Source organism: Zingiber officinale, chromosome 4B (assembly GCF_018446385.1).
Source record: "Zingiber officinale cultivar Zhangliang chromosome 4B, Zo_v1.1, whole genome shotgun sequence".
In the NCBI taxonomy this organism is placed as follows: domain Eukaryota; kingdom Viridiplantae; phylum Streptophyta; class Magnoliopsida; order Zingiberales; family Zingiberaceae; genus Zingiber; species Zingiber officinale.
In genome coordinates, this window is record NC_055993.1 from 21,331,483 (window position 1) to 21,403,571 (window position 72,089).

At 36.6% G+C, this 72,089-nt stretch overlaps 2 protein-coding genes across 2 annotated transcripts; both read left to right on the forward strand.

Moving 5' to 3' along the window:
• The first annotated feature begins 13,392 nt into the window (after positions 1 to 13,392).
• On the forward strand, positions 13,393 to 54,244 carry LOC121974844 (epidermal growth factor receptor substrate 15-like). The gene is made up of 13 exons (XM_042526102.1): positions 13,393 to 13,779; positions 24,451 to 25,576; positions 26,819 to 27,031; positions 27,100 to 27,320; positions 28,332 to 28,406; positions 38,662 to 38,733; positions 39,935 to 40,033; positions 40,184 to 40,255; positions 40,324 to 40,438; positions 44,283 to 44,351; positions 49,199 to 49,517; positions 53,345 to 53,432; positions 53,553 to 54,244. The coding sequence occupies exons 1-13, from the start codon at positions 13,651 to 13,653 to the stop codon at positions 54,015 to 54,017; spliced, it is 3,063 nt and encodes a 1,020-aa protein (XP_042382036.1). The 5' UTR covers positions 13,393 to 13,650; the 3' UTR covers positions 54,018 to 54,244.
• Positions 54,245 to 57,175: 2,931 nt separating this feature from the next.
• On the forward strand, positions 57,176 to 57,664 carry LOC121978149 (deoxyuridine 5'-triphosphate nucleotidohydrolase-like). The gene has a single exon (XM_042530526.1). The coding sequence runs from the start codon at positions 57,176 to 57,178 to the stop codon at positions 57,662 to 57,664; it is 489 nt and encodes a 162-aa protein (XP_042386460.1).
• Positions 57,665 to 72,089: the final 14,425 nt, after the last annotated feature.

Below are 72,089 nucleotides of genomic sequence, written 5' to 3' on the forward strand. Positions count from 1 at the left end.
GCAGTGGCTCGATTCAGCCTAGCAAATGACAGGAGATAGCCACCCTCGGGGCTAATCAGTCCCACAGCCACCCCGGAACCAAATCCGACGACTCCGGTGGTCTTAGAGGTTCCACCGGTCCAGAGCAGCCCTAGCAGCAGAGGCAAGGAGAGAGGCTTATCCGATCCAGTGGCAGAGAGTCAAGCCGAGAACTTCTTAGGCACTAGTGAACCATGGGATGCAAGCCTGGTTCAAAACACCGGAGAGTACGATGGAGCTGGCCATAACACGAGAAGGTGAAGTGTGTCTCCTTCTGCCTGACAGGGGATGCACGCATGTGGTGGGAGAGAATCAGAGCGAAGCGCCCAGTGAACCAGATGTTATGGGCTGACTTCGAGAAAGAATTCTTTGAAGAATTCTTTCACATGCGGGTCACAAACCGCCACTACGATGAGTTCACAGAGTTTCGTCAGGGCAACCTTACAGTGGAGGAAGCCGTGAAGAAATTCAACATGTTGGCTCGTCTATGCCCAAAACTAGTCAGCACAGAAAAAGAACGAGTCCGGTTGATGCTCAAGATGCTGAGGCCGGAAATAGCAATGAACGTGGCTGGCGGCATCCACAGGCCGCAAACCACCGAAGAACTAGTCAGCAGCGCCTTGACCACTGAGCACTACCAGAATAGTATCAAGCAGCTGAAGCAAATCCCCTCAGAACCTAAGGGTCAAGGAGGCTCAGGTACCCAGAAGCAGCAAGGCCACAAAGGGAACTCCAGTAACAAGCGCAAACCAGGGAGTTACCCAAAAGGAGGACCAGCCAGCAAGCAGCCCAGTTATCCAAAGTGTGCTACTTGTGGGAAATTCTATCCTGGAGTTTGTCGTAAGGGCACACGAGGATGCTTTGAATGTGGACAAGAAGGGCACATGGCTAAGCAGTGCCCAAACAAGACCAGTCTTCCTCAGCCACAACCGATTCAGTACGGAGACCAGCCAGCACAGTTGCATCAGATACAGGCCGCTCTAGATGGTCCACACATCAGCCAGGGTAGATTAGAAGCCCCTCCAGCTATGACCAATGCGAGGATCTACTCACTGACCAGAGATGACGTAGCGAATGCCTCGACAGTTGTTACAGGTCAGATTAGTATTTTTCAGCAAATATCAACTATCTTATTCGATACTGGGGCAACCCATTCTTATATAACCAGGGCATTCGCAAACAAGTTAGCAATACCTCCAGAGGTACTCAGTAGTCAGTTTCTGACGACATTACCTTCGGGAGAAATTATGGCATCTACGCACTGGCTCAGAGCAGTATCAGTCACTATAGCAAACAGAGAGCTCTTTTGTGATCTGATAGTGCTAAATATGACCGACTATGATGTCATCTTTGGAATGGACTTCCTGATCAGATACGGTGCTTCCATAGAGTGCCGTAAACAGAAAGTCGTATTCCAACCCGAAGCAGAAGCTAGCACAGTTTGAATACATCGGGGAACCAAGGAGAAAGGCCAAGAGGTTTCTCTCAGCTATGAAGGCACAGAGATTAATGGATTCAGGGTGTACGAGATTTTTAGCACACGTAGTCAGTACCAGTCAGGACAAGGACCAACAGCTAGCAGAGGTCCGAGTCGTAAGTGACTACCCAGCAGTCTTCCCTGAAGAGTTACCAGGATTAGCACCAGACAGGGAGATTAAATTTGAGATAGAGCTCATTCCCGGTACCAACCCTATTTCCAAAGCACCCTACTGCATGGCTCCAGCCGAACTGAAGGAACTTCATGAGCAATTACGGGAGCTACTTGATAAATGCTTCATACGCCCTAGTCACTCACCATGGGGAGCGCCTGTATTGTTCGTGAAGAAGAAGGACGGAAGCATGCGCCTGTGTATAGATTACCGGGCACTGAACCAGGTCACAATCAAGAACAGGTATCCTCTTCCCAGAATAGATGACCTGTTCGATCAGCTAGGAGCGGTGTTCTCTAAAATAGACCTCAGATCAGGTTATCATCAGGTGAAGGTTAAAGAAGGGGATATACCCAAGACAGCATTCAGGACCAGATACGGACATTATGAGTTCGTAGTCATGCCCTTTGGCGTGACAAATGCTCCAGCTACTTTCATGGACCTCATGAACAGGGTATTCAGAGAATATTTAGAAAAGTTTGTTATCGTGTTCATCGACGACATCCTTATCTATTCCAGAACTCAGGAAGAACATGTATTGCAAACCCTTCAGCAGAACCAGCTTGACGCCAAGTTCACGAAATGTGAATTTTGGCTAGATCAGTGTCCTTCTGGGTCACATCATCTAAAAGGATGGTATCATGGTAGACCCCAATAAGATAGAAGCTGTGAGCAATTGAAAAGACCCAAGAACGCCAATGAGATCGGAAGCTTTACGGGATTACCATGACAAGAAATTCGTAGAGGACTTCTCCGGATAGCCTCCCCACTAACAGCTCTTACCAGAAAAAGAAAATTCAGAGGACTGCGAGAACAGCTTCAGTGAGCTAAAGAGGAGATTGACCAGTGCACCTATTCTGACTCTTCCAGAGAACGCAGATAGCTTTGACATATATAGTGATGCCTCGAAGTTGGGACTAGGAGCAGTGCTGATGCAAGATGGCAAGGTGATCGCCTATGCCTCCAGACAACTCAAGGATTATGAGAGGAATTATCCTACCCATGACCTTGAGCTTGCAGCAGTAGTGTTCGCTCTCAAGATTTGGAGACATTACTTGTATGGAGCTCAGTACAGGGTGTATACAGATCATCAGAGTCTGAAGTACTTCTTCACTCAGAAGGATCTGAATATGTGACAGCGCAGGTGGCTAGAGCTGGTCAAGGACTACGATATAGACATCCTCTACCACCCAGGGAAAGCAAATAGGGTAGCAGATGCACTTAGCAGAAAGTCCAGTGCTACCTTATTATCTCTAGCAGCCATGTCACCACCCCTACAGAAAGAGATCACTGATTTCGGTCTCGAACTCATAGTTGGACAGCTCTCTACTATGACCTTAGAGTCGACCTTGCTTGGTGACATCCAGACAGCTCAGGAGCAGGATCTTGAAATTCAGAGAATCAAGCAAGGTTTAGCAAAATCAGAAGGTGGAGAGTTCAGAATGTCAGATAGCGGGGTGTTGTATTTTGGCGACAGATTGTGCGTCCCAGATCAGGAGGAACTCAGAAGGAAGATTTTAGATGAGGCTCATAAGACTCCCTATGCGATTCATCCAGGCTCCACCAAAATGTACCAGGACTTGAGGAAGCGTTTTTGGTGGCCCGGGATGAAGAGAGACATCGCTCGATATGTCAGCACCTACCTAACCTATCAGAGGGTTAAGGCAGAACATCAGAGACCAGGGGGAGTTTTGCAGTCCATACAGATACCAGAATGGAAGTGAGAGGATATTTCCATGGATTTCATAGTGGGATTACCCAGAACCACGAATGGTTTTGATACCATCTGGGTAATAGTCGACAGATTGACTAAATCAGCCCACTTCTTAGCTATCAGGATATCCTATTCCATGGAGCAACTAGCTCAGTTGTATCTCAAGGAGATCGTCAGGCTGCATGGAGTCCCACGAACCATTATTTCAGACAGATACAGTAGGTTCACATCACACGGGAGTGTATACGACTTTGATGGCTAAAATTCAAAGATGACCTTCCATCCTCGATGATGGTCGACGGAGCGAATAAATCAGTACTCAAGATATGCTCCAAGCATGTGCCCTAGATTTCAAGGAAGTTGGTGCAAATATCTGAGCCTAGCATACATACAACAACTATCATGCCACTATCGGCATGACACCCACGAGGCTCTCTATGGGCGGAGGTGTAGATCTCTAATCTGCTGGTATGAGAGTGGTGAACAGAAGGAACTAGAGCTTCAGACTGTCAGAGGATAGAGACAGCTCAGAGCCACCAGAAAAGCTATGCTGATACACAGCGCAGACCCTTAGAGTTTTCAGTCGGGGATTCAGTGTTCTTCAGAGTAGCTCCCATGAAGGGAGTAATGCGTTTTGGGAAGAAGGGCAAGCTAAGTCCCAGATATGTGAGACCATACCTTATCGGCAGAAGAGTGGGCAAGGTAGCATATGAGCTAGAGCTACCCCAGGAAATGTCGGCTGTCCACAACGTATTTCATGTCTCTATGCTGAAGAAGCATACCCCAGATGCCACCCAGGTGATTGAGCCCCAGTCGGTACAGATCCGCGAAGACCTCAGCTATGATAGTCGGCCTATTCAGATAATAGACCGAACAATTAAGAAATTACGGAACAAGGAAGTACGTCAAAGTCACACAGCAGAAGAGGCAACGTGGGAGACAGAAGTACCCAGAATTATTCTAAGTTCGAGGATGAACTTTTTATAAGATATGGGGGATTGTAACGCCCGAAAATTCTCGAAACTACATTATAAATATTCTATGATTTTTCTGGAATTTTTAGATATTTTTCCGGAATTTTCCGAGTAGCGGAAGTAGCAAAAATAATTAGAACCGTAAAATAGCTTAGGCGGGAATTGAACCCGAGACCTATGGTTTACGGATAATTCTAGTAACCAGTTGAACCTAGCAGGGCCGTGCTGAAAGGAAAGGGAAACATTTATATTTGAGTTTAAGTTGGGCCGAATTACCCACTTAATATAAATAGGGAATTAATTAGGTGAAGGGTTATTTTTTTGGTTCGGCAACTTCTCCTCCCTCACCCTAATTCCGCCGATCCCTTCTCCTCCTCCTTCTCTCGGCGCCAACCACAAGGAAGACCTAGGGTTCTCTCCCTAGGGCCCCAAGGACATCTTCCGACGATAACTCCGGCACGAGGACGCTCTCCTTCGCGAGGGGAACGCTTAGACGCGAGAAGATCGTCGAGAAGTCGTCTCCACCGGAATTCTAGCGAATAGTATTGTAAGGAAATTAGCGTACGAGGTAAGAAACCCCTCACCTGCAGTATAAGTAGCTCCGTTTGGGTTTTCTATGCATTAGTTTAGTTATATGCAGATTTTTTGGACACATAGGGTGTATTTAACCCTCCTCGCAGGTTTAGGGATTTAGTGAGTACCTTTGGATGGGCCGGACACGTCTTTCCCCCTTCAGTTGGAGGTTTTAGATGTTGTCGGGTGCCTAGAGGTAGTCTCCCTAATAGAAGGGAGAGTTTAAGCACACTAGATGTTCGATTAAATGATTAGCTCAGTAAAATGCAACTTAGGTATTTTTAATAGCTCAATAAATGCAATAGAAGCATTTAAAATAGCTTAGTTAGCCTTACTACAGCTTACATGGGACTACGGTCCAATGGGTGGGCTCCCACAGTCGCCTCTAGGTTTAGATAACCTAGCTCTATGTTCAGATAACCTAGAAATAGCAAAATAAGCAATTAGTAGTTATGTTCAGTATTTTATTTTCAGTGGCACTATACAGGATTAGATATCCACTGGGCTGGGCTCCCATAGTCGGTCCCTAGGTTTAGATAACCTAGTAAACCTTACTAAATTCGGGATTTGCAACCCCGGGTCTAGTTAAGGATGCGCGCATAACATGTACAGTTATCGGGCCCACTAGCAGTATGATTATGTACTTTAATCTATTACATTATTAGTTTTTCAAAACTCACAAAGATTAGTTATGTTAGTTGAGTTTGAATTCAGCTTCAGTCTAGCTCAGTTTATGTTCAGATCAGTTTAGTTTTCTGTTGATACAAATGATAGTTTATCATTAGCTTTATTGCCATGAATAGTTTACTTCTATGTGTTGTATGTCATGCCATGCTTAGCATATTCAGTATGTATTTTCAAATAGCATGTTTTAAAAGCATATTGCATCGTATGCATGTTTTAGTGAGGTAGATGGTTTCTTACTAAGCTTAAAGCTTACAGATACTATTTTCCCTTATACTGCAGATAAAGGTAAAGGGAAGATGGACTAGCAGAGGAAGCTGGAGGTCAATGCAGAGATGGTGTGTGTGGCAGGAACTGGAATAAAAGATTCTTAGCGGATCTAGCAAGCTTAAACAATTGAATCTTTAGTATTTCTATTTTCACGCATTTTTAATTGTTAAATGCTATGAACTAGTAAACCATGCGTTATATCCAGTTTAGAATGCTAGCTTTACGTCATTAGAATATATTTTATGGATTGTATAAGTGAAATGTGAGATTTTGGCACGCACAAGTGCTGAAATCAGAGTTTCAGTGCGAAATTAGAAACTCCGATCGATCCACGGATCGATCAGAGTTGAGTTGTGCCACTGGATCGGTCAGTTGACCGATCCAGTCGCGAACAAAGAGTTTAAGGATCGGTCAGCCGGGTGCAGCAACTCACTGATCGGTCAGCCGACTGATCAGTGAGCCACTGGATCGGTCTGCCGACCGATCAGTGCACTCTTGGATCGGTCGGTGGACCGATCCAGCCGCATACAGCAGCAAGATGGCTTGCTGATTGGTCAGCCGACCGATCCAGAGTCTTCTTCCGTGCCAGTGTCAAGCTGGATCGATCACTGGATCGATCCGACAGCCCAATCGATCCATGGGTCGATTGAAATGCCTGATTACAGCTAGCAGGTCATCCAAGAGGCATAGATTACCTTTCCTAGCATGTGTACAACTCCTAGGTACACCTAGAATACTAAGTTCAGATTTTACAGTAGTCAGTTTAGTCAAATTTTAATCAATCCAGATTTCCGCAATAGTAATTTAGCACAACATTACGTAACGATCGGCCTCGCAGCCTAGTCAGTAGGAGGCAGATCGTTACAATGATTTAAGGGGGGTAAAATTGCTAAGTTTGATGGAAACATATGGTACCCCATTAAGCTGGGAACTAATTGGCCTTAATTACCCTAAGTTAACTAGGAAACCTACGTATAAAAGCAAACACTACCACTCGGTGTCCACTGTAGCCCTAAAAACACTGAACCACGCAATTGCCTCTCGCGATCATCGCTCCCCCCTCGTTGCCGTCGCTCCACAAATCAGCGGAGCACCTCACCAACGACTCAAGCTCGGACCAAGCTCCGCCTTCCGCAACTATATCCGTGGAGGACATCTGGATTGGAGAGGGAAGCACTGTCAGCGTGGTAGAACGGGGTGAGGACTTCCGGCGGAGGCGCAAGGAAACGAAAGGCAAGTACCTTTCATTATGTTGAGCTGGGATCGTTGAGGTATGGAACAAGTAGCTAAGGGAACGATTTTCTTGTCTATAGTGTCCGATCTATGAGTTGTGTGGTGTTTTTTTATTCTCCCTCATGATGTTCTTAGTTTGGCTTGAAGTTCAGTGGTGTTCTTGCTTCGATTTGGATTTTCTATGAGGTTCTTGTGTCGATTTGTGATCTCCATGATGTTTTTGCTTTGGCTGGAGGCTTCCTTTGGATTTCTGCAATGTTTTGTAGCATTTAAGAACGAATTTGGGGGTTGTAGGGTTTATTTGAGGTGTTTGTAATCTAGTTCGGTGTTTCCCTATTTTCTCTGGTTGTTTACGCCTTGATCGCAGTTGTTTTGCTTGCCGTGTCATATGAAATTGCTGGATTAATTTAGAAGGATCATTCATTTCGTTGCAGTTCTGTTTCAAACCTACATGTGGTTGCTTCTATTTTTCCTATCACTTTTGAAATGTTGGAATGATTTAAAAGGTAGGTGTTTCGATGGGGTTATGTTACACTGAATTGCTACAAATTTTTCCTGTGGATTTAACTTGAAGTGTTCTGTTGCTTTGGCTAGCTGAGGTTTTAGTGTGTTTTGCTTGGAAATTGATTCAATAGTGTTTTGGATTCTTTCGATGACGTTTTGTTCCACTGAATTTCCGTGTGTGGAGCCAACTCAGTATTGTCGTGGCTTTGATTCCTTTGCTAGTTGCGGTTTTTGTGTGGATTAAAGTTGGATTAATGATGCTATGCTCTCTCAGTTCCTATCATGAATTCATAGATGAGTTGTTCATTCATGCTTGCTTCGTAGTCTACGAACAAATTCTTATGGAGTGTTTCTGTTTGTATTGTGGATGCACTTGATTGGTTCTCAGGTTAACTGTAGTTTCTGGGCAGCAGTGGTAAATTGTAACATGATTTCAAATGCATTTTTGTACCTTGTGAAGGTTTCAGATTTCTTTTGTCATTGTAAGGTGATTTCTTTTCTTTGGATTCCTTTTGTGTTCCTGTTCTTGGTTTTGGAATTACATTGCCAGTAAGGATTTAGGTGTTAAATTCAGTTTTAGCTTTCCTACGTGAATGTATGCTTCAATTGTTTCTTTCAAGGTAGGAATGTTTACAGAATGAATGGAATGAGCTATTGAAATAAGTATACTATGGATGGATTATGTTTTCTTATGTGGCTAATTGGATGTGTATGAGCATATGTGGTGACAGTACGAGTTGGGTGTCCCGGATGAGCTCTGGGGAGGGCCCTTCTAAACATGGTTGATACTGTAATTTATGACTCATACTGTAATTTATTGTTAGCTTCGACTATATGGCTGCATGTTCTCCTAGGAGATACATCTAGGGTCATGGGACTGATTAACTGGATCAAATAGTAGTTACCGGATGTGTAACATATCCACCTATATTAGATGTTTATGTATCGTATTTTCCCTCTTTATTCGGTATTGAGTTTACATTCTATGCCTATCAGTTACTATTCCTGCTACTTATAGATTTCTTATTATTCATATTGGATTGTACTTGCTGGATTCGTAGACTCATGATGCCTACATTACAGGCGAGGACGTCTCCTAGGATATGATGGACGACATGCGGACGGAGTAGACGAGGAGGCGAGATGGACGCATGGCACTGTCCAGATGCCTTAGGAATGCATAGCAGACTTGTTCCCGTGTGAGATCTTCTTCGTTTATATAGGGAGATGTTTGGAGGATTTATCGTTTCTTTCTGTTAAGTTCTTACTTGAGATGTTGTCATTCATATTGGATAAGGTGATTCATTTTGATGGAGTTGTTACTACGGTTATTTTTATAACATATGTTGAGAGGGTTGTTTTTTTAAAAAAAACTTGAGGAAAAAACTAGGGATGTTTCACACCTCCACCTGTTGATGATCATTAGACATTAGTGTGTTTTATGAGTGCACTTGTACATGTTATTTGCTTGACTTATCTACCTACTTAACTTATTGATGGTGGCAAAAAGGCAAATACGCTCGCCCCCAGCGCCCCCACCAACCCGTCCCAGAGCTAACACGGAGGAGGTAAATCACGGGCGGCTACTAGCCTTTGGAATAATGACTAGCACATAAGGGAGCGATTTACCTTGACTTATTGAGTATATATGCTTGGTAGATATTTGTTATTTACTTTCTTTTGATAATCTAGTAAACTTTTAATTATCCTTGAATATCTAATTAAAGGATAGGATGTCTCTTTCTTCAAATACTTTTAAAATTCTAGGCTAATTGTTTCTTTTTGCTTAGCTCCCATTTTTTTAATGTTTAAAAATTCATTATAGATTTAACCTAGGGTTCCCTTAGACAACATGATTGTATAGTTTTAGGGAGTCACATCTTATAAGCACACTAGGATTACCTTTCTGGTGTATTAAAAAAAAACCTAGAATAATGTGAGATGCATAGGGTATTGTCTGAACTTCAGACATTTATATTTATGCATCAATATAAGTTTGAGCGAAAAATACTAAAGTACATTGATTAAGTTAAGTAATTCTTCTAAGTGAATAATGGGCTGGATAAATGTACTTAACTTGACTAACTAAGTGAATGCTACAATCTTCTAGTAGTTAGCTAGTAACTAAAGGTTAGACATTTAAAGATATTTTTTTATGATTATTTTTAAAGTAATATTAGATTAAGAGGGGAATATCTTTTAAAACTATTTAAAAATACTTTGAAAAATATTTTAAAAGATATTTTTGAATATAATTTTTAAAATTATTTTGAAAATTACTTTGAAAATATTTGAAGACTTTTGAAAACTATTTGAAAGTTTCCTTAAAAAAGCCATTACTTTAAAAATTACTTGAAATATTTTTTATGAACTGAAAAATTGCTTTGAAAATTACAAAAACTTATTTGAAAATATTAGAAAATTTTTTTAATTTTTTTTTAAAAATTAGTCTAAAAAATTGATGTTAAATACTTGCAAAATATTTTTGAAAACATTTGAAATGTTTTTCTTAAAAATATGTTGAGAATTACTTTTGAAATTACTTTAACATTTATTTTGTTTGAAAAATATTGTGAGAAATGCTGAAAATTTTATTATATTTGAAAAGTATTTGTAAATTATTATAAAAGTTTTGAAAAATTTATACTTGTAAAATAATTGTCTTTAAAATTTTTTAAAAGCTTTTTGACATTTTTTTGGCAAGTATTATTGATAAACCTGGGAACAATAAAATGTTTTAGAATAATCTTTTGAAATCTTTTTGAAACTCTCCCGGCAATAGACCTGAAAATCTTTATTATTAGCTTACTTATTTACATGTTTTGTACTTTTTGTGGAACTTATTTATATGTCCATTTTTTATGAATGTCAAAGGTAGAGGGTAAGAGTTTAAGTAAGAAAAAGTAAGAGTTTTATAAAAATATATTAACCCCAAAATAATCAAAAGAATAAACAAAAAGTTAAACTAATATTTATTCTCTTAAATCATAATCATATTATTTTATTTTTGTAATTTTTCTAATTTTAATCCATGTCGTCATTGCATCAAAAAGGGGGAGATTGTTAATGCAGAGTACTAATGATCGAACTTAGGTTTTGATGAATAACAAATGGATTAAAATTAGATATTATGTTATATAATATTATTACCAAGTGTGTAGGACTTTACGTGTCTAGAGTACCTAACGCTAGGCTGAAATCTAGCTAGATTTATTAGACCTGATAGTTGGTAAGAAGTCTAGATAGGTTAAGGAGTAACTCAATATTTAACGAGAAGTTCGGCTGGGTTCACGAGACCTGACAACTAGCTGAAGTCTAATTAAGTCTACAGACCTGACAACTGGTAGGAACACCTGGTGGGTCAAAGGAGAGTCAAGTGATTCTGCATGGTAAGTAAGATAAGTCACTGGAGGAGAGTGATCTAGTGAGGACGAGTCAATTAGGGACTTTAGACGCTAATCTGGCTTAGATCTATTTTGAAAGTCTAGGCTGAGACCATGACTAGATTCTAGTCTTGTAATAATAGGATCTAATTAATAATTATTTTATTTTATTATACTAACTTTATTATATAGATTATTTTTTATATTTTGGATTAACATTCATTGCAGGAGTTAGTAGGCAAAAAGAAGCTTTGGATGAATAGTGTCTAAGGTGCCTTAAAGTGGCATGGAGGCTCCCTGGATCTAGTGGAGGCGCTCTCGCATGGATGAACTTTAAGGATAAAGTTCTCGTGGCAAGGAGGAACCCTAGAGTTTGTTGGAGGTGTCCTAGAGTGCGCTAGAGGCACCTCAGAGTGTTTCAGAGGCACCTCAGAGCTAATTAATAATTATTTTATTTTATTGTACTAACTTTATTTTATATGTTATTTTTTATATTTTGGACTAACATACATTGCAGGAGTTAGTATGTAAAAAAGTAACTTTGGATGAATAGTATCTAAGGTGCCTTAAAGTGGCACAGAGGCTCCCTGGATCCAGCGGAGGCACCCTCGCATGGATGAACTTTGAGGATAAAGTTCTCGCTGCGAGGAGGCATCCTGGAGTGTGCTGGAGGCGTCCTGGAGTGCGCTGGAGGCACCTCAGAGTATTTTGAAGGCACCTCAGAGCACTTGGAAGGTACCCTCAAGTGGATAGAAGCTGTCGTTCATGGTACTTATCGCGACCGAAGTTTTGGCGATCAGTTTTGTAATTGGAGGCGCCTTCTAGGAGATTGGAGCCTTGGAGGTGCTCTCAACACTACTTAAAAGGCCTATTCGACCAGCATCAAGAACACATCTTTTCTATGAGCTACTTCAATCAGTCTGCGACTCCGACTACGCTGTGCTACTGTCGTGCTACTGCTCCGCTACATCCGACTACTACCAGTAGATCAAACACCGACACACGAGAATTCTACTTTGACTTCCTAGTGTCGGTAACCATTTAATTATAATTAGTTATTTTATTGCTTAGGTAATGTAGGTTTATTACACTGTCCTGTTCCTTGTGTGTGTACTTGATTCTTTTTTGACGGTTTCGAAAGAGATTTATAGTGAATTGTCCATCGATACGGTCTGAGCGATCATGAGTCTTAGAGTAGGAGTTGACGAAGGATCCGAACCAAGTAAACTGCTTGTGTTATATTTTTTTGCCATTCTTTTTTACTTAGTCTATTTTCCACTGTATTTTGATTCAGAAAGTTAAAATTATCTCCCTCACTTCTTTCACATGTGTCTCGATCCATTGGGGAATCCTTAAAGGTCCCTCGTATTATCCAATAAAAATTTAAAATTGCATCATCATGGCATGTTGTTTACATAATAATGCAGTTGATGTAGATGAAGAACTTGTTATTGTGATTGAGCCTTCTAACGAGTGGACTAATTTTAGAAGAAATCTTTCAATTAATATGTTCAATGCTTGGATAGTTCCAAGAAATCATATATGATTTGTTGGGGTTTAGAATAAATATATTGGATTGCATTTGGTGCAATGAAACATTTATTTATTAATTTTATTTGTCGTAATGGGTGTTATTTTTGTTTTCCCACCATTTGGTTTACATTGATTGTGAAATAATACTTTTAAAGTTTTAAATACTTGTCATTTTATTTGGTTATTTAATAAAGAATGAACAATCAAATCAAGAAAAGAGAGGTCTAGGCAAGAACAAAAGAAAATTGACTCATGAGGAAGATGCCAAGCTTGTTGAAGCACTTATATATATGATAAATCTTGGAGCATATCAAGTGAAAAATAGGTTTAAACTTGGGTATTTATGTTGAGGAGAAGATACAAGTTTTTCTACCAAACTTAGGTTTGAAGGCCAAACCACATATTGAGTCAAGAATTAAAATCTTTAAAAGAGATTTTCATATCTTGTATGACATGTTGAATAAAAAAATGATAAAAAAATGTTGAATGACCCCACTACAAGTGGCTATAGTTTTGATTCAATAAAAAAAATATATTACGGTAGAAACATCCATGTGAGATTCATATATTCAGATTTGCATATTTAATTGATTATATTTTTCATATGAAATATTGTTGATTATTTTATAATAATATATATATATATTTTTTTATGGAATCATCTTTCTCATTCAGTTTGATAAAATAAGTCATTTTTTTTTACGATTTAATCATTATTTTTTTAAAAGATCGAGCAGGAATAAAGTATTATTATTTTTGATATTTGAGAAGTTTATGTGCTCGAAAAACAAATAAAGTATTAATATATCATTATTATTTACTGTCGGAGATTGACTCATAACATTAACACATTGCCAACCCCCGGCCACGACCACCCCTGACCTCATCAAGTCCTTTGACAATGAGACGGAAGAACAACGAAACCCCAAATCCACCGACCGCCTCCACTCGATAGATCGAGATTCAATATCAAAATAAATCATCGAAATTCCTCTTCCGATTGTTCTCGGACCCTGGCTGGCTGCTTGGCCACCGTATCTATGCACTTGGGTGGTGGCGGCGGCGCCAGGCCGGATCCACAGCCCTGACCTTCGTAACTTTGAACTCAAAGCGTCATGGCTGCGATGGACATCTTCGACGAGTACTTCAAGCAGGCCGATTTGGATCGCGATGGTAGAATTAGCGGCGCCGAGGCTGTCGCGTTCTTTCAGCGATCTAATTTACCCAAAAACGTATTAGCTCAGGTTGGATTTTCTCGTTCTCATTTCTTGATCTGTTGGTTGTTTGTTGGCGGATCCGATTTCGTTGGTGTAGATGAAATTCTAATGAGGGTTTTATATTGACTACCTTTGTGATGAAAGGTTGGAATTTGTTCGTAGGTCTTTTATGTAACGAGTAACACTAGTTCTTAGTATGATTGAGCCACGAATGGTTCCATAACTCTATGCGTTGGGTAAGAACAGATGAAAGTTAAACAGATCTTGTATCTCAATGCTGACTTCATATGCAAAAGTAAATTTTGGTTTGTACCTCGTAATCTTAGCAGAAGAATCATTTCTGATTTTCTGTGTCATGTAAGAGTTCCTTGAATTTGAGCTTTGGCTTTTGGTTGACTATCATAATCTAATTCTTCTAGCATCCTAAAGGATCCCAAGAAGATATACTTGCCTCAATTTATGAAGAAGATTGAAATTGTGATGATTTCTGATGTTTGTTAGTTTGAATAGTCCCATAGTGCTAGTAGAGATGAGTTTTAAGGATTGTATACATACTCATTATGGGCATAAAGCCCATGGTTTTTGGCTTTGGTTATTACATGTATGATATTAAAGCACAATTGACAAATAGTATTATAAATGTGACAAGAACTAAAGTTTAGTTCTTAAAAACACCAAAGATAATAGTGTAGCATATAGAAGACATTGGTAGCGGTGTGAAAAAATTTAAGAAAAAGGACTAGGTCTAAGGATGACATAGTTTAAATATCTTCAATCATAAAAACTAATAGAATTTCTCTAACAACCTAAGAATTAAGAAGGATATTTACCATATTTTTAATACTTGAGAAGTATATTATAAAGATTTAGTTAAAATTAGATGTATAAAAGATGATTAAAAAATTCTTGCTGAGCACTCTAGATAAACTTAAGCTTTGGAGATTGACATCTATGATACTTCCATCATTATCATGATGATGATGATCATCATCAAATGAAATTGTATTTTTTATATTGATCTTCTTTTCCCTCTGTTCAGCTCTATGTAAGGATTATTGTAAGTAATATTGAAATCAATTAAATTATTTTTTTATTACATTAACTAGATTTTTTTAGTCTCCTACATAACTCCTCTTGTTTTCTTTAATCATCTTCACCATCATTACCCAACTACATATATCTTAACCCTCTACCAATAAGAATATTCAAATCAATTAAATTACAATTTTATTACTTTAACTAAAGATTTCTTTAGTCTCCCTTTGCCACCTACACCTTCCTCTAGCATCCATTTGACTCTTATTTCATCATCATTGATGTGGTGGAATATTCAAAAGTAGGCTACACAGGGCACCACCGGGATTATTAAAAGTCAAGCTGAGTTGTAAGTTAAGGAGAAAAGGAGATCGACTTTGGTCAAGGTGGACCTAAAATGGGTCAATGGAGCGCTGAGGTGCCGACGTGGTAGGTCAAGACACACCCTAGCACGTTGGGGCAAGCTTAAGAAGGATTCAACTCCCTCGACCACACCCGACTCCCTCAGCTCAACCACTCGACTATCTCAGCTCGGCCACGCTCGACTCCCTCAGCTCGGCTCTGGCCAGATACCTTCGGATGTGGCCATTAGCCCCCCTAATCATGGGGAACGCGGATACCGTGATAAGTGGAAGGCGTGGAGCGACTAGGGGTAGAGATAAGGGAGTGGGGGCCTACGTGGTATCCCCACAACTTGAATGTGGGGTTCATGCAAAAATCTTACTTTCTAAGGTTCTCTGCCAACCGACCCATTTCTAACATGAGCGTCGAAGTGGCCGCGCTAAGGTCCGCTTTGACCCCGTTCTAACCTCTTGCAGCGTGTTTCAGAGATCCCAAGGGCTTACTTCGCCACCGGATCATCAAGAACCCTCTTCACAATAGTTGATCTTGGGTGACTCATCCATCTGCGATCACAGATAATAACAATCATCATCAACAACTTGTATTTTCCCAACTGTTTGGGATCAACTATGGATTTTATCTTTCTATTGAGCTTTATCTTGGGCTCCATCACTAGTCTATTTAAATAAACTAAATCCTTCTTTTATTACATTAACTAAAGTTTTATTTAGTATCACCTTTTCTTATTACATCTTCCTATCTCATTTATTTACTCTTAACTATAGGATTAATTATTCACCACAAATATGCATAAACCATGTCGATTTATTTTTCTCACACCGCCATCAAGTAGACTATACCTAATTGTTCTCACTCATTAATATTTTTATTTTATTCTTCAAATGACCCCACACATCTATCTTAGCAATTTCAACTTTGATGCATTTTTTTTTTGTGTAAGCCACTTTTTAACAAGTTAACTTTTCGATCCAAAAAGTATACAGGCTTGCACTATAATCATTTCTTTTAGCCTACCACTATGGAGATGAGAGGGTAAGAGAGAGGAGAGGAATAAAAGTTAACTTCTCCATTTATTTGTCTTCACCAAGAGAGAGGAGAGGAGGGAAAAATATGATATTGTCCTCATCTTGTCGACCATAGTCTTGCTCATCTACGCACCCTGTTCATGGTTGTTTTTCTTGTGGACCATTTATCTTGTGTTACTTGTTTACGCATTGCACACCCTGTTCATGGTTGTTTTTCTTGTGGACCATTTATCTTGTGTTACTTGTTTACACATTGCACACCCTGTACATGGCTGCATCCATTGTTCTTTGCTCATGCTGTGGCCTTATCCTCATTTATGTAGGCTGACCACCTTTGCGTTTGTTGTTGTGTGTTATTTGAGATAAAAAGAATTCATAATATTTATTGAAGAGTGAGACATATTTATATACAAATTAGGAATATATCTTAAGAAACTATAATTAGGTTAATTGACAAATATGTTAACTAATATATATAGATAATATGATCACTAATATATACATATAATACTCCCCCTTAAGTTGGAGCATAGAGATTAATCATACCCAACTTGTTACAAAGATAATTAATCCGAATCTCATTTAAAGCTTTTGTGAAGATGCCCCCTAGTTGTTCCCAGTCTTCACATATCCGGTAGAAATCAAGCTTTGTTGAATGTTCTCACGAACAAAATGACAATCAATTTCAATGTGCTTAGTTTGCTCATGTGATTTGATGCAATATGAAGAGCAACTGGTTATCACACCAAAGTTTTGCTGGAGTTGATATATCATATTATCTCACAAGTAGACGGTGCCATAGTCTTATATTCTGATCGTGACAACTTTTTTTTTTTGCTTCTTACTCTTTCATGCGACTAAATTTCCTCCGACAAAGATACAATAACCTCAAGTAGATTTTCTATCTATTTTGGAACTTGCCTAATCTACATTTGAAAAATATTCAATATGAGTGTGCCCATGATTTGCATATATGATACCCCGTCTGGGTGCTCTCTTCAAGTAATATAAAATTTGTTCTATCGCTATCCAATGATGAACTGTAGGAGATGACATAAACTGACTAACAACACTGACGGAATATGCAATATCTGGACAAATCACATTAAGGTAATTCAACTTCCTAACTAACCTTTAATATCTCTCAGGATGTTCAAATAACTTCCATCTCCTGAGATGTGCATGTTCTAAGTGGAGCACTATAAGGCTTTGCCTTCAATTTTCTTGTCTTAGTTAATAGGTCGAGGACATATTTTCTCTGAGATAGAAATATACCTTTTTTACTCCTCATAATTTCAACACCCAATAATTCATGTGAAACTGAGTATGAATGAAAGATTTAAGAGATGAGATTCTTGTAGTATTACTTCTAGTGATGACAATATCATCCACATACATAACTAACAGAATGATTCCAATTCCTAATTGTTGCTTGTAGAACACAGAATGGTCAGACTTCCTTTTTATTATACCAATTTTTTTAACAACTTGATGTTCTAAACCAAGCATGAGGACTCTGTTTCATCATACAAAGATTTTCGAAGACGAAAACTCGCCTCGACTACCCCTAGCAACAAAACCAGAGGTTGGTCCATATACACCTCCTCCTAAAGATCACCCTGAAGATAAATATTCTTAATATCAAGTTAGACCAATGATGAGTAACAATTATTGAAATAAACAATCGAACATATGTCAACTTTGCAACAAGAGAAAAAATGTTAGAATAATCCACACCATATGTTTGAGCATAGCTTTTACGACAAGATGAGCTTTTAATTTGGCAACTGACCCATCCATATTGACTTTAACCGCGAATACCTATTTGCATCTAATATCCCATTTAAAGGTAGATCGACCAAGTCCCAAGTACCATTGCCATTTAAAGTATTCATCTCCTCTATCATTGCATCTTTCCGACCAGGATGAGATATGATTTCATAGATAGTTTTAGGAATAGAGATAGAGTCAAGTGAACAATAAAAGAACAAGAGAAAGGCGACAAGCCATTATAAGAAATAAAAGAAGTAGGATAAGTACGTTGGCGTTTACCTTTGTGTAATGCAATAGGAAGATCATTGTTTGGGACGGGATTTAATGACGAAGTAGTAGGTGCAGGACATGAATCAAGAGGTTGACACCTGGAGTAGACTTGAATAATAGGAGACTTGTTGGTTCCGGGATAGGTGCAGAGGATATGATAGAATACACCAATAAATTATCATCCTCCATTTGATAAGTCGGAATATGTGAGGATGGGAAATAAGGTGTGTCTTCCATGAAAGTAACATCAATTGAGACAAAATATTTGTTAATATTGGGACAATAACAACTATAACCTTTCTGAAGATGAGAATAACCAAGGAAAATACGCTTCAAAGACTTTAGATCTAATTTAGTGACATGTGAACGAACATCTAAAACAAAACAAGTGTTACCAAATATCCTAGGGTTAATGACTTATTGGGAAAAAGGATTTTGTAAGAGATCTCATCATGAAGAACAAAGGATGGCATGCGGTTAATGAGAAAACATGTTGTAGAAACTGCATCAGTCCAAAAAGGTTTGGCTATTTTAGGATGGAGTATCAACACAAGAGGTTTCATGAAGCATGCCATTTTGACCCATATAAGATTGGAATAAACCGAATGTACATTCCTGGGCATTATCACTTTGCAAAGTACGGATGGAAGCATTGAACTGAGCACAAAAGGCACAAAATAGATAAAATAATTCAGAACGATTTTTCATCAAATTACACGAGAATAATCATCCACGAAAGTAACAAAATGATCTAAAATCATGTTTAGATAAAATAGGGCAAGCACTCTAAATATCAGAATTAATTAATTCAAAAGGAATACTAACATATTTATTTGCTCTAGGACGTGAACTAAGATGGTGATGTTTTATAAATTGAAATGACTCACAATCTAATGAAGACACCTTACCATATTGTGGACAAAGCTTTTCGAGCAAAGGGAGAAATGGATGTCCCAACCTATAATGAGCCTCGAAGGGAGAAGTGACAGTCGAGTAAGTAAAAGAATTTGAGAATGATATGTTAAGAATGTAGAGACCTCTAGACTCATGACATTTACCAAATAATCTTCTTTGTCAAAAGATCCTAAAATAAGCAATGATTAGGAAAAATGAGATGCGACAGTTAAGATTACGAGTTAGTTGACTGACAGAGAGCAAATTAAAGGATAAAGTAGGTAAATGTAAGATAGAGGATAGATGATAGAGGAAGCAAAAGGGTATGATTGATAGTGCCAGACCCACGAACACAAGATGGAGATCCATTAGCTAAAGTAATGGTAGGAGTGTTAGCTTTGGACTGAAAAAGTAGAAAAGAGACTAAAATTGTCATATCATCCGTGATATCAGAATCAATGACCGATTTGGAGGATGAGTAAAGAAAACATGTGTTTTGTTTACTTGAATCAATAATAGGATTGACAGAGGGAGATGAAGACTTGAGCGATTCTTGATATTTTGAGAACTTGGCAAATTCATTTGCAGAGATAAGGACCAATTTATCAGAAGCATCATTAGTGGATGCAATATGACCAAGTGTTTTTGTTGATTTTTATACTGAAGCTTTGTACACTCAAACTTTGTATGACCTGACTTATGTAGTTACACATAATACCATCCGAATTCGGCGTTTGAGTTTCAAAGTCCTGGGACCCACCGTCTTTGTTTCCACTAGGACTAGTTGATCTTTTCGGCATATAATTAGTATTGTGACTCATTAAAGCACCACTAGGCGGAACAAAAATACATCTTGTAAAGTGGAGACCTTAGAACAAGAGATAACTTGTGACTTAGCGGATTCAAAGCCACCCGCAAGGAAGCTCATGATAGCCATCTACTCTCGTTGGCATTGTTGAACCTTCATATTAGGGTGAAAGGTAAGTAGTATATTAAGCTCTTCATATGTCTTCTTGAATGCCATAAAATAATTGATCAGAGGTTGATCTTGTTTTTTCACATGGTAAAATACTTTGCAAATCTTATACATGCGGGAGGGATTTCTTTTTCTAGAGTAAAATTCCAATTAATCCATTAGTTCTTTAACAAATTCACAATGATTGATCAAATCAATTACCTTACTATCAATATAATTCTGAATATGAAGGAACAAGCGAGTGCCCTTTCTAAGCCATGTCTGCTTAAGGTCAAATGACTATCTTTGTTAATACTTCATAGATAAGACAAATAGTCTTATTACTCTAATCCAAATAGTTCGAACCATTTAGCTTATAGTTCGTGATTTTAAACAGAATCACATCTATCATGCTTATTTTTAGCCATAAGACTTTATCCCAATGGAAATCAGATAAGAGAAGAATCTGAAAGAAGATCCAAACCAACAATTACAGATAAACCTATGCGCGCTTAGGTGCTGCTCACGTTGAGGAAAGCAGGGCGACACGTTCAGGCCTGCGGCAAGGATCGCTAGCGATCGAGATTGGGCGACACCGATGATGCTTCTGATGATGCGTATCGGGAGAGCAGTGACGACGATCGTTGGGGATAGGACTGACGTGGTGGCTGCTCGGTGGTCGGAATCTGAGACAACGACATTGTGGAAGGAGAGTCGACACCTGCGGCATTGGGTCAACGTAGCCCCATGGGTTGTGCGCTGATCAATGCGGTGACGAGCAGCAACTGACTTCGTGCGCGGACAGAGGAGGGAAGGAAAGAGTGTTGACGAGTTGGTCGTGGCTGGCCGGTGGAGGCATGTGCGTGTGGGCGACGATGAGGCAATGACACGCCATGGAGATGAAAGTATGTGAGTGGTAGAAGAGGCGGTGATGGAACCCTAATTTTGAATCCCTAATTTCGAAGTTGCTATGATACCATGTTATTTAAGATAAAAAGAATTCATAGTCTTTTATTGAAGAGTGAGACATATTTATATACAAAGTAGGAATCTATCTTAAGAAACTATAATTAGACTAATTGACAATTAGCTAATTGACAAATATATTAACTAATATATACAAATAATATGTTAACTAATATATACAAATAATACTGTGCAATGACACCACGGTCTTGCTCTCTCTCATTCACATTGATTGCCGCTAGTCGTTCTCCATTCTCACTGCATTCCTATCGGGAGGGAAGGGGTAAGTTGAAGATATAGTGCTAAGCTTGTCCAAATTAGGAGGACACCTTTTGGGGCTAAAACACTCGGTGGGAGAGCTATCTGATCTCCTCTTTGTCAGTTTTACATAGTAAACAAAGTAAACCTCAGTAAAGAGGCTGTGATGGACATATGACAACCACAAAAGATATGCATATGAAGCTCCTCTTTGTTTCAACTCATTGTTTATCCTATTAAAAGATATCTTTATTAATATCTCCTTCAAGGTTAATAGATAGTTTAGGGATTATAAATTTGTTTCATTGTTCGTAAAATTAAAATCAAGTGAGATTAATGCATTTTTTTTGAGAGAAAACTATTGTAATAAATGTATAGTTACTGACATCATTATTGAAGTTTGATTAATTAAAATCAAAATATAGTTTGGCCAGATAAGTCATACAATAGAGTTTTGAGAATTAAGATTATGCTTGATGCATTGTGCAATTTTTTTTTAATTATAATTTCATAAGAATTAATGTAACATACAATGTTGGTTCTAGTTATCTATGGATCAAGTTGATATGTCAAAACATGAAACTTTGTGATAGTTGATTGAGAAGAAAGATAAAAGGTAAAAGTGCGAAACAAATGATTATTGAAAATCAATTGGTTATACATTTTGAAGATGAATTGTATATGTGGTATTTAGACTAGTGAGGAATACCGAGCAAAGAAGAACTTTTTTCACTTGATCTCCATTGACTTGGAAAAACTAAGTTACTAGGAGTTTAACAAATAATTTTTCTACAATTGTAGCTTTTCGCCTAGGTTCGACTTTAAATCATATTCAAGAAATTCTACTTAATTATGTTATTTAGTTTTGTAAAATAAAATCAGAGATTGAATTCTGTAAAGAAACTTTGAAAAAGTAAAGGGTTTTAGCTTGGTAGAATAATTTAGTTTCAATAATAAGAAAAATAGAAGTGAGATATAATTAAGTTTGATGGAGAAAAAATCCATATAAGTCTTGTATCTGTGATTCAACAATGAGATATTATTGATTATGCCATTTTAATATGATGCAATCTTTAGGACACAATCTGAGTTGCTGAACTGCGAGGAACTTTCAGATTTTTGTGTGTTCATCTTGCACCCTTAGATCCAAAGAATTTTGAAAAGACTATGATACCTGATTATATTTTATGCCTGGAAGACAGGAAACATGTATGGAGTGTGGGTATAATAAATATGGCAACGTGAATTAGATATTTTGAGGCTACTGTAAGGATAAAACAAGAGTAGTTGTATCTCAAAATTGTGCATCTGGAGTTAGGTAACATGACTCAATTTCAGGCCTAGACATCAGATTCTGAACATATAATTTCATAAACCATTTTGTGCATCTCCCTCCAAATGTGACGTGCTTATTTGTGATGACAGAAGAAATGATTGAAATAAGCAAACCACATATATATATTTTTTTTTGGGGGTGGGTGCTGGCCAAAAGATTTTGGAGGCAACTATGATGTTCCATGTCTGCCAATTCCATTCAACAGGGTGAGTTGTGATGTTAGAAATCTTGAGATCTTTTACAATGATAACCAACTTGGCTTGGATCCCATTGCCCTCAATATGATCTCATGTTTGATCTTCTTTATACCTTCTCGAGAGTGAAACCAACTGTTTGCTGAAAACTATCACCCATGTGGATCTCTGATACCAAATTGATATGACCTTAGAAAGCTCGAGTAAGGATCTTGTCCACTAGCATTGCCAATCTGATGTTCTGATGAAAGATAATCTTGTCTTCATTGAACTTGATGAGTTTCCTCACTAGGCTGCTCTTATGCCCTATGTTGTTCTGGAAGGAAGGGAATTGAGTTGCATTAAATTTTGTAGGCTTGTTCAAGGAGAAACATAACCTCTTGATCTTTGTTGTATAAGACAATATTTTTGGAGAAGATAATGGTTGATCATTTTTTTTCATTTCTCTGTAAATATACTACAGTTTCATGATATGATGCCATCTCCCTAATAACTTCTCTCCATAACCAACCTCCAGTGTACACTACATTAATAGTTCTTCAATGGTTTCACTCATGGATCTTAACATAACCCACAGCATACAAACCACACACTGATGTGATATCTGCACAGAACACCTGGACATTAACACAATACATGCTACTTCCATGCACCATGTGCAAACAATTTATTGCTTGAATAGTTATTTCTTCGTGGGAAGCTACTGTATTTGGAATTTTTTTTTCTCCTGGCATTGATACTTCTGCCTCAGCTGCTTTACATCATTGTTGCTTTATAGAGTCCAAATGCAGATACGATCCATATGGTTGAACCTGAAATAGTTAGGACCGATATTGGTTTGCCTTGGAGAGGGGATAATTTAATGAAGGCATGTGGTTAAAAAAATATTATTGAATATTCACATGCCAAATTTTGTTTTGCAAGAATGTGTTTAAACAAATGCCCTTGAATCATATACAGAGTCATGTGGTTCTAAGATCTTAGCCTTGCAGTTCATCTTACCTGTCAGAGTTTGTTCTGTGATAAATCTGGGAAACAAACAATGAGAGGGGAAGTGGTTGATTGGAATAAGTAACCAGCTAGCCAACAACAACAAAAATACTCCTATGCAATCATTTACCTGTCTTTTTTCTAGGGTTGTGCTGAGATCAGGCAGCATTTAGCAATGAGATCATTTACCTGTATTTTTTCTAATGTCAAAAGTTGATATTAAACGATGAACTCTGTTTCCTCATAGCAAAACATGTTAATTTTGCCTTTATAACTTGGGTAAATCCCCCATGCACTCTCCAAACTTGCTTCTGAACAAGGTACTCTTAACTATTTGTATGGCTTCTAATATTGTAGGTGCTTAAAAATTAAAATCCTCAGGAGCCATGCCTAAATTTTAAGCAATCTGTTGTGCTTCTTATAGGCAATCTGCTATGCTTCTTCAGTTAACTGTGCTAAGAATATCTTTTCTGACTGAATTTTTTTTTTCCCGTTGTATTTGTTTTTTTTTTGGAATTTGACATAAAGTTTTGTCTATGATAACATGTTGTTTCTTGTAACCATTCCTTTTGGATCTTATCACAATCGTACTAGAGGGCTCTGCTCATTGTTCTACTTTCTTATGTTTGTTTTATACAGGTATGGATGCATGCTGATCAGAATAGAACTGGTTTCCTTGGTCGAACAGAATTTTATAATGCCCTTAAACTTGTGACTGTGGCACAAAGTGGACGACAATTAACGCCAGAAATTGTAAAGTCAGCACTATATGGACCAGCTGCAGCCAAAATTCCTGCTCCAAAGATAAGTCCAGTCGCTCAATCTGTACCCCAGATAAATTCTGCAGCTGCACCTCCACCTGGGGTCATAGCCAATGCTTTGCGCCCACCTTCTAATCAGTTTAGCAGCGTAACACCAAATGCACTTCAAAATTCTGGTTTCAGGCCAACACAGGCTCCACCAAATGCAGTTGTGAACCAACAGTTCTTCCCCACAGCAAATAACAATTTCGCTAGGCCACCTCTAGCATCTGCTGCTGCTACTTCACCTCCACTGCAGGCAGGCAATCTAGGATTAATAGGAGGTAGTGTTGCAAGTCCAAGTTTGCCAAACTCAAGCTTATCAACTGATTGGATTCCTGTTAAATCAAGTGGAACTTCGGTTGGAGTGACTGCTCACACTCCTATTAGGGGAAATATTTCATCTCAAACTCCGGATGGGTTTGGCTTAGCCTTTTCAGGTACAACAGGAGTGCCTTCTAATGCACAAGCACAACCGATGCAAACACCCTCAATTGTGACAAAACCTAATGATCCGAACTTACCATCATCTACACCCACACAGTTGAAGTCACCTGTTGCATTATCTTCTAATTCATTTTTTGGAGGGGATCTTTTTTCTGCAACTTCACAGGCAAAATCAGATGCTAAAGTGAATCCATCTAGCATTGTCCCACTGGCTTCTGGCCCTCAAAGTTCTAGTAGGCCTGGTCAACTTGATCCTACTCAAATTGTTCGGTCAGTTCTTCCTGCTGGAAGTCAGCTGCAACAAAGTCAAACAAGTGTAAAGCAAAATCAATCTGATAACCTGAAAACGAGTCCATCATTGCCTGCTAATTCTGCTTCAAATCAGGCATGGCCAAAGATAAGTCAAGCTGATATTAAGAAGTACACTAATGTATTTGTCAATGTAGACAAGGATAGAGATGGAAAAATTACAGGTGAACAGGCACGAAGCCTCTTCTTGAGTTGGAAACTCCCTAGAGGTAATGATCATATCACTTCTTAAGATTGTACTACAAGTATTCTAGTGGCATGAGCTAATGAAATAACCAACAAGTTACCGAAGTTCTTTAGATGAACATATTTGTTGTTAGACATTTACTCAATTTTTTAATCGCACTTCTGTTTTGATTTCCATGATTTATTTTTATTAACTTGATTGCCTTGTGATAACATCCAACTTGAGCTTAATAGTTTTTACTGCATCCTGTGCTTTCATATGTATGCACTAACTTTTCCTGCACTATTTAGAGCATGGTTTGAAATCTCATACGCGCTTGGCGAAACGGTTGAAATGTATCATTTCGGTAAATCACTGATACTCGATACCACTTGACACTAAGGTTGAAAATCTCAATTCGCATCGTAGTTTCGATCTTTGATTGAAGAGATCCTCTTGTGCCAATGCTTCAATGCAGAGTGTTGGCGACAAATTGGAGGTAGAAGGAGGGAAGAGATGAAGCAAAGGAAGGAAATATTGTGTGTGCTGAGTGACATTGAGTGTTAATAATTTATCAAAATGATGACCATTTCACCTCGCATGGTACAAGATTTAAAACCAACATAGACAATGTGTCTTTCCTATGCTTTATTTCTGTCTTTCTTCAACTCCAATCCATTATCGACATTGCATTGAAACATCGACACGTTACCAAAATAGTATCATTCTAGTCACACACCAAAACTTCGCCAAAGATCAAAATTTTGAACCTTGATTCAGAGAAATATGAATCTCACCTAATGGGCCTTCTTACCCTTTGCTATAACAATCAGTATTCTTTATCTTTTCTTGGAGATTTGATCCTGGATTTAACATGATGGGAGGGAAGGATGGCTTGTGGTTCCTTGCTTTGGAATATCAAGCAAGTAGCACCTTTTTATCTGCATGTGAATAGTGGCAATGGATGAGGGAGTGCATCTGGAATTTGTTATTTTTTTGTCGTATTGTCTGACTCATGCGCTTCTGTGGATGATTGCACCATTTCTTAATAATTGGTGGCAACCATTTCTTAATAATGAATGATTTTCTGGAAGTCTGGTACCTGTATTCAATTATATTACTTTCTGCATATAATGTTAGTATACTAATTTATGATTATCTTATTTATTAGGCTTTTGTGTTATGCTCTAGAATTGTACTAAAAGTTAATACATAGACTTAATCAAATTGCATGTTTTCTTGTCTTGGCATATTGGTCATGTTTTCTGTTCTTTTTGGGTGTCAGAGGTCTTAAAGCAGGTGTGGGATTTATCTGACCAAGATAATGATAGCATGCTATCTTTGAGAGAGTTTTGTATTGCTCTTTATCTGATGGAAAGATATCGGGAAGGGCGTCCTCTTCCACCTGTGCTTCCAAATTCTGTTATGTATGATGAAACACTACTGCGTGCGGCTGGTATGCCTTCAGCTGCTTATGGTGTTCCAACGTGGCAGCCAGGTGCTGATTTATGTTACCCTTGTCTCTTTATGCCTTGGCATCTTGTGCTAAATGCTATTATGCATTAGGATTACGACAACAAGGACACCCTGGTCATCGTCCTCCAATACCAACTGGAGTAAGGCCTCCAATGCCAAATTCTATCCCTTCACAGGCTTTCAATGCAGGACACTTGATGCCGAAAAACTTAGGAACACCAGGGCCAAATGATAACTTTGTAACAGATTTTGGGAAAGATGGACACACTACATTGAGCTCAAATAATGAAGCAGCAAATATGGACAAAAAAGTAATTTCTGATCTGAAAGCATTTCCTTTTTTTATGCTAACTAGAAACGAAAGTAACTTTCTTAAAGGCTACATGGCTTAGTTAGTATGCACATCATAATTGGTAATATCTATGTTTGAAAGTCTTTTTTAATTTGACTATATCTTGTCCTAGTATAACTTTTGTATTGTTTAAAAAATAAAAAAAAAATCATTTTCATTATTCTTGAAAATCTTTTCTTGGTAAGACAATCATGTAGAAAAAGAAATTGTTTTTCCTCTTCTAAATGGTATGAAGAATTGGTGAGACCATCTCATTATAAGATTATTTCTCAACTCATACAACATAGAACCATTGGTATGTGGATATATTGTTTGGAGGTAGCAGGCTTCTAGTCAGCACTGATGGTGGAAATTGCTGGTAGGTCCCTTTGGAAGCTGTTGACTGTATATAATCTTCTATAATGGTGGCATATACTAGTTTGGTATGGGCCAAACTACATACCTCAGCACCATACCGAATTGGTGTACAAGTCAAGCTTAGGTTTAACAGACAATCTGTTTGTGCCCAACTTGTTGCTTGATTTTGTCTGTTAAGCTTTTTATTTGATGAAGTGATTTTTATCAGTGAAATAAATTCTCTCGTGTTACATACTAAAACCATAAATATTCAAGCATTTAATAGTCAAGTAAATGAAGGTTGTGGTTCATTTATCATTTTGGAATGGTGTGAATGAATGAATGGAATTGTGTTCAATGCACAATTGCTTAGAAAAGGTAAGACTATTTTTAACTGTATTTATGGTTACTTGGATTCGTCAGAGATAAATCAGAAACAGACAAACATCAAACTCTCCTTATATGTTAGACATTAAATTTCTTTTCCATTTGGGATTTCACTTTTTTAAATAAAATCTTGCTTATAAGCTTTTTATGTATGTATATCAATAGTTATCTAACAGTCACATAAATTTTACAGAAATGCAAGTACTCTTTAAGCGTCAAAGGTTTTTCTTATTTATCTTTGTTTCAGGTTCAACAATCAGAAATGCAAATTCTTGATTCAAAAGAGAAGCTGGAGTTCTACCGTACCAAGATGCAGGAACTTGTGAGTCTTTTTCTGCAAACAGTTGGATAAAATCACAAACAAATTACTTAAGAAACCATTTACTGTGATATCTGATTAGAATAGTGTTCACAACCTATTTGTGAATAGAATAGGACTTGATTGAAACATACAGATCATAGAGGTGTAAATATAAAATGACAGTAATGGTAATACATAACATGGTAGAGGGGACTACCTAATGTGATAATCCTAATAGCTTTACCTAAATTTATCATGGTATTAGGGCTTCCTTTATCCGTATTTTCTCCTCAATTCGTCTTTATGTTCTGTGACCTTGTCACCTTCATACAGACCATATATCGGATTACTTTCTGTGTTGTTTATTTCCAGATTTCTCTCTCGACAAAGCTTCTATTCGTCCCAGATTGATTGCTGCTTTCTGTTTGTTTGTCTTGTGATTTCAGTATCATGATTCCATCTGTCCCTGTACCTCAAATCATCTGGGTGGAATCCTGCAGACTCTTGTGTTCTCAGCTATATCTGGGGGAAGCTGCTTCTTCCCAGTTCTGCTGATGAGTACGCAGATACAAATAAAAAATTAGATCTGTTCTGAGACTCACTGTCGTGGAAAGAATCATAGTTGTTTTTCATATCTTGGATAGGAAATATGTTTTTGTCATGTCCCAGAGTATTATTTTCATTTATTAGGAGGGATCCCACTGGGCGACAATATGTAAAAGGGAACTAAGAGATATATGAACAGATTGTTAATTTCTAATTGTAGAAAAACAATAATTTTTATTTTTTATTTTTTTAATCTTCACAAAAAAAATATATCTCTGATAAACTCATCACCTGTAAATATACTAAAAAATGAATTACTAGAGTAAATATCCACTCACAATATGCTAAAAGGGAACTAAGAGATATATGGACAGTTTTTTAATTTTTAATTGTAGAATTTTTTATTTTATTTTTATTTTTTTAATCTTCATAAAAAATGTATCTCTAATAAACTCATCACCTATAAATCTACTAAAAAGTGAATTACTAGAGTCAATATAATGTCATCTAACATATAGAATAAAGCCTTCATCGGTGATATACTACAATATAACACCCTTGCACAAATAAATAGTGATCATGGATGACCACTTACTACCACAACCGCATTTGGGTATTTTAGGTGCTTTGGTATAAGAGTATATTTGAATATGACATGGGATAAGATGACATCAAATTTTGAAAATCGTGGCCAAGAGTGTATTCGGTGAGTCAAGAGGATGAACACCACTAAATAAAGGATATTGGTAGTGGAATGAGCGCAGACGGTAGGCGCATGACATCTCTGGCGTAATGGCCAGACGTTGATTTTGAGGAACTGACGACCTGAGATTTACCCCACCATTGTGGCAAAAGGCGAATATGCTCGCCCCCAGCGCCTCCGCCAACCCGTCCCAAGGCCAACATGGAGGAGGTAAATCATGGGCGACTACTAGCCTTTGGAATAGTGACTAGCACATAAGGGAGACATTTATCTTGAGATTTACCCCACCATGCACTTATGGCTTTTGTACTTGCATATACCTCCCTCCATATCCCTGAGGCCGACACTAGGGGGGCCGCTAAGGTAGCGGATCTACCTTTGGTAGTGAAATGAGGAATTACAAGAGAAAATGACAGAAAAACAAATAGGATGAGAAAAACAAATAGGATGAGATAATAAAAGACCGATGGAAGATGTATTTTCATCAATAAAAGTTTAGATGATCAACTTAGCTTAGGGAATTTAAGTTGTTTAAAAGAGTATATAGATTTAAATTTTGATAGGAGAATTCAAAATTTAAAAATAAAATTGATGTTAAATGGGATGTAAAATAGAAAAGTCGTTGTATCAGATGATATTTCAATAGAGGCGTGGAAGTCTCTAGGGAAGTGTCTTGGAAAGTAGAGTATTGAATCATGTACGAAGTTATTTAACCTCATATTAAAATGAAGAAAATAAATGACTAGTGGAGGGTAAGTAGTTTAGTCCCCTTAATAAAAATAAAGGAAATGTATAAAATTATGCAAATTATAGGAGCATTAAACTAATAAGTCATATTATAAAATTTTGAAAAAGAGTGTTATGAAAAAAAATTAATAAAAGGAGACTAAGGTCACTAAAAATCAATTTAGATTTATGCCTGAAAGGCCAATGATGAAAACTATACATCTACTAATTGAAAAGTATTAGGAAAAGAAGCTATATATGATATTCATTACAACAACAAAGCCTTATCCCACTAAGTGAGGTCGGCTATATGGATTCTTTTATGCCATTCGGCTCTATCCCCCACTATATCATCATCCATACTTTAATACGTTTTATCTTATTTCATTGTTGCAAAATTTTTTTTTGGTCTTTTTTTTCCTCATTTGATGTGCGTGTTTGATAGAGCATGTATTGATTGTCTAAGCATATGTTTGTATCGTCTTAAATATGTCTCTCGAAATTTTCCCTCAATAGATTTAACTATGATTTTCTCTAATGTCCATACTCGTATGCCCACACATCCACCTTAACATCCTTATCTTTGCAACTCTCATTTTCTACTCATGTGCTCGAGTCCCAACATTCAACTCCATATAATATAGCAGTTTTGTAGAACTTTCTTTTAAGTTTTAGAGGTACTTTACAATCACATAAAACATCCATGCTCTCTTCTATTTCAACCATCCTGCTTGTATTCTAAATAAGAAATCTCTTTTAATTCCTCCATCGGTTTGTAAAAATGATTATAAATATTTAAAACTCTTAGTCCCTGATAACTAATCATTTCCTATCTTAACAATTGTCTCATTACGTTTAATATTGTTAAACTTAATTCCATATATTCTGTTTTTATTCTACTAAGTTTAAAACATTTCCCTTCTAGTGTTTCCTGCTACAATTCTAGTTTAGCATTTACTTTTTCACATATTTCATCTACCAAAACAATATCATCTGCAAACATGCACGTACTGTGTCTTGAGTGTATGTAATGAGTTCATCTATAATTAGTGTAAAAAGATAAGAATTTAGAGCTGATTCTTGATGTAATCCTATCGTTATTGGAAATGCTTTAGTTACTCTACCTGAAGTTTTTATTCTAGTCGTTACATCCTCATTTAAGTCCTCGGGGCTATGGTGCCGCGGTAGGACATCCAGGTTGTCACCTAGGCACCCGCGGTTCGAACCCCAACTATGACGTATAGGTAGGAATTTTTCCTCTAACTGGGGGTGCAATCAAAGGATGCTGGACTTTTGGGCTGACTGCCGCGTTTGCTTCCTGATTTACCCTGGTGGCCGGTGGGAAACTTCCGTGGGGCTGGGCCGGTCACCCTAGGGATAGTCAATGAGGCTAACTGGGATTATCATTTTTTTAAATTAGTTTAATATATGTTACACTAACATCTCTCTTTTTTAGAATTCTCCTTAGGACTCTATCATAAGCTTTTTCTAAGTCAAAGAATACATCTTATTTTTGCTTCTGATATTTTTTAATTAGTTGTAAGAAGATGTATAGCTTCTATTGTCGACCTTCCTGGCATGAACCCAAATTGATTTTCAGTCACCGTAGTTTCCTTCCTCAATCTTTTACAAAAGATGAAGGGGTATGCGTTACATAGGATACAAGTAATATGATGGAGGAGAACGTCGATATTCTTTGTGAGCATAAGCTACTTCTTAAGTTTAATGGAAAGTTTTATAAAACGGCAGTTAAACATGCTATGTTATATGTAACTCAATGTTGGGATATAAAGCAAGCACATGAGTAGTAGATCAAAATCACAGAAATGAGAATGTTAAGGTGGATGAATATGATAAACAAATATTAGAGGAAGAGTCGAGGTTGTACCTATCAAAGGAAACTACAAGAGACGTGTTTAAAATGGTATGAATTTGTACTTATGCGACTAATAAATGTCCCAGTTAAGTGATGTGAGACCCTGACAAATGCACACATTAATCAAAGAAGAGAGAGACAAAAGAAGACTTGGCTAGTAATGATAAAATATTATAAAATTTATTTAAATATAAATAAGGATATAGCATGGATTGAGCCCAATAATGCAAGAAGATCCATATAGCTGACCCCATTTAATGGAATAAAAGTTTGGTTGTCATTATTGTGTATACAAGGATAGACTCAGAGTTTTCATGTTTTCATGTTTTCATATTTTTTTTCTCTATTCAAATTTATCAGTGTATCACTATGAATCTTTACACCACAATTATTTTATTATGGAGTTACATCTTATTGGCTAATTTAAACGACTAATCTAAATTAACTTTTATGATAAGTTATGCTAAGTTATTGTGTAATAGCTTGTGGCCTTCCGGTACAAGGCATACTACTTATAACGAAAGTATCAATATTTAAGTCAATAAGGAGCATGAAAGGTAAAATAGTCTAATAACATGTATAACCAAAGTAAAGAATAAATTAGAGTATCTATTTTAATTTTAAAAGTCTAATTTACCATACAACAAACTCAACTTTGAAAATACCAAAAACATGCACTTAACTCTTAATTTTACCCAAAATTCCTTTCCCCCTTTGGCAAAGAAAAATGACACAAAATAATAAAATCACGAAAAAAAATTAAGAAAACTTAGGTGAGACCGCGAGCATTTATGACCATAAGCTTATGATAAAGCTCACGACCGTTATGAAATCGTGGCCATGCAACCTTGACTATAAGCTCATAGCAAGGGGGTTATGATTTTGCGTCTGATCGGTATCTCTTAGCTGTGATTTCAAAGCCATTTGGACTTTGCCATAATTTAGTAGCAACCATAAGCTCCATTGTGAGTTCGTTGCTACGTATGCTCGTGGTCTTGAGATTTGTAGCTAGAATTTTCTTGAATTGGGTTTTTAATTTTTTTTTGTCATTTTTTTACTAGGAGGAAAAAGAGAATTTTGAGAAATAAGTGTCTTTTGGTAAATATGAAAGCTAGGTGTCTATGGTAATTTTTCAAAGTTGACTACATAATATGATAAATTACCTATTTTTGAAGCAATCTTTATATTAATCCTCATATGAACACCCACATATATATATATATATATATAGTATGAAAAGAATATTATTTTTCTACTTATAATAGTTTAATTATTTTAAAACTCATTTTACCATTTTAAATATCATTTTAATCTTATTTTTCTAAACAATCATAGAAGCATAATATACAATTTATTTTATATATTTATTCATGCATAAAGCTCCGAGCGTTTGAAAATCAAGTTACTATACTGAATATGTCTAAAAATATCTCAGAAAATTCAAAATAAATATTTATACTGATAATATCACAAAAATCTAAAAAATTAATTAAAATTGAGGTCTATGGATCCATTCTTGATCTTGCTATCTTGATATAATCATAATTTCCGAACAAGATATCTATTGTTGAATAATAATTTATTTTCCATCCTAAACTAGATACACAAACCTAAAATAGAAATTAAATAAAATATTTACTTTTTATCTCAATCAATGAAACAAGATCAGTGTTTCGTTGATACAAAACGCTCGAGCCAAGTGAACCTAACTGTGATTAGTCTAAAACAACCAATCATTTCTCCAATGTTAATAATACAGTTTCTCTCCAATTCTTATCTTTAATTGGCTAGTGTGTAAGCAACGACCTTGTTCAAGGACACTGAAAAGCTTGAAAAATGACAAGGGCTAGTAGTCTCTCTTGGCTCGGCTAGAAGAAGTCGACTAGTGGATGTGGGTGTTGTAGAATGAGGGTCCTCTCAACTCGACCAATAGCATCTAATTGATAGGTTGTAGGCATTGGAAAAATAAGAGAGAAAGAAAGAGGGAAAGGGGCTGATAGGTAGTGGTCATTGGAAAAATAAGAGAGAAATAAGAGGGAAGGGAGGAGGGTCCTCTCTAATTGTCATCGAAGGATGCCTCTCTTGGCTCTGGCGGCGAGCGACAATGATTGCCCTCGTGCGCACACGCAGAGGAAAATAGAAGAGGGAGAAGGAGATTGGGAGGAGAAAAAGACAGATATCAGCGGAAGGCGGAAGAGGTGGTGTTATGAGCCCGGAAGAGTGATGTTTGCGTTGCTCACATTAGAGGAAGAAGAAAATGATAAGTCTAGTGTTGGGTTGGGGAATCGGCACATGGAGAGGAGAGGTCGTGTTCGGGAAAAATTGCATGACTGGGAGAGAGACGAGGCGAGAAATTATCATACCTAACTGCTAAAAAGTTCTGTAATTTGTCAACGTTTATCCCTCTTTAAAATTTGGTTAGGCTCATGGTTTGAAATCTTGTACTATGCCAGATGAAATAGTTGAAACATATCATTCCGATAAATCATCGAAACTCGATATTACTCGGCACTAAGGCTTAAAATCTCAAACCAGGTTGTACTTTTGGTCTTTTACTCGAAAGATATTGTTCTAGTATCACGCCAACGCTCCAATGCATGGTGCTGATAGATTGGAGGTTAAGGAGGAAAGAAATATTGTTTGTAGAGTGGTATCAAGTTTTAGTAATTTACTAGAATGATATGTTTTGACGGTTTCTCTTGGTGTGGTACAAGATTTAAAATCACACTTAGCATAGACATTGTCTCCTTCCAATGCTTCATCTCCTTCCATCTTCAACTCCAATCCATTACTGACACCAAACATCGAAACATTAGCATAATGATAGAACAATATTATTCTAGTAAAAGACCAAAACCTTAGCACGATTCAAGATTTTGAATGTTGGTGTGGCTATAAATTGGCTAAAATTGACCGAACCTATGTGCCCCTAATCACCATGACTACTTGATGGATTTAATTTGAACCCAATTTGACTTCAACTTGATATCCAAAATTTATTTTAATGGTTCAATCTATTTAAATAATTCAATTCAACTTATTTTGTTGTTTTAATTTATTTAGAAAAAATAATTTAAGATGCAAAATATTTAAATCAATTAAAACTTGATATTTTACATCTCCCTCATTAATTTTCTAAGGAGAATACGTGAGGGTATATGACGCACATCTTATTCTCACTAGGTCGGAGTATAATTGAAACCGAATAATTGAATTTTGTCGAACTAATCGAACCACTGAATTTTCTAATAAAAATCGAACAAACCGAATTGATAAAATATCGGTTAATTCAGTCGAATTAACCGAATTAATCAAAATTTTCAAATTGTTTGGTCTGTTTGTTCATTTTAATTGAACTTTTGCTCATCCTTAAATCTCATGCTCCCAAGTCACTTCCTAAACTAAAGTAGTCCTCGTAGGGTTGAAGTGGTACTTTAAGATCATCCAAGATATGTGTTGGATTCATAACATGCTTTCACAACATAGAAATATAGAAGATGTTCTACACTCCTGCTAAGACTAGGGGTAACGCGATTTGATTAGCCTGCACCTGATCAAGAATTTGAAATGGATTAACAAATCTGGGAGCCAATTTTCCTTTCAGATCAAACCTCCTTACTCCTTTGATAGGTGAAATGTGTTGCAAATTCCAACATCCTTCATCGGCAGTTATTTCAGTCAACTTTGAACATTGAGTAGTCGTTGTCTAATAGTCCACACTAAGCATTTGCTAAATACTCTGCGGAGCTAAGAGTTGATGTTTTCTAACCTCGTCCCATAAAATAGAAGATTTATATGCTTTGCTATAGGGTGCCTTGAAAGGTGCCATCTAGCTGAATGGTAACTAGTATTACAAGCAAGGTGTCAACTAACAGAATGGTAACTATTAATATAAGCACTTTATTAAGGCAAGTGGTTGCCTAACTACTGCTCAAATCCAATACACATACCCGCAGTAGATCATTCAAAATTTAGATAATGCACTTTGACTGCCCATGAGTTTGAGGATTAAAAGCAGTGTTAGAATGGAGTTTAGTATCTATACCTTTTGGAAACTCTGCTAGAACCTTGAACTAGAGCGTGGGTCTGGATTAGAAATAATATTCAAGGGAATGCCATGGAGTCTAGTAATCTCTTTGCAATACAACTTCACTAGATAGTCTAAAGAGTCCGTCCTACGAGTAGGCATGAAATGAGCTAATTTGAATCTTGTTCCTTTTTAACCTTCAATAACAAAGTCCATAGTAACATGCTCTCACTTATATTCTGGCACTACAATCTTCTAAACCAACCTAGTCTGTCTCTAGTGTTCTACCTTAATCTATTGGCAAATTAGACATCGAGCTATAAGGTCCATAATGTCTATTTTTATACCTTTTTACCAGTATTATTGCTTTAAATCTTGATACATCTGTGTGCCACCAGGATGAATTGGAAATCTTGATCGATGTGCTTCTTGAAGGAGGTTTTCCTTTTCAAGAATGCACAAGTTGCCTCAAAATCGAAGATATCCATCCGTATAACGAGAAAATCGTAGCTTCGAACTTGAATGTAGCTTACTATCTCGAACGATATTGTTTAGATAATGTCAGCAAGATTTTAATGTATGGCACCGATGGAAAATTAAAGGTGGAAGGAGATGAAGAAAAAGTAGAAGATAAGAAAACTATATTCTTAAGATCAAATTTCATTTTTCATCTAAAATGGTAACATTATCTTCTATGGAGACAAGTTGTAAAAAAATAATAATATTATTTAAATTCATTTAGAGTTACTTTTTAATATTTCAAGGGGTGCCAAGTATTGACGTGAAACGATACTTATTGACATCATTGACACGACGACACATGAGACATTTTGAGTTTCACTAATTTTTAGGAACGATATGTTTCAACTGTTTTGCTCAAGGCAATATTAGATTTTAAATCATGCTCCGTAGAGATAGTGTCGCCAAATTGGAAGAGCAAAAATAATAGTTGCTAACTCCAAATCATGAATAGGAGAATTCTTCTTGTGGTTTAGTGGGAAGTATAAGATACCATTTAATCATGTTGCACGTCAATCCTTTAATAGATGCATCTATATAAAACTCAAAATAAATATCTAATAATGATAATAACGTAAAAACTTAGAAATTGACTAAAACTTTAAATTCAAAATTGATGAATCCATTTTTTAACTCGTTACCTCGATATAATCCTAATTTCTAAACAAGTCACATATTCTCAAACAATAATTTAGTTTCCTATCTTGAACTAGATATGCTAACCTAAAACAAAAATATAATAAATATTAACCTTTTCCTCAATTGGTGAAATACAATAGATATTTCATCAATACAAAAAGCTTATGCCATATTGTGATTAGTCCGAAATAAGCAATTATTTCTCCATTATCATCCATATAATTTTTCATTAATTCTTACCTTTAATTGGTCGATGTGCAGCAACGACCTCATTCAAGGACACTAGAAAGCTAGGATAATGAGGGTTGGTAGTCCCTCGTGGCTCGGCTAGAAGAAGCCAACTAGTGATTGTGAGTGTCCGAAAAGGAAGGAGAGAAGGAGAAAAAGGAAAAAGAGGAGGGTCTTAAGGCCTTCTTTATTTCAGCAGGCCATATCATTTGAAACAAGGTCTTCTTCATTTTGGTGGGCTATAAGGTAAAGCCATAAGCCTACTCCTTGGTCTGCTCTTCTCCTGATTGGTGCCATTGGCACCATGTGTCGATATGGCGTCCTGATGTCAATTATTTCATTTTGGCTAGAGAATAAAATTTTATGTGTTGGTACTATTATTGTTTATTTAATTTTATTAACAATCATAGTTTTAAAAAGCACCTTAGGTGATGGAATTCCAATGGGTTTGCCTCACTTAGAAGCAGGCAGTACCTATTAGGTGAACCAAAGGGTTAAGTGGGGCTGTCAACCGTATTAACAGGACTATTAAAAAGTGGTCTAAGTGGGACCACCTAGGCATTGAGTGTATACAAGAGTTGTTGTCTTTATGTAGTTTTTAGCTTTGATTAATAAAATTATCCCTTTTGTAATCTCTTTGTGAATTTCTTTCTTTCTTTCTTTCTTTTTGTGTGATAGTTGTCCTTTGTTTCATCAAACTTCTCTTAATTTTTCATGTGCTCTGAGGGTTCGATTCAGTGCTTCATCACTAAGTGAGAAGAAATGTTGCACTTTGGATCACATAAGAAATGTTAGAAGCTTATTCAATAAATGCTTGCTATCATATAGATATATACACAAATACATTTTTACCTTCTCACATTTGCATTAAAATCAACTTTGGTAATTGTACATGATGACCATATTGATGAAGTTTGCTAAGAAATCTTATCCATTTTCTTGTTAGTTTAGCATATATGAGCAAGATCTTTTCTACAATCAAATCATTCTATTTGTTCCTTTTGTGTTTTAGGTTCTTTATAAGAGTAGATGTGATAATAAACTAAACGAGATCACAGAAAGAGCATCTGCTGATAAGCGAGAGGTATGACAATTGTTTATTTTACTTAGTTATTAGTTTCTTGTACTTGAGAGTATTTGATGATTTTATCTGCATGTAAAATTTTCTATTTTTCATATTCTTTGTTGCATTTTCTGGATTTTAAGACTGAAACTTTACCCTATGGGTTTGGTGCAGAAGCTAAGTAACACTAAAGGTATCACAAACCCGTGTACATTTCTAATTTGAATCTTTTATGTTAATCAGAAAAAAATATAAACTAAACAATGAAATGGAATGGTTATTGAACTTATAGAAGCATATTTTCCAAACTAAAGAATTTTCAATCAGAAGCATAATTAACAATATCAATATACATTGAGAATGAAGAAAAAAAATATATTGTTAGCACGTGTACAAGTTGAAAATAATCATTAATATCCAAAATAAATATATTTTGTTTTCCTCTTATGTGAACATTTGCAAAATTTAAAATATTGGTGTTGATCTGAGTGATTGGGCGAGATGGTAGGTTTTGGTGATGACAGGCAAGTTGTGTTTCAGTTTGAGGAGCCAACATACTGGCCAGAACTCAGATTCATCGAACAATGACCAAAGTTACAAACCATGTTAATTTGTACACATGTTCTTGTTCGAGGTAGCTTCTTGGGAGTTGGAACATATATTAAAATATTATTTGATAACTCTTTCAACAGATTATCAGCACCTATACTGCCATGAAACATTGGCACCAAGCATCAATTTTTTTTCTTAGTAAGAAAAGTTGTAATCAGACTCTGAAATTGTCACAATATAAGCATTTGAGGTTTCTGAACAAGATTGGTGACTTTGAAAGAAATCATCAAATCTTAGGTCCAGGCCTTGATCTTAACTGTCCTAAAACATTGGTAAATTAAATCTTCAACATTGTGTTATTCTAGAATATCATATGCTAGATAGAGTTGTCAATGACGGCTAAAGTGGTTAGCTGTTGGAAATTAGAAATGTATGCGATTATTTTATAGGCATTGCTAGGGAAGAGTTAGGATTAGTTAGTATCTTTGGTGGACACTGCCAGCATGGTATTGAATCTATTGCTTTCTCTTTATATATATATATATATAGACAATTTCTTCCACTTCATCTTTATGCTTGTGTTTTCAACAGTGTTAAATTAAGGCCAAGTATGCATACAATTTCTTTTGTCTGTGCTTTAGTTTCTCCTGTATTGAATGCTCTTTTCCAGGTTGAGTTGTTGGCCAAAAAGTATGAAGAAAAATACAAGCAGGTTGGAGAGTTAGCTTCAAAGTTAGCATTGGAAGAGGCCAAATATCGCGACATTCAGGTCAGCCTACCATCATGGTATTGTGAAAACTGAAAAGAGCACAGGGATTTGTTTGTTTTATATTTTTACCTTTAAACTTCTGTTCGATCTCTTATTCTGTTGATGTTTATGTTGTATATGGGATTCATCTGTTTTTCTTTTATCTTATAGGAAAGGAATGCAGAATTGCAAAATGCAATAATTAAGATGGAACAGGGAGGCAGTGCTGATGGTTTGCTTCAGGTAGGCTTTACTTTTGAAAAGTTTCCAAACACAGTCTGATAGTAATTATATATTTGAAACATATATAGGTTCGTGTTGATAGAATACAATCTGATCTCGAGGGTTTTGAGAAAGCTCTTAACGAGCGGTGCAAACAACATGGTGTTCATGTTAAAGCAACTACAACAATTGAGCTCCCATTCGGTACTCACTTATGTTTGGCACTCATTGTTGCTTATGCTATTTGATGTTTTTTTTATTATTAATAAGTACAGAAATTTGGCAATTATAGAACAAAAGAATCTGCTTATGTCTAGTGTTGCAATTGTTGAAGCTGGTAGTGATGGTATTGGAATTGTTAACTTTGCTCATTTACCATAGAAGCAGCATTCTTTCTGGGTGTAGTAATTGATAAATATGGTTGCATATTGAGATATTATTGTTTCATCAGTGCATTTTTTTTTTTGTATATATACCTTTTCCTCAATGGGTTGGATTTATGTTGGTTGAGTTTGGTTACTACTTTCATAGGGATTGTTCCAAAACTTTATTGTAAAAATTTGGAAAATCATTGAGCAAAATAGTATACACAGATGGAGGTTAACTTCGTTATGATTTATGAGGCTGGTTATACTAACTTCAACTAGCATTGATGTTTTGTTGTCTTAATACTATTTTGAGGTAATTTCCGCCAATAATAATAACATGGTTTCAAACACCAATAATTATAATGCATGATCGAAGTGTAGTCTTTTGGTCATCAACGGATGTTGATAATGCGTCAGCACGAGTGAATGTCAATGTACACTCATGTCAACACAATTTTGGTGGTATCAATTGAGATTGTTTCAATCGTTACTGCTTGAGACGGACTGAAATAAGAAGATTCTCTTCTAGTGAGTCCTTCCATTTCATTTCATGAGCTGGCCATGAGAAATAGATGGATTGCCATAAAAAGAGAGGAGAGAGGGAAAAGGGAAAGCATCACCACCACCAACTTGGAATGAGTGGCTCAAAGTTAAAAGAAAGGGGATGTCCCATATAATGGAGACATGTCTATTCAAGTTCCAATTGAGCCAATTAAAGTCTTAACTCACTCCAAATGACCAATGAGCTACAATCATTTTAATAATATGAATATTTAATCATTAATATGAATGCTTATTATATTTTTATAACTTTTCACTCTAATATTTTAAGCAACTTTGTAATTCTATCAAGGTTTAAAATCTTGACCCGTGCCAAGGTTTTGATATCGGATACGACCATGTTGATACAGTTTTCAGTATTTTTTAAAATTTTAAAATATAAATGTATATTAATTTTATTAATATTTAATTATTAAATATGCTCTATATTTTGAGATGTTGAATTATATTTCGATATTTTCTCCTAAGATAATGCTTATTACATTTTTCTAAAAATTATTTTAAAAAAGTAATTCTTAAAATTCAAAACTAAATCTAAAATTTTAAAATCATTTGAAAGGTTAAAAATAATTCTAAAATCATTTGAAGGTTTTTATTTTTGAATGTATTTTATAAATTTTTAATTTTGTAAAATTTATTTTAAATGTTTAAGAATTAGATTTTGAAAAATTTTAAACTATTTTTTATTTATATAAAAATTCTAAATTATTTTATAATTAATTTTTAAAATTATTTAAAAATTTAAAATAATTTTTAAAATTTTATAACTATTATTAATAATAGTTTATTGATAATAAAAAATACACGATGAAAAATAAAAAAATCAATTAAATGAAAAAAATTCGGAGAGGGACGCCTTGGCACGTGACCTTCGCGACGGGTCGCCAAGGGTTGCGGCGTTCTCCGCGACCCCTACAGAGGGACGTCGAGGGGCTGCAATGCCTTCGTGACTCCCGCGGCCCTCACGGAGGGATGTCGCGACCTCTGCGATCCCCACGGAGGGTAGCCATTGGGTCGTGACGCCTTTGCAAACCTCGTGGAAGGATGCTCTGCAATCGCGGCGCACTCCGTGACTTCGTGAGGCCGCTGTAAGCTCATGACACCCTCGCGGTCGTTGTGCCGGTCCCACATTAGAATGATAAATACTGACCATTTTGGGTGGCACAACATTTCAAATCTTGATTACTATAGTCTTATATTTGGTGGTAAATAAACTAAGTGGAAGAGAATTATAATATTAAAACTCATTTTAGTTTATATTGACATATTTTAAAGTGAGTGTTGACATGACATGATATCAAGATTGTACCATCCTAGTCCCCTCGGGACGGACAGTTGGCTAGCACATGGTAGTGTTGCCACCATGAGGTCTGGGGGTCAAATCCCGATTAGTAGCCGAGTGGCTATCCTCTCCCATATGCTATTCAACTGCCCAAGGCTAGTAGCTACATGTGATTTACTTCTTCCGTGTTGCCTTGGGACGGACTAGCGGAGGCGCTGGGGCGAGCGAATCACCTTTTTGCCACCAAAATTGTACCATCCTAGTTGGAGATTGAAACTCCCACATGGCATGATACTTTAAAGTTTAATGTGTAATAAATGCGAAAAGTGTCACACCCTACTTGAGCTAGGCTTGCTGAGACACTAACTTTGCTCGTGCGTGTGAATACAATAATGTCAAAGAAAAATACACACAAAAATTAACTAAACTAGCTAAATGCATATCTCTAAATAAACTTATCAGTACTATATATAAAAGCCCAACTAATAATTAAAGTTCAAAAATTCCAAAAGTGAGTATAAGAAAGAACATGATGTAAACATCTCGTAAAAAAATACATCAAAAAACAAATAATCAAGCTTATCATATCATGTTCCCACGATATATGTTGTTCCATGCCATTTGAAACTAGCGGTATATTTTGTCCTGACTCAGGACCGACATTGGTGCCCTACCCGCACCGTGACCGAGAGGCCGTTGCGACCTCGTGACGACCTCATGAGGTCGCAACAAGATCATGGCAAGGTCGTAGAGGGTGTCGTAACCCTATAGTCGCCCTTCGGCTTGGAGGACGAGGCAACCCTTTTCGGGGGAGCGGAGGATGCCATGGCCTTTAGTGCCCGAGGTTGCCGTGACACAACGGCCTCCACCGACACTCGTTGTCGTGATTTTTTAATTTTTAAAATTTTTAAATAGATATTTTTATTATAAAGAAACTATTAATTATATAATAATTATAAATACAATATATTATTAATAATAGCTAGAAAATATTAAAAAAGTTATAAATTAATAAGATATTTTATAAAATAATTTACATTTTTTAATAATGGAACATTTGCTTGAATTCAAGACAACCTAACGCAACCCTCACCCTTTCTCATCGCTACTTGGGACTGGCCGTGGCGGGCTTAATTTTAATATATATTAAAAATTGAATATGAATTTAAAGTAATCTAATTTTTTAAAAATATAATTCTTAAATATTTCAAATAAATTTTTAAAAATTTAAAATTTACAAATACATTCAAAAAAATAATAATTTAAGTCTTTCAAATAATTTTATAATTATCTTTGAGGATTTTAAATAATTTTATAATTTTAGATTTGGTTTTAAATTTTAATAATTACTTATTTTTTAAAATAGTTTTTATAAAATTTAATAGGCATTATTTTATAAGAAAATATTGAAATATAAAGTCAACACTTTAAAATATAATATTAATAGTGAGCATATTTAATAATAAATATTAATAATATTAATATACATTTATATTTAAAAATGAAAAAGTACTGAAATTGTATCATTCCAGTCGGGGACCAAAATCCGGTCGAAATCTTAAACCATGCATGTTCCACCAATTCAATCTCATTAATCTCTTACCATAATTTCTCTTAATTTTTTTTGTTACTGGGTCATCATATCTCACGTTTAATTTTTTATACTCTTACAACTATTTTCTTTTTAATTTCTCAGGGAATCAACCAAAAAGTGGTCATTTTTTTCACTTATTTTATTCTAGAGTCTTATATCTTTACAGAATTTTATTTGTGTTTTGTTCTTAATATTTATCAATTATCTTTATAATTGCTGAGTCTCTTCTTTGTTTTTTATAAGGATGGGAATCTGTACCAGTGGAGGCAGCAGATCATTGGGATGAAGACTGGGATAAATTTGAAGATGAAGGTATTCCCATTTGCCTATAAGGACTAACACCCATTAGTTTATGATTTTCAGAATTGACTTTTGTGTTTACGTCATGAAGCTCAACAAAGGTTACATGGACGTGGAAATTGTCAATACTGTCATTTATACTACCAAAATCAGACATTGTGGTTCCATATTAGCTCTTGTTATTTCTACCATATTTGAATTACATATGTATACAATCAACCTTTTGCCACTGCTAGGTTCTTAGCGTATATCTATTTTTTTGTTCATAAATATTCAATTTATCTATTTCAGCATGATCTTTGTTTATTGTATTCATAAACTTTAGATTCTAGTTATTTGATGCTGGTATGCTAGTTGAAGTATGTGGAAATCCAAAAGCATGAATATGTACTCTCATCCTATTTAAGTAATTTGTTTTTTTGTCTAATCTAATGATTCACATAATATACAATTGCGTCATTGAATGATCATGAACTTATGGCTTTAAGATTCACTATTCACCAACTGAATGCATATATTACATGCAGAGTTACAAGTTCATTGTTACTCTGCTATTAATATAAGAAAGAAGATTTATATGAAAGATGTTAGGTGTTTACAAAAGATGCTAGATAGGAAGGAATTTGAAACACAAACCTTACAGCTTTATGGTCTGTTATTTTCGAAGAAAAGATGGTAGGTCTTTAATAATTAGAACACCTGTATTTCTTCAAGGAAGAAATGGGAACCCAACAGATCATGAATGGATGCGAGGATGAGGAAGAGTACATGTCTTCCTTAGCCTACTATCTGTTACCTATCAACTCAAACCATGATGGAAAGAGAATTTTGGCCAATTAGAATCGAATATTGAAATATTTTTTGAAAAATGTGTCATGGGCCCTTTTGGCTGGGATTTAAACCACTCTTATGTAGATTTCCATGTCCATACTTGTCTTCATCATCTGACCCTTATTGTCCCCACTATTACAGATCAATGCATGGATCTTAATTCTCCATTGAGCTCTAAAAATCATTAGTAATTGTCAAATTAAGCCATTTTTATTACATATAGTCTAGTTTTCTTTGATCTTTTTTATATGCTTTACACCTTTGATTCTAATTTTTTTTAGTCTTCAATTGATTGCTTCTATCCATTGCCTTGCATACTAATTACCCCTATATTTTTATTCTCCAAAGTAACTCCACACATTCATCTTTAGCAGTTTCAACTTTGTTACTATATTCATTTTTTTGGGGGATGTGGTGCTTTCTATCAACTCCAAACTCTCAACTTTAATGTATGGCAAGCTATAACCTATCCTTATAAAATTTCTCTTTTAGCCTAAGAGGCACACAATGATCGCACAAAATTCTAAAGTTCAAGTCCATTTCAATTATCTATTTTCTATTATTGTATCAATGATATCTATGTAAATATCATCCAACATATCTAAAACTCTTATTAGAATTTCATTTCTATTCATCTTACATAATCCATTTATTTTTTTATTATTACTGAAACTGTATTTGAAAGGTTCAATTTTAGTTTTATTTCAAGATTTTAATTTTGTACACACTTTTATCAATTAATATGATATTGTTTGGATGCAAATAGGTATATCTCAAATATGGTAAGTGTGTGCATCTAGTAGTGATTATTAGATTTGCCTTTAATATAAACCTATGATTATAAGAACATCCTATGATTATAAGAAAATACTTTGTCAGAGTCCCTATATATCTAATATTAGCAATTACATTTTTCATACCTAGCTTTTGTCACATTGATATTTTTTTTAGATAATTTTTTATTCTCTAAAATTCACTATGATTGTTAGCTAGGGACCGCTTCATAAGCCTTTTTAAAGTTGGAAAATATCATATGCAAATTCTTCTTTTCATTGGTTGCAATCTGGTTAATCTTTTACACATGAACCCAAAATAATTTCTTCAACGTGTTGTCACATATTTTACTTTGCTACAAGACCCTCTCGACCCAACCATAGACATTCTAGGATCCTTTTTTAAACTTGTTCTCTTTGAGTTAAGAGAGATAATTAGACACATCCCATTGGGGTAACACTCATAGCGACTAACAGGCCAGAGACCAAGAAGTGAGTTACTTATACAAACATCAAGGAATTAAATTTCATGTCATGTTGGTCTGGATGGACGAAATTTACCATTCCGACCGGCACTGGCACCGTGAGGCCGCTGCAAGTTGCGGCAGTTGCCGCAAGATGCTACGAGTTGTCGTGAACTCATGGTGACCTCCAAGGCCTCGCAAGGCCGACGTGAGTCGTCACTACCCTGCGACGACCTTAGCGGGGCTGTGATAGCAGTGTAATTTTTTATTTTTTATTTTAATTTTTGGGTTAATTTTTTAATGGGTAACTCCTTTCCCTTATTAATTTGTCCTTTTTATTTTTTATTTCTTTTATCCATTAATTTTTTTCCTTTGTTATTTTTTTTACTCTTTCATTTATTAATTTTTTTTCCTTTATCTATATAAAAAGGTAAACAACGAGAAAAGAATACCTCTTAAGGATGATTATTTTTTTTTCTCTCTTTATTTCTTCACAAGGTAAATAGAGGAAAAAAAGCACCTCTTAACCTTAAAATGATTATCCTTTTTCTTTCTTTATTCGTCCACATGATAAACGTAGAGAAAAAAAAACTTTTAAAGAGGTAGGAAACAAATTATTAAGAAGATAAAAAAATAAATATAATATAATTTTTAACTTTTAACTTTTAAAATATACTACTAATGAACTAAATTAATCTATATATAAATTTGATTTTAAAATGATCAAAACAAATCTAAATTAAATGTATTTTAAACCTATTTCATCCTGCCATGTGTTTTTTGGTGGACTTCAGCTAACCTAAATTGACTTTAACTCAATAAACATTAAACATTTCACAAGATAATATCAAAACTTAAACTCAACATTTAATCTCGCAAATATAACTCAATAATAAGCATGTATAATATCAAATATTAATAAAAATATTTTTAATTAATATATTTTATATTTAAAAAAATATCAAAATCGTAATGACATGACATGATACAATATCGAAATCATATTGTTTTATTGACTTCATAAGCTTTATATGCAGCTTATGCAAAAACTTTTTAAAACCACTCTCAGTAACTGTTTTTCTAAGTTTTTAGATTCATCAATTTGATCACTTTATAATTTGACAATATTGTATCTCATTTGTATTTGTAGAATTAGATGATAAAAATTCTTTCTTTTTATTTCTTGGGCATTTCATTGGTCCTCAAATTTTTTTAATTAACTTGGTTTAACGAAATTGCAATTTGATCTCTTAAACACTTCTAAACTTCAATAGGAATATTATCAGGTCTACACTTTTATCTAACTTTGACCCCTTTTCAAGCTTCTTTAATCTCATTTGATCTAATCTTATGAACAAATCTATGATTCATAAATTTTCATAGTTTTGTATCTTTTAAATCAAATTTTGTGTAGAGTGCACATTAGAAAGACTATAAGGATATTTTTTCCCATATTTTCTTAATCACCTTCTTAACAAAATTCTTTTTGTTTTCATCTTTTATACATTCAAAATTACCCAAGGCTTATGATTTTCTTTTTATATCAACCATATTAGTTTGTGTTGATTTGATAAGTGTTCTCTAAGCATTACCTTTCAAATTTTATCAATAATTTCATCAACTTTTGTAGTCAACAAATAAATCAATTTGATTCTGACTGTAGCACTCTTAAAAGTAATCAAATGCTCTTTTTATATCATAAGATAAGTAGTAGCGACCAGAAGATACATAAGTAGCAAAATCTAAAACCATACTATCCTCTTCATTTATTTTCCCAAATCCAAAATCTTCACAGGCCTTTAATTTTTATGTTCCCGATACACTCTCCCTAGTTGTCCATTAAATTCTTTTTAAATTTTCAACCATTGGTATACTTGTAATTTCATTTTAATTCTCCTATAATTCTTCTTTGATTTGATCATTTAATCCTGTTTGAAGGGCATAAGAACTTAAAACTAGTTTCTCATTTTCTCAATATTTTTTTTCTCCAATTCTTTCAGCTTCAGCAACCTTATCCTAGCTTTTATAATCCTTAACATGATACCTCGGAAGGCTCACAAACTACTAAATGTTTTAAATATCAGAATCTGGTAGCTATTTCTCTATCTTTTTCTGCAATACTGTAAGCACGCTTTTGGTTGTTTTCCTTCTAATCCTAACACCCATCAATTCTATTTTCCAGCTAGCAACCTTATTCTAAAACTATGATTAGCTTCTTTACTTGCATTGATCCATAGAAATGTGAAAATTTATTGGCTATCATGCATGCATTCACTTATTTGATGGCTCATTTTTGAGGTGGCCTCCTAGTCCCCCTTTTGCATATCAAGGTATTTGGGTGGGAAAGGACCCTCACGGGTTGTAGGGGACAACCTGACCTTCAAATACAGTTAAGATCTACACTTATTGAGGTTTATACATTTTTAACATTCGCTGTTAAGGCCCAATGTAAACCTTAACCTTTCTAATCTTCGCTTGGGATAACACTGACATTTTTATGGTAAATACGTGACGATTTCACCTTTTAACCCATGATAAAGTTATTTTTTGCTATCATTTTTGTATAATGTAATTGTGTTCTTTGGATTTGAGAATAAAGTCCATGTCACATTGATTAGCAAATTAGAAGTGACACATCCTACCACACGTTCTCCCATTAGTACTAATATTTGGGTGAGGCCACCTATACTAATGATCACAACAGAGTATATTTCCTTGGAAACTTATGATTTTCCTTTGATGTCTGATAACTTCTCTGAAGAAGTTAAGCTGGTAATTATCCTTTTTACAGGATTTACAGTCACAAAAGAACTTAGCTCAGGGGTTTTTAATACTGTTGTTAATGGAGGCTCAAAATCTCCTTCAATTTGGAGTGATAAAGCTTCTACTGAAGATTATTCTCCTATTGCATCTTCTTTCAATGCTGATGGCAAGATTGAAAAGCTTAATGGTACACATGAACACATGAATGGATCTGCCTATGATAACAGTGAGGAAGGATCAATGAAAAGCCCCACTAGCAGTCCTGAAAGAAGTACCTTTGAAAGTCCATTCAGTTCCTCTCAATTGGGAGTCAATGAAGTTTCACCGCACAATAATGAAACTCATAGGTACTTTTTTCTCTCTTCATTTTCCTCTTAATCTAATGAAGTAACAATCTATGCTAGAATTAAACTTTTACAGTGAATAGTAGGAACTTCAATTTTATCTTTATCCAATATGGTTGATTTTTTTTTATTGTAATACATATTAACTTGATGATTCATGATCCTCATCTTCTTGTGCATGTTCTAATTTCTATATTTTTCCTGATGATGCCGTATGGTGAAGGAGTTGTGAATATATTTTAATCATTTTGTTCTTTAATAGGATTATGTGCCAGAACTAATTTTTCCTAGGTACCTTCCATCTTTGTTTCAGAATAAATTCTGCAAAATCATTCATTACAGACCTTCATGTTCTACTTGACATGTATATTTTTTTGCATGCAAAGGATATTCAGTCTTTTTTATTTTATTTTATATCAACATGTCCTCATAACTTTATTGTAATTAGTTTCCTTAAAGAGCCAGGTTAACATTGATCAAGGTATTAGATCCAGTTTATTTTTAATGGGGTTATTAATTTAAATAATCCTATAGAGTCTTGCAGATTAAATTTTTTAGTTAGACCAAGTTATTGGAGTTGATTATATATGTTGTACTATTACATCAACCATATTATTCATCAAAGAACTTTATTTCCAAATTAAAATTTCCTGTATCCTCTCTTCCACTTAATCCTCTTCTAATACGATCTAGGTTTTCTTGTCCCAGAAAATCTAAGAAGATTGATACTGTCTTCTGTTAAGTACCTTAGATCCTGCATTTCTCCTTCATCTTGCTTGCACCTCTAACGCAAAATCCCTTTTCTGATTTGATTTATTTGAGATTCGCTTTACATGGGTTTTGGGTTTTAGGACTCACTTGTGTGTTAAAGACACAAATTTGGAACCTAGTAATGATAAGTAGCATTAGTTGGGCTGGGAGAATGCAAGATCTTAGGTATTTGTTGAGAGGGGAGATCAACCTTCCTAGGATTCTTTAGGAGAAGAGATACAGTAGCTTCCTAGTTTCTAGATGAGGATGAAGGAGAAGAAAGGATAATAGAGAGATTATTTTGATATTAAAATGATTAATATCATTGATGTAAAACCCTCTAAAGCATGGTTTAAAGTGTCGTGCCGAGACGGTCGAAATGGGCGAAACATCTCGTTCCGCTCGGCGATCAGCATCGGCACGACCCCAATACTAGACCCGCAACGACTGCAACGTGTTGCGCGACCCCGTGGATGCAACGGAGGGGTCGCATAACCCTTCCGCTGCCGCCGCAAAGGTGTCGCGCGACCCTGCGACCGCTGCAAAGGGGTCACATGACCACCACGGTCGCGTCGAAGGAGTCATGCAATCCCTGTGGCCATGGCTAAGGGGTCGCACAACCCCGTGGCAGCGCCAAAGTCGCGCGAGCTCGTGAGGTGTCGAATTTTAGATTTTTTAAAATTAAACTTAGGTTAATTATTTTAATCAATTCTTAACTATGATGGAGATAATCTAAAGAGACTTTATTAAACCCTAATAAAATTATCTAATTAATTTTATATTTCATTTATTTTAATTTAAAAATTATAATAAAATTTTTATTTATTTATTTATCTATTTTCATATCTTTTCCTTTTTTTAAAGATTATTTTTATATTGTTTATTTTGTAAAATATTTATGTTAAATATGTTATTTTTTAATTAATATATTTTATATTTAAAAAATACCAAGATTATATCGGCACGACACGATACGGTACCGAAATCATATCGTTCCGGTCCAGAACCGAAACCTCGACACGGGTCAAAATTTTAAACTTTGCTCTAAAGTCGCGCACGACTATTGTGCACACAGGGGTGTGCAGCATAACACACCCCATTGAACATGTATTTCGAGGAAGTTAAAAGTGACACATCAACAGTTTGCAGAAAGTGTAGGTGGTTGGCAAGGGAGAAGATACATCCTATGTTAGTCTTTCCTCTTGTACCCATGTCAACTTGACACAACATGAATAGAGGTATGCAAAATAAATTCGCGGAATCAAGTTCGAAGAACTGGTAACAAGAGGAAGAACATGCAGACAAGGAAGGTTACCTCCTAGGCTTTGCATGTTGCATGTATAGGGAAGGAGGGGATGCATCTGACCACTCATTTGGCCACATAGGCTGGTATCCATGGCGATGCCGCTCAAGGTCGGCTTCACAAACCACAACGTGAGAGAGTGATGGGACTCGTGTCATGGGGAGAGAGGGTGGGCAAAATTAAGTGTTATAAGTTATACATCTTATATAATAATAACTTTAGTTGTGAGAGAAGGGAGAGTGATGGGACTCGTGTCATGGGGAGAGAGGGTGGGCAAAATTAAGTGTTATAAGTTATACATCTTATATAATAATAACTTTAGTTATACTATATTAAGAATTTTTTTAAAAGATTAATTTATTAACTTAAGTTGTATTAATTAAAACTATATTAATAGATCAATTAATCATTATTAACTTATTTATTAAGAAATTATTGTATAAATTTAGTTAACAGTAATTTGTAGCATTGCTGTGTCTTAGTATATATGGTTTCGAATTTTGGATCCTTCTCACTCAGGAAAAAAACCATGTCCCACTTTTGGATCCATACTTGTGTCCAATACTCACACTCGAGTCTAAGTTCCATAGGGTACATCCTAGGTGGATTTAAAAAGGGTGAGAGAATGGTAGGGAGGTGGTGGATGATGGAATTTGGAGAAGGGGGAGAATCTGAGAGGGTTTCCCTGAACTTGGAGGGGAGGGAAGAGGCTTGTTTGATGTGGGTGGATTGGTGCTAGCAGTTTAGTGCGCATAGCAGTTTAATGTGGCATATTTTTGTTTTTGTATTTCAGGGAGTGGGATGAGGGAATAATGTTCATTTTTTAATGTTATTTGGTGTTGAAAAGGGTATAACTACCAGGGAGCTAAGATTTGTTTTAGAATGGAGGCGAGGGTGTGAAGAATTTTTTTATTGTGATTTTTAGTATCAATTGGTAGTGAGGGAGAATAAATTGTGAGTTTTAGAGGGAGGAATAGAACAAAGTTGTTTTAGAGTATGGGCGAAGGGGTAGGATGGGAGGTGCTTTCAGCAAATGAGCGAAGATGAGTACTGCTTTCAGCAGAGGATGATAAGAGGAAGTGCATGCAGCAAATGCTTCCTATTGTTGTCTTTGTCCTTGTGTCATCTTCCAGTAGGTCATATGATGTTTATGGAGTTCTTTGAGGAGTTAAAACAAGTTGGTATGAGGATCTTTGAGGTGATGAGAGTCACTATGAAATGATTTTGATACCTAATAGGATTGAGACAAATGATGATGACCAGCATTGGTTGGGTTAAGAGTATGCTGGATCTCAAGTATTTGTGGTGAGAAGAAAAGAACACCAATTTTCTTTGGTTGAAAAAGTACCCAAATTTACTTGGAAGAGGATGAACAATAAGGGGGTATAAAGTGGGGATTATTTCAAGATAAATTCAAAATGGAATTAAAATTAAATTAATTTCATACTCTTTTTCATTGTTGACCTGAAGTTCAAATTGATTATAGTGATTTTTTTCCATGTTTCATATAAAATTTTCCATGATCTAGAATCCAAGTTCACAGTATGAAATCTTAGTGAATTTATTTTTCTTCCTATATCAACTAGCAATCGTTGTTGTTTCCTTTTAATATCTTTGTGATAAGCATTTGGAGCCTTTGGCATCTTTCCCTTTATCTGCATTAGATACAAGTGTTAATAAGCACAAAAGTAGTGATAATATTTTGGGAGTTCCAACTGCTATTGTCAAAGAAATATACGCTAGATTATGATGCACTTGTCCAAAATAATTATTGCAGTGATCATGTTGATGCTGAGTCTACTATTTCTGGAGATAAGTACAATGATGATCCATGGACCTTTGATGATACTGATTCAGCATGGAAGGTAAATTCCTATGTAATCTGTTTTGTTTTCCTTTTGTCTTGTGCAAAATGAAGGCATAAAAGAAGTTAGAAGCTCTTTGTCAGTGGATTCATTAATTGATGTTGCTGTCGTTACCTGCAGGAGAATGATTATGATGGCGGTAATAGGAATACTTTCTTTATGTCTGACTTTGATTCAGTAAAAGCAGACTCTCCAAGTGCTAGTAGTGTTTTTGGGAAAGAGAAGAGGAGCTCCTTTTTTGACGATTCTGTTCCAAGTTCTCCAATGTTCAACTCTTCCTCTTCATCAGCGTTTAATGGTGGGCGAGATGCCTTCAACAGTTTTGGCAGATTTGATTCTTTTGCAACGCATGATAGTGGCACTTTTACTGCACGCGAGAACTTTTCTAGATTTGACTCCATCAGCAGCTCTCGTCCTGAAACTCTAGCACGGTTTGATTCAATAAGTAGCAATAGAGACTTTGGTCACAAACGGGGGGCATTTGAATCTTTTGACGATGCCGATCCATTTGGTTCAACAGGACCTTTTAAATCTTCTGGAGGGAGTTCCCCAAGACAAGGGTCCGATAATTGGAGGGCTTTCTAAGTCTTCTGCAAGGAAACTTCCTGAATCGTGTATGATGCAGAGTTGTAAGCATAAATATTGGTTTCATTCTACAAATTCATGGCTCAGTTTGGCTTGTATGATTAGTTTTGCAGTTTGTTGTGTGCAGTGTATTTTATGTTACCATTCTTTTCCATTGTTCTTGTTTTGGGGTTTAAACTTTTCAAGATTGTAATTTTTTAACCCTATGTTAAGAGCATTTAATATCATCTACTGGACATTTATTATTATTATTATTATTATTATTATTATTATTATTATTATTATTCAGTTTAGATCGATTAAATCTGAGATTGATCCGGCTCTATAGAAAATTTTTATCGTTAAGTCAGGAAGTAATTGAAGTGGATGATCATGGCTTCTCTTGGTAAATTTTTCCATAACAAAACCATGGTAGGTCCACAGGCCTACGCTACCAAAGCAACTTGTGACCTGTCGTGGCTCTGAGTTAACTGACTAATAGTGGTGTATTACAGAATTCGGTCATGACTGATCCAGTTAACCTGCGACTTACAATTCTAATCCGTGATAATTTTGTTTCTTTAGATTAAAAAAAAGAGATTTATTAAAATGAATTCAATTTATACCAAGTAGCTTACGATATTAAAATAAATTATTTTTTTTATAAAGATTTAGCATTTTTTTATGAAAAAGCTTAAATAATATTTTGTCATTATTACAATAGTTACTAACTTACAATATGTCCCATACGAGAGGAAAAAGCAAACATATTAGTGATGGAGGTGCGACCTCGCAGCGAGGTTGGCGTGACCTAGCCGAGTGTCATTTCAAAGATTTTAGGAAATTGGGACATATTCTCTTGTTTGTTTGTTTTTCTTGATTTCGGTAATAACCAGGAAAGAACCAGAGCTCTGTGTTTTGGGTGCATTTTCACTGATTGTTCTGGTTTCAATGATGCAACCGTTCCTTTTGTGTTTTTGATTTTTTATTTATCTGCATCCATCTTGTCCTGCATTGCGGTGGTACTACATTCACCTGAACCTGTTCTTCCACTCGAGGACTTTAAACTATTGGCCTGGTAGCATGCGGCTGATGCTTGAAGTTCTCTTTTGATATTAGCTCAGCTATAGAGGAAACCTGTGGTTCATTATTCAGGCTTTTAGTATCATAGGCAACTGCTTCATTAATTTTAAGAAGTAATTTTAAGATTAACATTGATGATCAACATTACACATTTCCCCTAAATTGTAAAAACATTGAATCCATTTCATACCAGTAAGGGTAAAATGTCATAAAAAACAATATTTAAGATTTGTAAATTTTGAGCCAAATATTTGAAACTGTTTGACAAAAGGGTAACCTGTGTGATCAACAGGTGGTTAGGTGGCCATTAAGAGAAGTTTAGAGATAAATGCTTCTTGAGCAAAGGAAGCTGAAGAGATTAGTGCTGGTGTTTTAAGGATCAGAACTATGAAAGAGGTAATACCAGTGAACAAGGCTCCAACAAACAGGATAACAGAAAAACAAATAGTTGGTATTATTAACCGAAATAATAAATTCCCAAGTAAAATCAGATGGGAGTAGAAAGTTGAAGAGCAGTATTGGCGTTGAGAGATCGAGAAGATCAATTCGTTGCATGTCAAACAAAAGGGAGGCAATGCCATTGCACAAGGTTTCAACCAATGGATACTTATAGAGCCTCACCCAAGCATAGCAAAAAAGATTACAAGGACTGAAATTCTTAGAAAACAAAGGAAGAAGTAACGGAATGTGAAATGTCACAAAATTCTGAAAAGACCAATGAAATTCTAGGGAATTGTTTCTTAAGATACAAAATTACAAGATGGTTGCAGAGATGTACAAGGAATAATAGCATAATACTAACACAAGCTTTTCTTCTTCGGTTAACATGAACTGAAATAATATGGTATCATATCAAGGCATCAAAGAATAAACATCCGAGTTAGACAAAAAGGAAAACAACATAATACCAGTTAATGGACCGCCTCTTGACTAGGGTTCTTCCAACAACAGAAGATAAAACAGGTACCCTCTACCCCCCTTTTTGAAGATCAAATAAGGGAATATCGAAGAAACCAGAGAAGACTGTATAACACAAGGCAGGTTGCAAGGTAAATAAACAGGCGCCTTACTAGAAGGGAAGCTCCCAATCATACCCTAGAACAACAGATAGACCCTCAAGCTCAACTTCAATTGTCCATGCAAGAAAGAGCATCTCTTGTACCAACTGAGGTATTATATCATTCCCGAAGAGATGATGCCAACCACCATGTCTATGTCCACAGATCACAAGAAGCTATACTAGTAACATATGACAATCAAGTGGACAGAAGCTTTATTCAAGAAGAAAGCTTCAATCAGCTTCAAAGAAGTAATATGCAATACATACATCTGAGAATACTCCATGTACGCATACAAATCCTTCACAGGCAACGAGAAGGCACAATGGCTTTAATTGTCTTTCAAGACAATAGGTGGCAAGGGGATCAGGTTATTCAAGCCACTATGGAAGTAGACCTCACTCAAGGAAACCAGATGGTCTATGTCATACCTGAGACGTTGCTTACTATTGGAGACTTCTTCCGAAACATTCAAATTTCTATATTAACAAAAGGCTATAAAGCATGGCAAAATGGAGAAGCAAACCTCTTAATCACCCGAGGACTGGTAGGTAGACTCTTCAATACTCCTAATGTTGGCTTTACTTATGAAATACAGGGAGTAGTAGACTACTTAACTACACATGGGGTAAAAGCACTACTAGGACGAAGTTTATCAACTCAAAGACTACAAGGCATGAATTGGGTTATTAAACCCACTCAGGTAATAATTCCTATGCAACCGTCTGAAGTCAATAACAATAATCTGATAGATGGGAGAATTTCTTTAAGCTTTCATAACTACATTGCTGCTCAAACATCTCAACAACCTATTTACAATGAGCAAGATGAAGAAATACAGAACCACCAAGAAGAATTAATAGCAGTATTGATTGAAATAACCAATGGTGTTTTTGAAGAAGTAGACATCCCTGCTAATCCTGACATTGAAAATGCCAGCTACCCTTGCTTACTGGTACACAAACTCTCTCCCTCTGCAATTATTCCTTTTTGAAATACTTCTGGTGCTGCAGGACTAGACTTGGTCGCAAGTGAAGAATGCGTAGCCCCCCCGGAAGCCGAAGATTAATTCCAACAGGCCTCAGTATGGAAATACCATGGGGAACCTATGGTAGAATAGCCACGAGATCAAGCGCAGCATTTAAGCTTGGTCTTGATATTGGAGTTGGAGTAATTAACAGTGATTATAGGGGTGAAGTTAAAATCTTCGCCTTCAATCACTCTGATCGGAATGTCTATATTCATAAAGGTGGTTGTGTTGCCCAACTTATTCTAGAATATATTGTTATGGCAGATGTCTATGAGGTACAAAGTCTGACCCCAACTGATAGAAGTATTGAAGGCTTTGGCTCAACTTCACAACGGCGAAAACCAACCTCTTCATCCAAGACATCAAAAGGAAGATGGGATACCCTGGGGGAACCAAGTGCTAAGTTTGACTACTATATTAATTATGACATGCCAACCCCTCTTCCAGATTTAGAATTACCAGCACCATCATGGGACGATGAACCAACAGAATCTTAGGCTCCAAAAATTTTCAAGGAAACTGCAGCAGTTCTGGTCGAAGAAAGTGAACTCCCTCAGACTACCTTAGAGCAAACCCATGCAAGAGAAACAAGCCTAGGGGCCATTGTTCTCTGGTCCATGGAAACTACTCCTAGGTATCCTGATCTAAAAGATGACTTTCTTGACCACATGCAATATATGGCCTCTATCACAACTCCTTGGACAACACCAATATGGGATTCCTATGATTCTGACTCAGAGATATGGACCAACCCATTTGCAATAGAAGGTGATAGGGAGGATACATCTAATACATCTTATCTACTCGCAGTAGATTGTGAGATGGAATACCCCAGTTTGCGGAGATTACTAGAAAGGACCCCCGATGAATCACAGCAGATTTATTCAACAATTACTGTCCTATCACCATATCGACCTCCTCAATATGCGCCAATGAGACCACTAGGATATCCCCCTGCAAGAGCTCAAGAAGGCCCGTCTGCATTTCAGCCCATCTATGAACAACAACCCCCAAAAGCAAAATTTCGAGGAGGAATAAACAATGAGTTATGGACACTATCATTGGCCCAACAGCAAAGTGGGGCCTTATTTGTCATCCCAGAGCAATTAGGATTATTTGATGATGCATTTTCTCGCTGGGAATCTATAACCAAGAATTATGTTTCAAATCAGGTTTTCATAGATACAAAGGATAAGGTGGAATTTATAGAAAATTTATTGGGAGAAATTGAAAAGAAAACATAGGTACAATGGCGGATGAGTTATCTAATGGAATATGAGGCTCTCACTTAGATTAGAGAAGGAAGGGAAGGGACACAGAATATCTTATCCCAAATGAGAAGAGTATTTTCTGCAAAAGATCTCGCCCAAGGATCCACTATTATCTAGGACACTACATACAGAGATTTTGAAAAGCTCTCTTGTGATAATGTAAAAAACATTATCCAATACATCAATGACTACATGAGATTAGCAGCCAAAACAGGAAGGCTCTATGCTGGACCAGAACTTTCTGAAAAATTCTGGTTCAAAATGCCAAGAGATCTATCGAATTAAGAAGGCATTTGATGAAAAATATCCCAGCTTAACAGTGGGAGTATTCTCGAGAATCATTTTCGCACATAAATTTGTGGAGCAAGAATGCAAGGATGCATCCTTCAAAAGGTTACTGAAAAATCTTTCTTTTTGCAGTCAAATACCTATACCTGGTTACTATAAAAACCAAGGACAGAAAAGGTTAGGGCTAAGGCAATCAAAAACATACAAAGGAAAGCCACATGACACACATCCAAGAATCGAGAAGAGAAAGCACCTGATCAAAAATAAAAAGTGTAAATGCTACTTATGCGGACAGGAAGGACATTTTGCTTGAGAATGTCCCAATGAGAAGAGGAATATCAAAAGAGTAGCAATATTTGAGCAGCTGGACATCCCAAAAGATTGTGATATCCTATTTGTCCAAGAAGGAGAAAACCAGAGTGATGCTATATATAGCATATCTGAAGGAGAAGATGATATGGACGACTTAAACATGTCTATTCAAACCCTTCACCTTAATTCTATATGTATGTTAGGACAGGTATATGGTGGTTACAGGCCACAAATAAAAGTCTCTGATCAACAATCGAGCTGTCTCCATAATTGGAAGTTAAACGAAAGGATACTACCCCCACAATCTACAATGTGTACCTATTGTAGGAGGGTTGCTCTTCAAAGGGCAAGAATACATTGCCCCGAGTGTTCTATAACAGCATGTAATTTATGTGGACCATACTACTTCAACAAAGAAGTACCAGTAGCACCATCCCCTCAAACTCCCTTCTTTCTATAGAACCTTATACAAGAACAAAGATATTACATTACCTGGTGCGAAGGAGAAATAGAACGCTTGCAAAAGGAGGTAGCTTATTATAAAAACAGTTTGAAGAATTATTATTGGAAAAGGACTTAAGGGCAGAATTCCATGTCCTAGAAGAAGAAGAAGAAGAGGAAGCTGCAAATATGCTTCTCGAAACAACAACCACCAAGACCGTAGCAGCAACTCCAAGCCCAAGGTTAGTGAATAATATGTTGTACAATCTAATAGTAGAAATTGAGATCCCAGGGATTCCAAAGTTCCCCCTAAAGGCTATACTAGACACTGGAATTACAACCTGCTACGTCGACCAAAGGTCAGTACCAAAGGATGCACTGGAATAGAATACCTTTGAGGTCAGCTTTAGTGGGATTAATTCCCAACAAAAGGCTAATATGAACTTGAAGCAAGGAAGAATGACTATAGGTGATAATGTCTTCCGAATACCATACACCTACAGCTTTTCTATGGTACTAGGAGATAATATTCAACTCATAATCGGCTGTAATTTTATACGAGCTATGTATGGAGTACTGTGAATTGAAGGAAATACGGTAACATTCTATAAAAACTTGACAACTATAAATATCTTACCCTCCATTAATGCAGCCGCAATAGAGGAGCTGGAACTGGAAGAAGAAGAATGGATACAAATCAAAGAAATGGTTAATTTTTCAGTCGGGAAGACCAGTTCTAACTTCCAGCAAAAATTTAGCTCATTATTAAAGGAGCTAACTGATTAAGGATATATTGGGAAAAATCCCCTACAACACTGGGAAAAGAATAAAGTACTTTGCCAGCTTGATATCAAAAATCCAGATTTTATTATTGAAGACAGACCGATCAAACATTTTATGCCTCAACAGAAGGAATCCAAATTAACATGTTTTTTTATGTGTGTGATCTAATAAGTTCTCGTAATGTTGACAATATTTCTAAAACTATTTTAAATACATAAGTAATGAGTGACATCTAATAAGATATCATTGTTACCCAAGTGACGAGAATGTTAAGATCCGACCTAACCTTCCGGTGTCTATTATCTTGTATGATGCAATCCTTCTATCATTGATATCTAGATTGATCAATAATGCATAGATCGTTTCATCCTCTTATCAATCTTTATGTTTCTTGATCTCTAAGTAGACACACTCAATCAAATAAACTCGATATCTCATATTTACTCATTTGAGCATGATCATGTATTCTTGTGTCCTACTAATCAAGGGGCCTATAGATATCACTTCCGTCATATGGAAGGAGCAGATCCCATCTACATCACTCACATTCCTCCACATAACTTATTGTATATCCATTGCTCGACTTTATAGTCCACCCTGCTACAAGTAGAGTTTGCCGATACCAAAGTATATAACTCCTTATGTAGGAAATCATAGTGACTTCAGGTCTATTCATGCTAATAATCACTATGAGAATATTTATGATATTTGTATAATGATCTATAAAATATTTTCATGGCAGGTCATTCATTACATATTCTCTAATATATAACCATGTCTCAACTTGATATCTCATATCCATGACTTGTGAGATTAAGTCATCAGTTGACCTACATGCTAGTTTCAACGCATTAATAATGCCCTTGTATATTAATGTTTGACTAGGAATAGTTAAGAGTAGCATTCTATATATGTATCTATAATATTTCACTATCAATTCAACTAATTGATATGTTGTAGACTAGAACTTACGATCCTAGGACATTATTATACTTATTCATTCGACACTGAACTAAAGTAAATATAATAACCAACTTTACCTTTTATTAATTAATAAAATATGATACAAAAATTACCCTTGTCAATCATCTCATAATTGGTATTAGGGCTAATACTAATATAATTCATATATTTTACCACTACTATGTATATTCATATATTGCTTGAGAGATTCCTACCAATCAAGTCTTTTGAGGACCACACAAAAATCTCTTGATTCTATACTGCTCTTGTAGCTCTAATCTTGCCTTGTCGCACATTCTGTTTTGGTCGGTCCTCATCTACCACATTACTATATAACATTTCCAAGCTGCCGTTGATCTCTTCGGACCTCTCCAACTTCAGTCCCCTCAGAAAATTTGATCTTTTGGTGATAAGGAGAGGCCACAGCCTATAGAGCATTGAGTGTCGGTCGACCCAATGTGATGTTGTAGGCGAAGGTGTGCCCACTACAATGAAAGTGGCTAAAGTGGTCTACCGTGTAGGCTCTACCCCCACAAAAAGTGATAGTTTAATTTGGCCAAGTGATTGAATTGCATGCCCATAAAATCTGAATAGAGAAGTATTGACATCTTGTAAATCTTCCATGGTTATGCACATATGCTCTACAACCACCAAGGAAACAATATTGATTAAGCTATATGTATCAATAAAAACTCTAGCCACATCAAAATTAGCCACCATAGCTCTTATTACTAGGGCATCTTTATGAGGGATGTCTGTTAGTGCAGCGGGGCCGGCAAGAGGGGGATGAATTGCTTGTAAGAAAAAAAAATAAAACTCCTTCTCGTTCTTTTAACTTGTATTAGTAGCACAATTCTAATTAAGCAACAACAATAGACAAAATAACAACTTAAAAGGAAAATAAGTAAGAGACTATGATTTTTACTTGGTTACAACCTATATGGTTGTTAATCCAAGACGATTGTAAAGCTCTACTAAAAATGTCTCCTTTGATGAAGGAGGAGAAGCCTCTTACACTCTTTGAAAAGCTCAGAAAGTTGCTAGGAAGTTAAAACAAAAATTATTATCTAATTCCTAGCTCTAGGGGTTTTTTTATAGCTCCTGAAAAATATTATTTGAAGTTAGAATGCACCTCCAACAAGGTGGAAGGCGCCTCCACTGAGGCAAGTGAAGATAATGTTTTATCTTCACCAATGGTCTGCTTTCGCCTAGTCTAAGGCACCTTCAAGTAGTTGAAGGCGCCTTCCATAAAGGCTTGAAGGCACCTTCAAAGGTTGAAGGCGCCTTCCTCCCGAAAGGCACGAGGGCACCTCAATACCATTAAAGGCACCTTCAACAGTTGCTACTGAGTTCCAAACTTATCTTTTGGCTCTTCCGCTGCTCCACTCGTTTGGGTGATTTCGGTCATCCAGAATAGGGCTCACCCGAATCTATTTTTTGACCTTCTCCTTGAGCAGACTTTCTCCCCGACTTCTCGTCTCTCGAACATCACGCATGTCCTTCTCGTCCACAGGTGTACTCTTTTGTAGTACCTTGTCCCTCAGACGCACCGAGCCCGTCGGCTCTCTTCTGTGTCATCCTTCTCGCTAGCTGCGTCTTCCGTTCGACTACTTTTGTTTCTAAGCTCCTACACACTTAGACACAAGGATTAAATACAATCGGACCTAACTAAATTTGGTTGACCACATCAAAACTATCCCAGGGTTCTAACAATCTTCTCATATTTGATGTGCATCAACCCAAGTTCAAGTTATGGTAAAAAAATGTAATAACATAAGTTGCAAATAACAATTGCAATACAATGAATTAAAGAATTTAGTAAAAAAAACTTATTTATGCAAATATCCCAACTCCCCCTGAACTTGTACTAAGTTCTCCCCCTTTGATCATATCAAAAATAAAGTAAGAAATGCAAAGCTTTAAGGGTTAATGAAAATTTTTCTTAAGGTTCAACATAATTTAAAATTTTCAAAATAAAGTTTCAAGATGTTTCAGATTTAGAAATGAAGTTTTTGACAAACAATTCATAGAAAATTCATTATTTATTAAAAATTTATAAAAATATATTTTCGAGTATTGAAAAGAGCCTGAAAATAGGAGTTGAATATATATAAGACAGATATAAAATTTTGTACAAAGGAGTTAACTTAAACAGAAAAAAATTTTAATTTAAAAACTACCTTTTTAACAAATAATAAATTTTTTAAATAAATTTATAGCAATTAACTATTTAACAGTTAGTCTATTAAACATTCATTTCAATAATTAGCTTTCAAGCTGTGGCGAGACATTAGACCTTCTTGGATATTCGAACAACAACTACTTCTAGACAAAGTCTTTTAAAGAAATTAAACATTTAATTTTCTTTCTATAAATTGTAACTTAAAAAAAATAATTTATTCTAAGCAGGATTTGAGAACCCAATATAGGGTTCTTCCAACTGGATTGATTAAGTATTTTTTTAAGAACATATTTTGGTGATAACTTTCGAATTTGACCCTTATGGTATCTAAAATACCAATTTAGGCCTCTATAATTTTTCTAAACATTTTGATTAAGACATGCAGAATTTTTTAATTTTTTAATTTGGTCCTTCAATTTTTCATTTCTTCCTTTAACTTATCATACATTTCTAAAGGGCAAGTTTTTACTAAAATTATCTTTAATTCAACATTTTCTCTTTCTAGTTTTACTAAATCCTTATAAAGTATTTTAATAAATTGAAATGACTTTTTAGGAGTTAAGGCGTGTACCTTACTTACCTTGTGTTCTGATATTTTCTATTCATCGTAGCTTTCTTCTAATGATCCTCCCCCTTCATCGATGCTCATCTTTGAGTTGCTTTAATCTTCTCCTTGATGGTCGACCAGTAGGGCTAGTCCGGCGTAGACCTCGATCTCGGATTTGGAGGATGAAGATTCATCTCATGTTGCTTTTAAATTCTTGAGTTTCGCTCTTGTTGGTCTTTTGCCCGTGTCTTTCTTCAGTTTAGGGCAATCATCCTTGATGTGCCATTCTTCTTAGCAATTGTAGTATCGAATCTTCCTTTTGATTCTTAAGTCCTTTTTCGTCTACGACTTGAATTTGTTAGATCTAATAAATCTATTAAATTTCCTTACCAATAATGCTCCTTCATCTGCGTCAATGGATGCTTTAGAGTCTAAGTCTGGTCCACTTTGTTGGAGCAATCCCAATGGTCCATGTGACCATGTGTTTTGGTATTTGGGCAAAGGTTTAAGTTAGGTTTACCCTTGTTATTTGATATGTGTATGTGAGTGTGCAGGTTTGCAGGATACACATATGACTTAGCTTGATGGCTTCGGGTCCGGTGAAGGATGGAGCATCCGAGGGACCATGGACAAGGCAACAAGGACAAGGGTCGAGGGAAGCGACTTCGAGGCATACGCGAAGGATGACATTGGGGATGAGCCACGGGCTTGGATGCATCCGAGGGGCGAGATCCAAAGGAAGTAGGCTTGAAGGTAAGAGGTCAAGGCTGCAAAGAAGAGTTAAGTGAGTCGTGAGGGTACGAGTGCACGAGAGATTGTACTCGGGAAAAAATACTGATAAGGACTGTAGCAGTCAACGGGTATTGTAGCAACTACTACAGCAGTCGATCGGTGGCTGTAGCAGTCGACTGGTGCACTGTAGCAGTCGACTGGTGCACTGTAGCAGTCGACTGGTAGAGAGCCATTGAGAGAGCTGTTGGGCTGGCACCAGTCGACTGGTGCAAGGACCAGTCGACTGATAACGATAAAACATCAGGCTGTTTTCTTCCAAGCTCTATAAGAAGGAGTTTGGGATGGTCAGCCAAGGTGACGAAATTAGATTTGGTTAAAGCCTAATTAGTAGTCACCAAAGTGCTCAAGGATCTCTTGTGTCCAAGTGTTCTTGGTTGAAGTTGTGGTGAGGTTTCTCCACCCACAAGGAGCGACTTGAGATAGCCGGAGTTTGCCGGGGACTAATCCACCGACGGATTGATGAATCGTCCACCTTACGGACAGCCGTAGAGTAGGAGCAAGTTATCTCCGAACCACGTTATATCGACGTGTTAGCGGTTTGCATTTCCTTTCTCATTGTATTTAGCTTTTGTATTCACATTTGTATTGTTTGTATTCCACTGTGCTAACGAATACGTAAGAAGAGAGTATTTATGGGGCACATCTATTCAACCACCCTTCTAGCCGGCCACCGATCCCCTACACACTTTTCTGGGCTTGTAGTGCTAGGTTCTGAATTGGTCTATTTCTTTGTCCTGCATATCGAGACTCGTGTATTTGAAAGTGGAAAAGAGGCTTTCTAATGTACTTACCTCGAGGTCTTTAGAGATATAGTAGGAGTCTACTATAGATGTTTATTCCGGTGTTCTCAGGAACATATTTAAAGCATATCTTTACGTGTCCCGATTAGTTACCATTTCTCCGAGGTTGGTTAATCTGGTGATTAGCTCTTTGATTCTTTGTGTAGATGAGCAACTGATTCGCCTTCTTCCATCCGGAAGTTGCTAATTTGGTTCCGGAGTGGATCTCATCTCGTGAGTTTGGCTTCAGACGTACCTTCATGTAGTTCCAGGAACTTCTCCCAAAGTTCCTTTGTTGATTTGTAGGCGCCAATTCTATTGACTTCTTGCGGAGGTAGTACGCTTAGTAGATGGATTTTGGTTCATCCATTTGCCACAAAATCTGCTTGCTCCTTCTTGGTTCATTGATACTCCTCTTTATTTTTGATGCTACAAATCCATATTTTAATATTAACAATAAATCAAAATCAGTTTTAAAAAATATCTCCATTTTTATTTTCTATATTATGAATTCTCCCTTGAACTTCGGCGGATAGATGCTCGGTCCGACCATCGTTTTGGTACTTCAGTAGGCGGTTAGTCCTTCTGAGACATTCTGGTTCTAATACCACTTGTTGGTGCAGTAGGGCCGGTGATAACTAGCATTTTGATGTACTATTTTTGCTCTTATACTTAGTATTTTTACTTTCTCGTATACTTAATTCCGCATTTATATCATGTTTTACGAGTTGAGACTTATTTGGAGCGTTGTTCTAATTTTTCCTATAGTTTTTGGTATTTTATCTAAAAGGTGCATCTTGTTTTGTAGGGGAGTAATTTGGACCGTTGATCAGGATCAAATAATCCATGAGTTCATCAAGAAATGGAGCTCCAAATCAATATGATTCCAAGTCCAATTCAAACCCAATCCAAAAGCCCAATCCTCAAGCCCACTCTTAAAGCCCAATTTTAAAACCTAACTTCACACTTAATTTCAAATCAATTAAAAACCTTATTGGATTCAGATTTTTTTTCTCCTTAACCCAGATCCGACCCGCTAAGAAATCCATTCCTTACATTTATTCTTCGCACGACACAGTGGCTTCTCCCAGGCGACTTCTCCTCGAGCTAGGGCTCGCGACGCCACCGCCCTTCCACTTCTTCTCCTTCACCAACGGCCGGCGGCCCTCTCTGCTCATTCGTCGCCGCCGGCCGAACTTCCCTCACTTCACTATCTCCTCTTCTTCTTCTTCTCGATTCCATTTGACCTCCTCTGCCTCTCGATTCCAGCAACGACGACAAGCAATTCCAGGCGGCAAGCTTTGGCTCCGATCATCCACCTCATCGGAGTGGTTCTCCGGTGAGATTCTTCACCTTCCAGCATTCTTCTTTCACTTCTTCCTACTGAGCTTCAGGCGGAAGAGGCAGAGGAGCGGCGGCGGTTCATTCCAGCACAGCGCCTTCTCACAGCCGGTTTCTTGGTTGCTGTCCATTGGTTCCGGGGGTTCTGGAGCTGGGCGTTTCATGTGACAGCAGGGAGGGTTAGAAGAGAAGAAGTTTGCACTCATCTCCTTCATCCAACAGATCTGGACGGATCTCCACAGCAGCCCTTCAAGTCCGAGCAGCACTTCTTCTTCATCAGATTTCGGACAGCTTTTGATCGTTGCATTTCTTCACCTGATTCATATTGATATGTTGATTTGTGTGGTTGATTGTTTGATGCTTGTACTAAGTTGTTCTCCCATGTTTTAGTGCACGTACTAATGCTATTTTGATTCATGCTCGTAAGGTGTTCGACAAAATGTTTCTTGCAATAGTTAGGTGTAAATTCGTGCACTTTATTTTACTTAATATTTGCTTGTCTTGTCTCTTTCAATTGCTATAAGTTTTGTCTTTCGTTTGAATGCAATTAGGATTAAATTTATCTAATGCTCTAGGTTTCATTCCATACTTAGTTTTGTTATTGGCTTACTTTATGTTGCCTTTAATTTTCTTGCAATCATAGTTTAAGTTAGACTAGATTTTCTTATTTGCATCGTCTTTCATTTACTAGGTTAGGTTCATTTAATGCTTTGCTATTTCATTCCTTAGTTTAATTTCATTAATGATGAATCGTAGCGTAGAGTGACAATGCGCTATGAGATCACTATTAATGGATAGATAGGATGTCTTTCATTAATTAGGATTAGATTTTATACTTGTTTTGTTCTTTTGTTCCTTAGGTTTAATTTCATACTTGTTTTGTTATTTCATATCGTAGTTCAAAATTCAAAACCCAAACCCCCAGTCTCATATAAAAAAAAAAATCTAAAAGTCAGAATCAATCCTGAAGTTATCATCCTATCGTTACGTTCTTTGGGAGACGACCCGAGTCATTTCTATACTACTTTAGTGTAGAGGGGTTCAGTAACTTTAATTGTAATTTGATAAGCTCCCGTAGTACGACACTCGAGCTAACATCAGCCGGCAAAAGGGGGGGGGGGGGGGGGAATTGCCTGTAAGAAGAAAACAAAACCCCTTCCCGTTCTTTTAACTTGTATTAGTAGCACACTTTTAATTACGCAACAACAATAGATGAAATAACAACTTAAAAGAAAAATAAGAGACTACAATTTTTACTTGGTTACAACCTAGGTGGTTGTTAATCCAAGGTGATTGCAAAGCTCTACTAAAAATATGTCCTTTGATGAAGGCGGAAAAGCCTCTTACACTCTTTGAAAAGCTCAGAAAGTTGCTAGGAAGTTAATACAAAAGTTGTTATCTAATTCCTAGCTCTAGGGTTTTTTTATAGCCCCTGAAAAATCTTATCTGAAGTTGGAAGGTGCATCCAGCGAGGCAAGCGAAGATAATATTTTATCTTCGCCAACCGTCACTTTTGCCCAGTTTAAGGCGCCTTTAAGTAGTTGAAGGCGACTTCCATAAAGGCTCGAAAGTGCCTTCAAAGGTCGAAGGCGCCTTCCTCCCCGGCGCGAGGGCGCCTTCAGTACCATTGAAGGCACCTTCAGCAACTGCTACCGAGCTCCAAACTTCTCTTTTGGCTCTTCAGCTCCGCTCGTTTGGGTGATTTCAGCCATCCAGAATAGAGCTCACCCAAATCCATTTTTCAGCTTTCTCCTTGAGCAGGATTCCTCCCCGACTTCTTGTCCCTCGAAAGTCACGCACGTTCTTCTCATCCATCGGTGTACTTTTCCGCAGCACCTCATCCCTCCAACGCACCGAGCTCGTCGACTTTCTTCCGTGCCGTCCTTCTTGTTAGATGTATCTTCCGCTCGACTTCTTGTGTTCTTAGGCTCCTGTACACTTAAACACAAGGATCAAATATAACAGGACCTAACTAAACTTGGTTGATTACATCAAAACTATCTCGGTCAAGTTAGCACTAGGCTAAGATACGAAGTTTGCAAGTGTTCGAGGGAGAGTGAAAGAACTCGAATAAGAAGAAGAATATTCTTTATGTTAGAGAAGAAAATCATACCCTTCTTTTACCTTCGTCAAGACTTATATAGTTGTAGAGGTGAAAGATCCATGTAAACTCCCATGTGAGCCCTAAGCGAAACACGTGGGTGACCGCACGAGAGAAGTGCCACCTACTTACTGGCCACACACATGGAATACCACATTAAGGATGATAGCCATTGAGCCATACCACTAACACTGTCGAACCATTAGCCAGATGTTGTCCTTAGGGTGGGCAACCTCTCTAGGGTCAATATTGCATTAGGGGATGTCAGAAGTTGGGGTCAAAGAGAGTCCACATTGTTGGGACCGAAATGTAGCTAGAGGGGGGGGGGGGTGAATAGCTCAGCGCGGATCTCGTGCTCGTCGTTGCTTGTTTCTTGAGATGATGTGCAACGGAAAATACAAAGAAACAACACTCAACGCTAACACTAGGGATTTACTTGGTATCCACCTCAAGAAGAGGTGACTAATCCAAGGATCCACACACTCATGCACCCTCCACTATGAAAAACACTCATTCTCGGTAACTACCGAAGGCGGAGAAGCCTTATAAGCTCTCAGTACAAGAAGAAAGGGAAGGGAGATACAATACAAGCAAATGCTTCAAGATATGCACAAGGAACCCTAACCCTAGCTTCTTCCTCGTCTCTTGACTTGGACGTGCACTAACACAAGCCTCCAAGAACCTTCAAGATCTAGCATGAGAGCTGTGGAGAACTGATGTGAAGATCTGTGTCGCTGGAGAAGAATAGAGGAAGAACTACTGTGGGAAACGCTCGCCAATAGCTATATCCCGCGCCAACGGTCAAATCTCAATCGATCAGATTGCTCCCAATCGATTGGGGAGGCTTTGGATCGATCGGTCGATCGATCCAGAGCGTCTCTATGCTCCTGGGAATTGCTTGGATCGATCGGCTGATCGATCCAGGGCTTATCGCGCAAAATCACAGCTCCCAATCGATCGCCCGATCGATTGGGAGACTTTCTTTTCGCGTGACACTTCTCCCCAATCGATCCACTGATCGATTGGAAGGAGCCTTGTCGCGGGGACTCACCCAATCGATCAGTGGATCGATTGGGCATGAGCCAATCGATCGGTTGATCGATTCAGCTCCTGTTTTTGCCCAAAAACAGGTCCAATGTCCCCTACACCTGGCTTCACTCACCAGGATTTTCAACTACCCAGCTTTACTCACCAGGACTTCCCTTCTGCCTAGCTTCACTCACTAGGACTTTCCACAACTGCCTGACTTCAGTCACCAGGACTTCCCTTCTGCCTAGCTTCACTCACTAGGTCTTTCACAACTGCCTGGCTTCACTCACCAAGACTTCCCTTCTGCCTAGCTTCACTCATTAGGTCTTTCACCTGGTTTCACTCATCAGGATTTTCCAGTCAAGTATCCAGTCAGCCTTGACCTACTTGACTCTCCTTCACAATCTCCCCATATGAACAATCGCACCTGCAATCTCTATGTGTTGTCTACACGTATAGTCAAACATCAAAACCCAAACATCAAGACTCGAACTTGAACCAATTCAAGCTCAGTCAACCAGGTCAACCTTGACCTAGGGAATATTGCACCAACAGGTTGCTTGGAGGTGAAGAAGTAGAGAAAGGAGGCATTGTTTTCTAGCATCCCTTGGAGCATTGTAGTGGTGGCTGAAATTTGGAAGCAAGGAAGGCTTTGGTGGATTTCTTCTTGGTAGATCGTCGCCCACACGACGTCCAAGAGAAGGAGAGGAATACAATAGAAGATCAAGAGGTTTTTGTTAACAAAGAAAGGTATAACTAGTTGTCTTGTTCCGCATCATACTAGTTTTTCTTTGTATGGATTTTGAAATACCAAACACAAGAGGCTAACAATTCTAGGCAATCAATTTTATGTTTCAATTTTGTGTTTCTTTTTTTTCAAACTTGTGATTCGATTGTTCTTATTGGTTAAACCACGGGGTTACTATAAGGAGATTAAATATTGAATTTCGGAAAGACTTTGTCTAGGAAGTGGTGGATGATCCCATACCCAAGAAGGTCTAGTGCCTCGCCATGTTTAACCTGGAAGATGATATTTGAAATAAATATTTAATTAACTTTGTAACATGGGTGGATTTGGATTAATAATGTTAAGCATCGTTTGCGATCCAAGTCTAAACCTCTAAGAACAGATAAGTTGAATTTGGAATCAATAATGTTAAGTTCCGTTTGTGATTTCAAATTTAATTTCTAAAGAACACAATAGGTTGTTAGGAAAGGTTCGAGACTTGTACAAAATTTTTGTACAAGAGAACCAGTGTGATATTCCGAGTAGCAACCAACACCCTTAACCTTGTCCAAGGCGCCTCAAGGGCATTAGAGGCGCCTCAGACCCAGTAAAGACGGTCGTTTGCGAACCAGATAAGGTTTTATCCGGTTAAATCCATTGGAGGCGCCCTCAACCCTCTTGGAGCGCCTTCAAGACCCGAGATAAAATTTCCAGGAGCTATATAAAGGCCCCCGGAGCTAGGAATAAATCAATCAACTCTGTATTAAGTTCCTAGCAACTTCTGAGCGTTCTTAATGTGTAAAAAAGGCTTCTCCGCCTACAGTGAAGGAGACATTCTAGTGGAGGTGTTCGACTGTCTTGGATTAACAACCCCTGGGTTGTAACAAAGTTAAACTTCCTGTCTCTCTTTTATTACTATTGTTTTACATTTTATTGTTGCTATTAATTTTTGAGTTGAAAAGTCTTGAGGAGGGTATTCTTTATTTGCAGGCAATTCACCCCTCCCCTCTTGGCGGCCCTGCTGCACCAATAAGTGGTATCAGAGCTAGACCGCCTCAGAAGGACTGACCGTCGACTGAAGCACAAAGATCAAAATGATGGCCGGAACAAACATTCATCCCCCAAAATTCGACGGAGACTTCCCTACATGGAGACGAAGAATGGAGGTATATTTTTAAATGGATTTTGACATTCTTCTAACTATGAAATTTGGTTTTACAGCTCTATAAGACAAAAAAGAGTATCAGTGGACGAAGAAGGAGCAAGCCGATTTCGTGGCTAACGAAAAAGCGGAATTTCACCTGCTCAACGTTCTGTCGTCTTAGGAGGTAAGTCAGATCGGAAGCTACGACTCCGCCAAAGACCT

Bases quoted from the DNA above. Each gene is read 5' to 3' on its own strand.
- LOC121974844 (XM_042526102.1), top strand. From the start codon at position 13,651: ATGGCTGCGATGGACATCTTCGACGAGTACTTCAAGCAGGCCGATTTG. The intron at 13,780-24,450 runs GTTGGATTTTCT...TGTTTTATACAG, and splicing joins CCAAAAACGTATTAGCTCAG to GTATGGATGCATGCTGATCA. The intron at 25,577-26,818 runs GTAATGATCATA...TTTGGGTGTCAG, and splicing joins GAGTTGGAAACTCCCTAGAG to AGGTCTTAAAGCAGGTGTGG.
- LOC121978149 (XM_042530526.1), top strand. From the start codon at position 57,176: ATGCGTAGCCCCCCCGGAAGCCGAAGATTAATTCCAACAGGCCTCAGT.